Source organism: Triticum urartu, chromosome 4A, assembly GCF_056163025.1.
Source record: "Triticum urartu cultivar PI428250 chromosome 4A, HENAU_Tu73, whole genome shotgun sequence".
NCBI lineage: Eukaryota > Viridiplantae > Streptophyta > Magnoliopsida > Poales > Poaceae > Triticum > Triticum urartu.
The window spans coordinates 248997350-249069438 of NC_141876.1; positions in this window are offsets into that span (position 1 = coordinate 248997350).

Consider the following 72089-nt stretch of genomic DNA (forward strand, 5'->3'; position numbering starts at 1 on the left):
GTGGAAGGCAAGCTTGGCGACCAGATATGTAGATTCCCTTCTTTGTAACCGACCTTGTGTAACCCTAGATCCTCCCGGTGTCTATATAAACCGGAGGACTTAGTCCGGATAGGGTATTCATTATCATAGCCATACAAGCTAGACCTCTAGGGTTTAGCCATTACGATCTCGAGGTAGATCAACTCTTGTAAATTTGTAATACACATATCCATCAATATCAATCAAGCAGGACGTAGGGTACTACCTCCATAGAGAGGGACCGAACCTGGGTAAACATCGTGTCCCTTGTCTCCTGTTACCATCGACCTTAGACGCACAGTTCGGGACCCCCTACCCGAGATCCACTGGTTTTGACACCGATAGTTGGCGCCATCGCCTGCGCCTCTTCCTCCTTCCCGCGCTTCCTCTCTCTCTCACACATCGCTCCCTCTGTCTTGGTTCGTCAATAGGAGGAGCCCCGTCTGCGCCATGGATCCCTGCCTCGTCGGGTCCGAGGTGGATCCATCTGTCCCCGCCATTTCCCGCGACCCGGATCCGCCGCCGCCTGCCGTTTCCGGCCTCTACCCCGCGCCACCGCCCTCTGCTTCGCGCCACGTCGAGTGTTTCAGCGAGGACGCCAGCTCCCGCCCGGCCACTGATACGTCTCTGTCGTATCTACTTTTCCTAACACTTTTCCTCTTGTTTTGGACTCTAATTTGCATCATTTCAATGAAAACTAACCCGAACTGACGCTGTTTTCAGCAGAACTACCATGGTGTTGTTCTTGTGCAGAAATAAAAGTTCTCGAATTGAAACAAAACTTTGCGAGGAATTTTTATATAATAAAAGAGAATTTCTGGAGCTGAGAACCACCGAAGGGGGGCACCTGGGTGGGCACAACCCGCCAAGGCGCGCCAGCACCCCCCCCCCCCCAGGCGTGCCCAGGTGGGTTGTCCCGACCTGGTGGCCCCGTAGACCTTGAAACCGACGCTATAAAATCACATATTTCTAGAAAAAAATCAGAGAGAAAGGATTATCACGTTCCACGAGACGGAGCCGCCGTCACCTCTTGTTCTTCATTGGCAGGCCAAATCTGGAGTCCATTTGGGTCTCTGGAGAGGGGAATCTTCGATCTTCGTCATCACCAACCCTTCTCCATCGCCAATTCCATGATGCTCCCCACCGGGAGTGAGTAATTCCTTCGTAGGCTCGCTAGTCGGTGAGGAGTTGGATGAGATTCATCATGTAATGTAGTTAGTTTTGTTAGGGCTTGATCCCTAGTATCCACTATGTTCTGATATTGATGTTGCTATGACTTTGGTATGCTTAATGCTTGTCACTTTCGGCCCGGGTGCCATGATTTCAGATCTGAACTATTTATGTTATCACCATTATATCCATGTTCTAGATCCAATCTTGCAAGTTATAGTCACCTAGTACGTGTTATGATCCGACAACCCCGGAGTGACAATAGTCGGGACCACTCCCGGTGATGACCGTAGTTTGAGGAGTTCATATCTTCATGCTACCTCTTGAGCACTGCGTTGGTTTTCTCTTGAAGAGGAAAGGGTGATGCAGCAGAGCAGTGTAAGTATCTCCCTTAGTTTTTGAGAACCAAGGTATCAATCCAGTAGGAGGCCACGCATGAGTCCCTCGCACCTACACAAACAAATAAACTCTTCACAACCAACACGATAAAGGGGTTGTCAATCCCTTCACCGTCACCTACGAGAGTGAGATCTGATAGATATGATAAGATAATATTTTTGGTATTTTTATGATAAAGAGAAATAAAGATGCAAGTAAAATAAATGGCAAAGGAAATAACTAAGTATTGGAAGATTAATATGATGGAAAATAGACCTGGGGGCCATAGGTTTCACTAGAGGCTTCTCTCGAGAGCATAAGTATTACGGTGGGTAAACAAATTACTGTTGAGCAATTGACAGAATTGAGCATAGTTATGAGAATATCTAGGTATGATCATGTATATAGGTATCACGTCCAAGACAAGTAGACCGACTCCTGCCTGCATCTACTACTATTACTCCACACATCGACCGCTATCCAGGATGCATCTAGAGTATTAAGTTCAAGAGAACAGAGTAACGCTTTAATCAAGATGACATGATGTAGAGGGATAAAGTCATGCAATATGATATAAACCCCATCTTGTTATCCTCGATGGCAACAATACAATACGTCCCTTGCTGCCCCTACTTTCACTGGGAAAGGACACCGCAAGATTGAACCCAAAGCTAAGCACTTCTCCCATTGCAAGAAAGATCAATCTAGTAGGCCAAACCAAACTGATAATTCGAAGAGACTTTCAAAGATAACCAATCATACATAAAATAATTCAGAGAAGATTCAAATATTGTTCATAGATAAACTTGATCATAAACCCACAATTCATCGGTCTCAACAAACACATTGCAAAAGAAGATTACATCGAATAGATCTCCATAAGAGAGGGGGAGAACTTTGTATTGAGATCCAAAAAGAGAGAAGAAGCCATCTAGCTAATAACTATGGACTCGTAGGTCTGAACTAAACTACCCACACTTCATCGGAGAGGCTATGCTGTTGATGTAGAAGCCCTCTGTGATCGATACCCCTCCGGCGGAGCTCCGAAAAAGGCCCCAAGATGGGATCTCGTGGATACAGAAAGTTACGATGGTGGAATAAGGGTTTTGGCTCCGTATCTGGTATTTTGGGGGTACGTAGGTATATATAGGAGGAAGGAGTACGTCGCTGGAGCAATGTGGGCCCCACGAGGGTGGAGGGCGCGCCTAGGGGGTAGGCGCGCCCCCCTACCTCGTGCCTTCCTGGTTGATTGCTTGACGTAGGGTCCAAGTCCTCTGGATCATGTTCGTTCTGAAAATCACTTTCCCGAAGGTTTCATTCCGTTTGGACTCCGTTTGATATTCTTTTTCTATGAAACTCTGAAATAGAAAAAAATAGCAATTCTGGGCTGGGCCTCCGGTTAATAGGTTAGTCCCAAAAATAATATAAAAGTGTATAATAAAGCCCAATAATGTCCAAAACAGGATATAATATAGCATGGAACAATAAAAAATTATAGATACGTTGGAGACATATCAATTCACCGCGTGTTAATGCTTTGTTCTGGCTCTCTATTAAAAGGAGGCCTTAATATCCCTTAGTTTCCAATTGGACCTTGCTGCCACTGGAGGGTAGGACAAAAGATGTCATGCAAGTTCTTTCCATAAGCACGTATGACTATTTACGGAATACATGGCTACATTATATTTATGAACTGGAGCTAGTGTTGTATCGCCCTAGGTTATGACTGTCACATGATGAATATCATCCAACAAATCATCGACCCAATGCCTACAAATTTCTCTTATATAGTTCTTGCTAAATTACCACTGCTATCGTTACTATTGCACTTGCTACAAAATTACTGCTATCACTGTTACCATTACTATTGTTGCTGCTACTATTATCAAAACTATCATACTACTTTGCTACTGATCACTTTACTGCAAATAATTAATCTCTAGGTGTGGTTGAATTGACAACTCAACTACTAATACCTGCAAATATTCTTTGGCTCCCCTTGTGTTGAATCTATAAATTTGGGTTGAATACTCTACCCACAAAAACTGTTGCGATCCCCTATACTTGTGACTTATCAAGGCTTTTTTCTGGCACCGTTGCCAGGGAGCATCGCTATATTTGTTGAGTCACTTGGGATTATTATCATATTATCACTATGAAGAATCTGAAGGATGCTAAGACTAAGATTTTTCCCTCTAAGACAAGGGGAGGTAAGGAACTTCCATCTAGCTCTACTTTAGATTCACCATCTGTTATAAGTAAACTTGCAACACCACCACATGCTATTAATTCTGATATGTCGCAAGTTATTGATGATGCTACTTCTACTATGAATGCTACTCATGATGATGCTAGCACCTTGCTTGATGATAATGTGCCACTAGGTGAATTTCTTAATGAACAAATTGCTAGAGTAAGACAACATGATATTGTTGAAACTGATGATGAGCTTGAAACTAAAAATGTTGAAACACCTACTAGAACTAGCCCTCCTAGATATGAATTGCCAAAGGTACCGGAAGGTTATGTTATGGGTGAAGAGGCAACTAGAGATATTCTTGTTTGTAAGGATATAGATGATCTAGAGAAATTATTATGCAAGTATAAAAAAATCTTTGAATGCTAGAATGAAATGTGATCCTAAGTTTGCTACTTCACCTATCTTTATTGATGATAAGGATTATGAATTCTCTGTCGACCAGAGTTAATTACTTTGGTTGAATCTGATCCTTTCCATGGTTACGAAACTGAAACTGTTGTGGCACATCTTACTAAGTTGAATGACATAGCTACACTTTTTGCTCCTGATGAGAAAATTTGCTATTACTATATCCTCAAATTATTTCCGTTCTCATTAAAGGGTGATGCTAAAGCTTGGTACAAAACTCTTTCTCCTGGTTGTGTGCGTAGTCCCCAGCATATGATTTATTACTTCTCTGAAAAATATTTCCCTGCTCATAAGAAACAAGTGCTTTGCAGGAAATATTTAACTTTGTGCAAATTGAAGAAGAGAGTCTCCCACAAGCTTGGGGGAGGCTTCTCCAATTGCTTAATGCTTTGCCTGATCATCCTCTTAAGAAAAATGAAATACTTGATATCTTCTATAATGGACTAACCGATGATTCTAGGGATTTCCAAGATAGTTGTGTTGGTTGTGTTTTCAGGGAACAAACTATTGGGCAAGCTGAAGAATTATTGAATAACATATTGAAAAATTATGATGATTGGACTCCTACTGAACCACCTACTAAACCCACTCCGAAGAAGAGGGGTATTTTATATCTCAATCCTGAAGATATGTAAGAGGCAAAGAAATATGTGAAGGAAAAAGGTATTAAAGCTGAGGATATCAAAAATTTACCTCCTATTGGAGAAATACATCGGCTTGATACACCACCACTACCTAAGGTGGTAGAGGTAAATTCTCTAATGAAATTCAATGATAATGATAATCCTCACAATATGCACCCTAGCCAATGCCTTTATGAGTTTGAAAATTACATTAGAAAGCAAGATCACTTCAATGCAAATGTTATGAAACAATTGAAATATTATTCTGATATGATTGCTTGCTTGAGTGACTTGTTATTTAGAATCTCAAATGATGTTAGAGGTGTAGGGAAGCATGCTTCTATGGTTCAAACCTAGTTAGAACAAGTTGCTAAATCTCAAAGAGAGTTGGTAGATGAAATGAATAATAATATAAGTGACTTTGCTGTTAGAGTAGCAACTAGAGGAGGTAAAATGACTCAGGAACCACTTTATCCTGAGGGACACTCAAAGAGGTAACACTGATGCACGTAGTCCTGCTAAAATGAAAAAGAAGAACAAAAATGATAGGACTTTACATGCCTCTAGTGAACCTGAAGTAGAAAAACCTCCTGATAATGAAGTCTCTATCTCTGATGCTGAAACTCAACCTGGTAGTGAACACTCAGCCTCTGATAATGAAAAAGATAATGATGAGGTTCATGAAGACACTCAAACAAATAATAAAGAACCAGACAATGATGTTGAGATAGAATCTGCAGTTGATCTTGATAACCCCCGACCTAAGAATAAAAGATATGATAAAAGAGACTTTGTTGCTAGAAAACATGGTAAAGAAAGAGAACCATGGGTTCAAAAACCTATGCCCTTTCCACCTAAGTCAACTAAAAAAAATATGATGAAGAGTTTGAACGCTTTGCTGAAATGTCGAGGCTAGTATTTTTGCATACTCGCTTGACTGACATCTTGAAAATGCCTCCTTATGCAAAGTACATGAAAGACATCATCACCAATAAGAGAAAAATATCGAAAGATGAAATCTCCAGCATGCTTGCTAATTTTACTTTTAAAGATGGAGTACCTAAGAAACTTGGAGATCCGGGAATACCAACTATACCTTGCTCCATCAAAAGAAATTATGTGAAAACTGCCTTATGTGATTTGGAAGCTGGTGTTAGTGTTATGCCTTTCTCTTTATATAAAAGACTTGATTTGAATAAACTCACACCAACTGAAATATCTTTGCAAATGGCTGACAAATCTACTGCCATACCTATCGGTATTTGTGACGATGTGCCCGTTGTTGTTGCTAATCTTACTATTTTGACATACTTTGTTATACTTGAGATGCCCGAGGACGACAACATGTCGATTATCCTTGGTAGACCCTTCTTGAATACTGCAGGGGCTGTTATTGATTGTAATAAAAGCAAGGTCACTTTTCATATCAATGGTAATGAGCATATGGTGCACTTTCCAAAGAAACAATTCCAAGTGAATGGTATTAATTTTACAATCACTATTGGAAGTTTTCAACTACCTCTACCTACCGTTAAAAATAAATACGAAATGCTGAGTGTTGGGGACATGCAAATCCCCGTTGAGGTAACTTAGTGATTTACGAAAGCTCTTCAGTTTCATACTAATCGAAAGTGGTTGTTAATAAGACTTGATCAACCTTATTAATGGATCATTTTTGAGAGGTATGAAGTTGATGAATTTGGTGAGCACTACCTTCTGTCCCTACCTTTTATTTTCTGTTTTCATTAGTTAAATAAAATAAAATGCCATGTTTATCTATTTTCTGAATTTCCCGTGCAATAAAAAATGACCCAAAAATAAAAGTTCTCAGAATGCTCTGAAGTTTTAATATGATTTTTCTGAATATTTAATAGTTTTTGGTGCAAATAGCATCATAGGGAGGTGCACCATGTGGGCTCAACCCACACGGGCACGCCAGGACCCCCAGGCGCGCCCTGGTGGGTTGTGGTCCCCCTCACTGATCTCTTATTCCCACATCACCACCTACCTCCAGAAAAAATCACCATTGCTCTCTCTCTCTCTCTCTCGTGTTCTTGCTCTCAAACCCGCGGATTTCGATCTCTTTGCTCGAAGCTCCATTTCCAAAACTGTTTCGGGGGATTGTTGCTTGGTATGTGACTCCTCCATTTGTCCAATTAGTTTTTGCTTTAGTGGTTTATATTTTGAACAATAAGCTACTCTTGGTACTGCTGTAGATGAGCTTGCATGTTGAATTCTTAGAGTTCTAAGTAGTTTGAATGCTTGTTATGGCTTCTATGCATCCGTATGAGTAGTTGCTACAAACCTTGTGAAGTTTTGATAACAAATTTTTGTGGCCAAAATTTTTCAAAAAATTGTACGCGAGTATGATGAACTTCTTTGGAAGGAGTTCTTTGATTAGGAGATCCTCGGAGGCATCTTCTAGTAGCAGCCCAGTGAAAGTTCCATATGAGATGCCGCCACCAAAACATGCTTATGGCCATGTGACGGTTATATGGCGAGTGTGGACATTAAGGAAGAATTTGAGCAATATGTTCACAATGCCAATCTCGGTCCCTACATTGCAGATAAGTGCAACCAACAGCACACTCTCACTAAATCATTTGTCAAACCATTTAAATTCCATCCCCATGAGTCTAGGTTGTCATTTAAATTGTATGAAAATCCATTCACTATATCTTTAGAGAGATTTGCTCACCACTGTAAAATCCCATTCTGGGGTTCGCTTGACGAACCGCCAAGGTCTGAGTTTGAGATGTTCCTGACTAGTCTTTGCTATGGTGAAACTAGGGGAGTGACACAAGGTAGAATAAAGAGCATCCATTTTCCCACAATCCAGTACTTTGCTTTGTTTAATGGAAACTGTATTGTAGGAAAACAAAATTGTAGTACACTTTGTGCTCCAGACTTGAGCCTCATACATACCGCTCTCACTGGTGATAAGAGTTATAACCTTGGAGTGATTGTTGCACGTAGGTTGCAACACAACGCTGGTAGTGGATATTTTTTGGTGGAATTTATGCCAGGTTCTTAGCAAGAGAGCTGGGTGTTCCACCTTTGCCTTATGATCCTATTTTACCCACGCAGTAATTATACTTTGATGCTATGAAATGTCATAAGATCCTTAGAGGTGAACCTCATAATTTCACTTATAAATTGTTGTTTAATCAAAGTTCCGTTGTGCACACATATTTGCATGCGCCTGCTCTTTTTGAAGCTCACATTAGGGGAAGATATTTTGTTCTTGAGAGCGAGGCCTGAGCTCATAACGTGGCGGTTGTGGCCACATGGCAGGCTGAGGGATCCGCCCCGAGAGCCTTCGTGAGCTACCACTCTGGCCACTATGCAGGCTACTGACTGATTACCAAGTTAGGCAAAAAGCCTAAGCTTGGGGGAGTACGTATTTCCATTGACTTTACATTAACGTTCACATATTTCATTTGTTGGTGTCTACACTTTTTCATTGTATCATCCATGTCAAACTTATTTTCTCGCTTTTCTTCTTGTGTGTTCAAAAAACTTTGAGAAAATCCAAAAATATTTCCTTCTTCCGTTTTTTCTTTCTAGAGTAGTTAGTTGTAGCAGTAAAAAGAAAACCCAAAAGGATTTCCTTGTTCTTCTTTTGCTTGTTGGGAGCTTTCTCGTGTAACTAGTTTTTCTTGTTTTTGCTTTTCCCTTTTATTTTTCTTGTTGAAGAAAACCAAAAACTCCAAAAATATTTCAATGTGTCTCTCTGAATTTCTTTCTTTTTATTGAGTCATACCGAGGAGAAGACCATGATGAAAATGTTGAGTGGCCCTCATATGCATTATTGTTGATCTAACAAAGAGCCCATTTTACCTTGTCTTCTCCCATTGAATAAAATGTTTGCAGATTCCAGCTTAGTCCATGGCACTATTGCACTATTATTATTTTCATATCGTTCGGTCGTGCAAGTGAAAGGCAATAATGACTTTATGTGATGAACTGGTCGTGGGAGAGAGAAACGGGTATGCACTCGACTTGTTCTGTTTTTGTAAATATGTTTAACCTAGTACCCATGATTCAGCCATTATGATTAAACATGTTTGCAATGACAATTAGAGATTATAGTTTCTCATGCCATGCATAAGTAGCTAGGAGTGGATAATGATTTATCTTGGATGTCAACATTGCATTAAAATGTTTGTGATGTAGTATGATGATATGGTATCCTCCTCTGAATGTTTGAGTGGCTTGACTTGGCACATGTTCATGCATGTAGTTGAATCAAAACCAACATAGCCTCTATGATACTTATGTTCATGGTGTTCATATCCCACTCATGCTAGTGTCCAATGATACTTATGCATAATGCATGTTCATGACCGTTGTTGCTCTCTAGCTGGCCGCTTCTCAACCTATTTGCTAGCCTTCGCCTGTACTAAGTGGGAACTTTGCTTGTACATCCAAAGCCATGAACCCAAGTGATTCCAGATGAGTCCACCATACCTACCTATATGCGGTATTACCCTGCCTTCAAATAAATATCATTTTTGTGTGCCTAGATCGTTCATGGAGCGACAGGAGGTAGTCGGTATCTTCCATGCTAAGTGGGTTATTCTCAAGATGAGTGTTTATTCACTCACCATCGCATGAGAAAAAGGCGGTAATAGGGATGCCCAGTCCCTAACTGCGAAAAGAATTGATCTTTCAAATAATCAAACAAAAAATCCTACGGAGTCATAACCTTTACTTTATCGCTTGGGAACCGCCACTAGTGTGTTTAGCATGGAAGATATAGATAACTGATGGTCGCGAAGTAAACAAGAAGGGTGCATTTCTCAAAATATCATTTACCTCTGTTTTAAAAACTTGAGCTCTAGCACCTCTGCAATTCACTCCATCCCTCTACGAAGGGACTATCTATTTACTTTTATGTTATGTCATCACCTTCTAAAATAAGCGCCAGAACCTGAGAGCACTGTTGTCATGCTGATGCATTGTGCGTAGCTAATGTTGGGTGCATCATGACTGGATCTTTTCTACCATGAATTACAATGTTTAGTCGCTGCTTGAACTTTGGAGGTGCTCTTCATGTATGTTTTGCGGTCTCAGAAAGGACTAGTGAGATACCACTATTGTCATATTATATCATGGTTGTTTTGATAACGTGTTGCTGTCTGAGATATCTTATTATTGCTCACTAGCTCATTATGTCATTACTATGAGTTAATATAATTTTTAAGAGTTATTGTCAGCATGGTTAGTTATAATATTGGCTGAAAACCTGGGTGTTGTTTAAGCTTATTTATGCAAACAAGAGCAAAAGATTTTGTAGAAGTTTTTCTTTCTCACTTTCAGTTTATCAACTGAATTGCTTGAGGACAAGGAAAGGTGGGGGAGTTGATACGTCTCCGTCGTATCTACTCTTCCTAACACTTTTCCTCTTGTTTTGGACTCTAATTTGCATGATTTGAATGAAAACTAACCCGGACTGACGCTATTTTCAGCAGAACTGCCATGGTGTTTTTTTGTGTAGAAATAATAGTTCTCGGATTGGAACGAAACTTTGCGAAGAATTTTTATATAATAAAAGAGAATTTCTGGAGCTGAGAACCGCCGGAGGGGGCACCTGGGTGCGCACAACCCACCAGGGCACACCTGCCCCCCCCCCCCCAAGGCGCGCCCAGGTGGGTTGTCCCCACCTGGTGGCCCCGCAGACCCTGAAACCGATGCTATAAAATCACATATTTCTAGAAAAAATTAGAGAGAAAGAATTATCGCATTCCACGAGACAGAGCCGCCGTCACCTTGTGTTCTTCATCGGGAGGCTAGATCTGGAGTCTGTTTGGGGCTCCGGAGAGGGGGATCTTCGATCTTCATCATCACCAACCCTTCTACATTGCCAATTCCATGATGCTCCCCACCAGGAGTGAGTAATTCCTTCATAGACTCACTGGTCGGTGAGGAGTTGGATGAGATTCATCATGTAATCTAGTTAGTTTTGTTAGGGCTTGATCCCTAGTATCCACTATGTTCTGCGATTGATGTTGCTATGACTTTGCTATGCTTAATGCTTGTCACTTTGGGTCTGGGTGCCATGATTTCAGATCTGAAACGTTTATGTTATCACCATTATATCCATGTTCTAGATCTGATCTTGCAAGTTTTAGTCACCTACTACGTGTTATGATCCGGCAACCCCGGAGTGACAATAGTTGGGACCACTCCCGGTGATGTCCGTAGTTTGAGGAGTTCATGTATTCACTGTGTGTTAATGCTTTGTTCCGGTTCTTTATTAAAAGGAGGCCTTAATAACCCTTAGTTTCCAATTGGACCCCACTGCCACGGGAGGGTGGGACAAAAGATGCCATGCAAGTTCTTTCCATAAGAACGTATGACTATTTACAGAATACATGCCTACATTATATTTATGAACTAGAGCTAGTGTCGTATCGCCCTAGGTTATGACTGACACATGATGAATATCATTCAACAAATCATCGATCCAATGCCTACGAATTTCTCTTATATAGTTCTTGCTAAGTTATCACTGCTATCATTACTGTTGCACTTGCTACAAAATTACTGCTATCACTGTTACCGTTACTATTGTTGCTGCTACTATTATCAAAACTATACTATTTGCTAATGATCACTTTGCTACAGATAATTAATCTCCAGGTGTGGTTGAATTGACAACTCAACTTCTAATACTTGCAAATATTCTTTGGCTCCCCTTGTGTTGAATCTATAAATTTGGGCTGAATACTCTACCCTCGAAAACTATTGCGATCCCATATACTTGTGGGTTATCAACCACTTTGACTCGATCGAGTCAACCGCCAGATCCGCTACGTGCCTGGGCCACCTCCCCCCTTTGCCTGTTGTCCGAGGGCCTAGTGCACCGACCCTCCGCCAGCCCGTCCAGCGGCTGCACTAACTGGGCCAGAGCCCATGGTGAGCCACCGCAAACCCAGTGCCCGGCAGATTTGTCCTGTATAGGGTTTTTTTGTTCAGCAAATTTTTCAAATTATCCAGAGTAAAACAGTTTTGCAGATTAGTCCCTAGGATCATGCATCTAATAACTTTTCACCCATGCATCCAAATTAAACAAACTATATATGTAAAATGCTTAGAATTTCATCTAGTTTCATAATATCCAACTTCCATCCATGTTTAAAATGTTTAACTTGTTGTTTTCTTTTAATTTGCATAAATGACATGCTCAAATGATTTATTTCATAACTAGATAATTGTAGCTCCGAATTAAAAAACTTTATATGTAAATGGGGTAGAAAAATGCATAGATTGACATGGTGCACTTTATTTTCTTGTTTAACAATAATAAAATTATGTAATAGGAAGAACAGTACCAAATTCAAAAATTGCATATGGGTATTTTCCAGAATTGTTGTTTGTTGTTCTCGGCCTCATTTAAACTTGCATAAATAGTTAGATTGTTTATGCTAATGGTGCACTTTCCATGTTAATCAACATTTAATATTGATGAGTAGCATGAACGAGAGCGGACTAAATAATTGAATGTGGTGTTTCATCAATATGCAACTCGTTGCATACTGAGCTCCACTAAATTTGTAGTATTGTTTGCTGCACTTTGCCATGCCATGCCTATTTAAACCAGACATGCATCATACTTGATTGTGCATAATGCCATGGTTATGATATGTGTGTTTAGAATGTTGTTTCGTTCTTTCTTGTGTTGCTTCTTCTTGATAGTTCCGGTAACATTGCGATTGTGAGGATTCGTTTGACTATGTTGATTCGTCTTCTTCATGGATTCGGTCTTCTTCCTAGCAGGATTTCAGGCAAGATGATCATTCCCTTGGATATCACTACTATCTTTGCTCTGCTAGTAGTTTCGATGCTATTGCTATGTCGTGCTACCTACCACTTGTTTATCAAGCCTCCCAATATGCCATGATAAGCCTCTAACCTTTTCCACCATCCCAGCAAACCGTTGTTTGGCTATGTTACCGCTTTGCTCAGCCCCTCTTATAGTGTTGTTAGTTGCAGGTGCAGTGTAGGTTGTTCCATCTTGGGACATGGATGTCATGGGATATCACAATATCTCTTATTTAATTAATGCATCTATATACTTGGTAAAGGTTGGAAGCCTCAGTCTTCTGCCTCATGTTTTGCTCCACTCTCGCCGCCCTAGTTTCTGTCATACCGGTGTTATATTTCTTGATTTTGCGTTCGTAACACGGTCGGGGTTTATGGGCCCCCCTTGACAGTCCGCTTTGATTAAAACTCTTCCAGCAAGGCCCAACTTTGGTTTTACCATTTGCCTACCTAGATGAAACCCCGCGCGTTTCCGCGGGATGTTTGGTTAATATTTTTTTAGAAATTTCAGCAAGTCTGAATAGGATTATTTTGAAAATATTGATTATGAAGCTCAAAATAATATAGTTGCGTCTATAATGAAAAAAAGGAGTTTCTCACTGGTCCTAAACCGTTTCTCGCGTACCTTGACAACATGACTACCAAAAGAGAAACTACAACCCTTTAGTGCAATTAGCATGGAAACATAACTTGAGAAGGACAAACATAATCTCCATGCTTCAAAGCAAATACAACATGGAGAGACAAATTATGTGCACTTTCAGATTACAACATGAAGTGACAATGTGGAAGATCGCAGACAACTACCTACAAATATTCGGGTGGCGTGACTACACCATCAGAGTGAAAACAACATCATCTTAGTACGTAGCTCAATGATACCTACTTAATTACAAATCCTACTCTCGTCATATAGTGAACTGAGAAACTAATACTCTATGGCCATGCAGGCGTAGCTAACATTATGAAGACAGAACATCTAAACCTCCCTCCCTCTGAATATCAAGTCAAATCTATGAAATGCAAGAGAATTGGAGACATGCTTAACAAAAGTATATAGCATAATTGCTCTAATAGAAATATCCAGTAAGACGACTTAACATTTCTTAGTAGCATACCTCTTGAAGCTAATTAAACAGGCTTAGAATTTTGAAAACCAACCCTTCATAGAAAATGCTTAGATTATTATATCTCGCAATGTAAACTTATCAATGACTAACCATCCACGGTGAAAAACTGGGAGGCGAATAGAGACACATCTTCAGGATATGCATGGTAAGCCGATTTTTGAAGTACATGGATGTTCATATGTGCCATGAATCGCCCTTTATGGATTTCTACAAAAAAAACATGGAAAAATGATGGTAAGGTAGCTAAGGTCATACATGCATATGGTTATTTCTCTAATGAGAAGAAAAAAAAAACAAATTCCCTAGAACGTCGCCTTGGTCCCCTTCTTCCACCAGGGCTTCACCCGTATGGTCTGTGTCACCTCCTTCTGGGCGATCAGCCTGTCAATCAGCAACCAAATCGTGCAGGTAATGGCCACTGATGAATACCCCCTCACATGCAAGCACCATACATGAATTAGATACCACCTAATTAATTCTGTGAAGGACCACTACACCACACAAATATAGTCTCCAGAATAGAGGTATTCAACCAAACCTGACTTTTACATTGAAAAGTATAATACTACCTTTGCAAGAATCTTCTTCTAATTAAATTTTAACATTGTCCAAAATGCCATCAACAAAATAAATTAACAGATCTCTCACCTTATCAAACTCTAGATGTTCACGATTCCAAAAGACCAAACAAATTTGAGATCAAATCATCCAATGTTGCAGCATAAAAAAATCTCATATCTTTTTCTCACCTTCGGTCAGCAAAAGGGGTCATCGCAACTCCTTGTCGATGAAAGCAATGATAGCGGGGGTCAGCCAGGTTAGATCAAATGCAGAGTATTGGACATTGGGTAGTGTCGCGGGTTTGTCACGGCAGATGTCCTCGTGAAAGGACTTAATCGTGGAGCCATCACTACGGGTTAACTTGAAGGGGTTAAACCGGACAAAGGGACACATGAGTTTATACTAGTTCGGCCCCTTCGATGAAGGTAAAAGCCTACGTCTAGTTGTGATTGGTATTGCTATGGGTTCGAAGGCCAGGGAGCGAATCCGCTTTGTCTGGCTCTCGAGTTGTTGTCTGCCCCTGAACCACCGCCGGGTCACCCCTTTATATATGCAGGAGGACCCCGGCTGGTCTACAGAGTCCGGAGGCTGGCTCGTACAAGTGTCCGCCTCGGTCTCCTCTTTCCTATCTTACAATGCAAGTTTATACAATCATGGCGGTTTACTACCATGGGCCCTAAATCTCCTACGGGCTCTGGGCCTCTAGGCCTCATCCGTAAAGCGCCATCTTCTGGGTTTCCTTGCGCTTCAGTTTAGGTGAAGGTGAACCGGCCCCTCCTGGGCGGTTTACCCTTAGTGGTTATATCCTCAACATTAGGCCCCACATTGATTTGAACCTGTTCATGTCAATCTTCAATCCTTAGAAAAAACTACCTGAATTTCTGGCAATTCTCATAAACTGCCATATTGTCTTCTCCCTGTGAACTTTGGTGAACCGCCATGACGTCATCTTCTGTCACTGTAGTAAATCATTGTGACGTCAACCCTGTATAAAAAGATTTATGAAGATTCCCTTCTCCTTAATTAATTCCCGAAGATCAGGCGACAGCTGCATCCTCTCTTGCCGCTTCCGTCTCCTTGATTTTTGCGCCTGCTGTTTTATCCCACTTCCCTTATAAATAAGACTGGGGCGCCTTCCATTTCCCCCCTTTCCTATTCGCATTGTCTTCCTCCTCTCGACCCGAAGACCTCAAGCATCGCCGCCGCCGTCGTCGATCTTCCAGTCTGCACCAACTAGGCCACTGCATCACCCTGTTCGTACCAGATCTCTTAAGATACTCCGCCGTTGCGTGTCTCTGGTAAATACTCCTTTCCTTTACTTGTTAAATATGCATTAGGGTTTTGAAGTTTCTTCGGTGTTCGTTGGTGTTCATCAGTACTTTCTCTGCTTTTCCTTTAGCATCGTACTGAATGTAGCTAGGCCTGATAGTTTCCCCTTGCGGCTGGATCTGTAGCTTTAATCCGCCATACTATAGCATCTTACTGTTCCTGTATAAATCCTTATTTGAACCTTCTCTTGTTCTGTTTAACACCATTGTAAGACTCAGAAAAAATTGTTTTTTGAACAATGGTAGATCCAAAATTATATCACCATCTTGTGAAACTTGTTTCCGCAACACTTAGAAAATTTTCAGATTGGGTTCTGCCTCCCAAGGGCGGTTTAACCTTTAGTAATTGATAATCCGTCATATGTCATTAGCCCTCTCTTAAACCGCCATCTAGACTTGGATAGCAATGCTTGGTTCACTTCACATGTATACCTTGAATTGCCGGTTTAACATTCAAACACATATGAACCGCCAATCGTAAACCGTCCATTTTCCTTTTACAGACTTTGTAAGATGATGAAGAAATTTGCCGCTTGCAACTGGGTTCCATCTTGGATCACAGAAATGCAAATCAATGGTTATGTCACCACAGGCGCTTTAGCTTCAAAAAATGTCCTCCATTGGCGAGTTCCTGGCCCTGAGTGCCCTCCTGAGCCTCAAGATGGAGAAGTGATTGTGTTCATGCAACATTTAGCTCGAGGTTTCAGTCCTCCCGGATCAAAAAAATTCCTGGATGTTCTTGCTAGCTTCCAACTTCATCCTCAAGATATTGGACCAAATTTTGTGTCCAACATATGCGATTTCCAAGTATTCTGCGAGGTTTACCTGCAAGAAGAACCAACTGTCGATCTCTTTCAAGATCTCTTTCACTTAAACCGCCGGACTGAATTTTCTGACGGTCCCAATACTGAACTTGGTGGTGTGTCGATCCAAAAGAGGAAAGAGGTTGATTTTCCTCACGCCAAACTTCACAGCCATCCAAAAGACTAGAACCAAACTTGGTTCTACTATCAGAATACTGCCCCTGCTGAAGAGAATCCTTTACCAGGCTATCGTCCGCACCGGCTCATCAATAATCACCCTTTACCTCAGAGATTGTCTGCCAAAGACCGACAAGCCTATGCACCTCAACTCGCCAAACTCCGGGCTTTACTTGCCAACGGTTTAACTGGTGTTGATCTCGTCCGCTGTTGGATTTCATGGTGCATTCTACCTTTAAGCCGACGCCCTGGTTTGATGTTTGAATATACCGGCAATACCAATGATCCACAACGGTTTAATGAAATACAACTGACTGATGATGAAGTCACTGAAGGTGTAAACAAAATACTTGACGAGCCACTCACCGTATGTACTCAAATTAGTCTACGCCCTTTTTACGCCTCCAACAAACCGCCAGCGGTAAATACTTTAACCTTGTACTTGTCCTGATCCTTCCCCGCTTTAACACTGCTATAATAACCCTTTGTGCAATCTCGCAGGCCAGTAGCTCCTTTTGGAAAAAGAAATCTCAAGACAAAGCGGCTAAGGCTCCTCGTGTTAAGACCAAGGTCATCAAGAGAGCTGCCAAAAAGAAAACTGTTGAGTCTTCGGAACCACCAGAGGATGTCGGTGATTCGGCTGAAGAGGTAAAGTTTGATTCCCTTGACTTCTATTCGTATATTTACTGATAATAATTACTCCCAGGATGATGCGGAGGCCAGCCAAGCAGATCATGTTGAGGTAAGTTGTCTTTCTGACTCAGAACTTGTGCCGGTTCAACGATTTCGCCGTGTAGTTCGGAAAGTGAAATGCTCTCACCCTGTTGCTCATTTGGATCAAAAACTTTCTTTGAAGACACAGCAAACCGAAGGGCATCGCACAACCCGGCATAGTGGTCAACAGGTCACTTATTCCAGTTTACCTCATACACCAAACCGTGAACATCGTCCAGAGGTTGCTTGTTCTCTTGAAAAACGTTATCTTTTGAAAGGTTTCTTCCGATGCCCTCTCAATCCATATGATTCAAATTACCAGGTATCTTCTAATTCGTCTGGCGGTTCATCAACCACTCAGCTGCCTCCACTAAAAACCGTCCCTGGGTAAGCATGCAACCCTCTATTCTCCTTCATAATTTGCTTTGTCATGCTAATCCTTGTTTTAATATTAGTGCCAAAGCTCGTCTGAGTAAGAAAGCCAAGACCAGTGCCCCTACCGGCGAAGTTGAACCGGAGGAAACTCCTGAAACTCCTGATAAAAATCTTGATAAAATCATGGATGATTCTGTCCCGCCGGAGCCAACTAACAACGCTGATCCGCCGGAAGCTGATCCGGCCACACATGAAGGCACCTCAAGACCACATGCTATACCTGCAAGTCCAGTTGTTGATCCACTGAGGTCAACTGCCAATCCGCCAAGCCCTGCTACCACTCCTAACCCAGCCAAAGATGATGACGTTATTGTTACTGGCACTGCTTATACCGCTCCGGGCAATCCAGTTATCTTGGCAAAACATACTGCCAAGGGTGAGTTTACTTCTATGGGCAAGGGGAAGATGGAAGCTGACTTGTCAAAATATGCTAATCTTTCTGCCCAGGATCTTCATTCCAGATTCTTGAACCGGCTTTATACAAGCCGAGAAAATGAGGCTGACTTGGTAAATCTGATGAAGGAACGCTATGAGGTAAACATTTTCATCCTTATCTTTGTATTTTCACTGCCTTGTATCTTGTAGCCCCCAAGGGCCGGTTTAGCTTGTAAAGACAAACCAGGACTTTTGAACTTCCAAACTGCACATTGTTGACTTTTAAGTTTTTGAAAAAATACACATTAGCCCCCAAGTGCCAGGATTGAAACTTGTATTAATCCTTGGGACTTTGAATAAGCAGTAGTAAAGAAGCAATCCGCATTAGCCCCCAAGTGCCAGGATTGAAACTTGTATTAATCCTTGGGACTTTGAATAAGCAGTAGGAAAGAAGCAATCCGCATTAGCCCCCAAGTGCCAAGTGTAGAACCAGTTGTATGCTTGTGACTTTTGATAAAATATTGATATGCTCATCTGATTGTGGCAGGCTGATATAAACCATCAACGGACGCAGATTGCTGATCTTCAAGAGAGTACCAAATCCCACCAAGAAGAATCTTCTAAAGCCAAAGATGAGCTTCGAGCCACTTTAACTTCCATGGAACGACTAAAGGAAGAATTCAAGACTGAGCGTGCCAATTGGGACACTGAGAAGGGTACATTGCTGAAACGGGCTGAAGACGCCGAGTCTGCTCTTAAATCGGTGGCAGAAGAGCTTTCTAGGTTGAAGCGTCAAGTGAACGCCATGACCTCTGCAGCATTTGGTAAGTACTCCTAGCAAGGCATCTGAAATATCCATCTTGTAAGGCGCCGGTTGAAATATGAAATTCTTAAACCGTTGCAGGTAGCCGCATTACTCATCTGGGCTCAGATGTACGGATGAAGCTGAAAGCAGCATATACTCTGCTTGAACAACTATATGCCGGTGCCCAACGGGTTATCTGCGCAGCATCCTATGACAATCTGGCCCCAACACTGATCAAGGACACTCTGGCAAGGCTATCCATGGCACCAGCATAGATAGAAGAGGTAAAGCGGTCCGCTGCCAGGGCTGACGCTTTGTTGGCACTCACCCGAGCCAAAGCGTGGATAGCCGACTTGGATCCGGTTGACCTCGCCAAACGCTTTCCAACCACACAAGAGAACGGGGCAGATTTTGATGCTGAAGCCCTTAAAAAGGTGACAAGGGAAATGCGTCCTCTGGCGAGTCAGCTGGCAGAAGATGCTAACTTGACTGTTCACCGGTCTTATTATGATGCCAACAACAAACGGGTTAATGCTGTCATGCTAGAGGCACAAAATCTTATTCCGCCAATCCGTAAGCACACTTATGCCCCTGACATTGATCCGCCAGAACTTATCAGTGAAGAAGCTATCTTTCAGGCTTTAACCCGGATTGACTGGACCACCACAAACTTCCAGCCGATAGGTGGGGAGGAGGAGGCTGATCCGACGCCAAATGACCCATCAACTTCACATCAACATGGTAATTAGGCTTGATCTGGCAATCAGAGTGATGCTCCATAAACTTTGTTCTGTTGGAAACACCATATTTTGGGCCTTCAAGCGCCTTGTAATAGGCTAGTGAAAATACTTTAATCCGTTGCCATCGTGCACTGGGATACACTTTGCGTTGATCCGTCATGATAATTTCAGTACTGGCTTATGTATTTTCACAATATTATGCAATCCCTGTGTCTGCATAAGAAAAATCTGTCCGGACGGTTTACCACCGGACGGGTCAAAATACCCAACACAACTTGGTAAGCAACTATGGTTGCAGCAATAACAAATCATACCTGTGATACGAAACATTGCTTTTGGTTTACCAATTGTGATTTTAAGAAGGGTGAAAACCCAACTTCCACCATGCCATGCTGGTATATATGATATAGAACCGGGTTGTGATGAACACCGGACGATTGCTGGAGACAAGGTGTCAAAGCCAGACCGGTTTGAAGGATGTCGGGTTACCTTTAATTGTATGCTTTAACAGAAGATCCGTAAGCCATACCGGGTTAAGAAACACCGGTTTTAACATAAACCTTACGAAAAAACAAAAACTTGGCAAGAAGCAAACAAAAAACCATGGTCAAGGCTTTTCAAGGGCTGCCAGGCCAGTGAGTTAAACCATTTTGACAAAGCCTTTTAAGATGGCCCTCCAACTAACCAATCATCGTTTTAACTTTGACAAGTTCAGGGTCTCAATGAGAGTAACTGTCAAACGTTTGATGGGTTGTGCCAGGATTACCTGGATAGGAGTGGCTTACTTGATGAAGGCAGGTTAACCCGGGGTTTTAGGTGAATACACCAGGCTTCCAAGCCGTGGGTCGATACCCAGCTACAAGGGTCCTTTCAAACTCTTTGGTATTTGACACAAAGAGTCCCCAAGTAACTTTGTGAGCTGTGCTCAATGGGTGCCTATGTTTGAGTCGTGCTTTGAGCAATCAAACTCTCTTTGGCCCCTTGGGTGTGAAGCTCCCAAGCTAGGTAGTGGCATGGTAGCCGGGCTAATAGGTAGTACTTCGCTTTATTAACTGAAGCCCCCCAAGTTAACAGATATTCAACAAAAAAACGGTGGAGACCCTGCTTAATAGCAAGGATGCCGGTTTATTATATTGATCATAATATATACATTGTTGAAATATGTACATAAGAAAAGCTTGTGGCTTCAAGTGTAATAAGGCCGTAGGAGAGCTATGTTCCATGGCCGCCGGGTCTCCTCCTCAGAGCTACGTGAGTCTTCTCGAACGTCAATGAGGTAGTATGATCCGTTGTGCAGATTTTTGCTGACCACAAAGGGCCCTTCCCAAGGTGGGGATAACTTGTGCATATCAGTCTGGTCTTGAATGAGCCGAAGTACCAAATCGCCTTCTTGAAAGGTTCTTGTCTTAACCCGGCGGCTGTGATCGCCGCAGGTCTTGTTGATAAACCGCCGACCGAGCCAAAGCCATGTTCCGTTTCTCATCTAACAGGTCCAGTGCCTCTTGGCGTGCTTGCTCGTTGTCCGCTTCAACATAATTCGCAACCCGGGGCGAGTCATGACGAATATCACTTGGGAGGACAGCCTCAGCCCCGTAAACCATGAAAAAAGGTGTATGTCCCGTAGATCGGTTTGGGGTGGTATTTATACTCCATAACACAGATGGTAATTCTTCCACCCAACAACCCGGCATTTGCTTCAAAGGGACCATAAGCCGAGGCTTGATACCCTTCAGGATTTCTTGATTCACCCTCTCAGCTTGACCATTAGACTGGGGGTGAGCCACGGACGCTACATCAAGCCGGATGTGCTCTCGTTGGCAAAACTCCTCCATCTCACCTTTAGAAAGGTTCGTACCATTATTTGTGTTGATGCTGTATGGAAAGCCAAAACGGAAAATAATCTTGTTGAGAAATTGAACCGCCGTGGCTGCATCACATTTACTGATGGGCTCCGCTTCAACCCATTTGGTGAACTTGTCAACCGCCACCAACAGGTGGGTCTTCTTGTCCTTGGAGCACTTAAAGGGTCCAATCATATCAAGCCCCCAAGTAGCAAACGGCCAAGTGATGGGAATCATGCGTAACTCTTGAGCCGAAACATGAGCTCGACGTGAAAATTTCTGACAAGCGTCACACCGCTTTACCAAGTCTTCTGCATCAGACTGAGCTGTCAACCAGTAGAACCCGTGTCGGAAAGCTTTAGCCACCAAGGATTTTGAACCGGCATGGTGACCGCAATCCCCTTCATGGATTTCATGTAGAATCTCTTTTACTTCTTCAGGAGAAACACAACGTTGGAATACGCCTAAAACGCTAGAACGGTGCAACTCGCCATTGTGAACAACCATAGACTTGGACCGCCGGACTATCTGTCTGGCGAAAAGTTCGTCATCTGGTAATTTGCCCCGGTTCAGATACGCCAAATATGGAACCGTCCAATCCGGAGTGGCATGTAAAACGGCTACCAATTGGGCCTCCAGATCATGAACAGCTAAGTCCTCTTCTGTAGGCAACTTACAGATGGGTTATGCAAGATATCTAGAAAGGTATTGGGTGGTACCGGTTTACGCTGAGATCCCAGCCGGCTTAGAGCATCTGCTGCCTCATTCTTGTGCCGGTCGATATGTTCCACCTGATAACCCTTAAAGTGACCTGCTACAATATCCACCTCGTGCCTATAAGCCGCCATGAGTGGGTCCTTAGAATCCCAAGTACCAGAAACTTGCTGAGCCACCAGATCAGAATCTCCAAAGCATCGAACCCGGCTTAAGTTCATTTCCTTAGCCACACGAAGGCCGTGGAGTAAGGCCTCATACTCTGCTGCATTGTTAGTACAAGGAAACGTTAAGCAGAGAACATAACAAATCTTATCTCCTCGAGGGGAAGTGAGGACAATCCCAGCCCCCGAGCCTTCCAACTGCGTGGATCCATCAAAGTGAATGGTCCAGTATGTATTATCCGGTTTGTCCTCTGGTGCCTGTAACTCGGTCCAATCATTGATGAAGTCAACAAGCGCCTGAGATTTGATGGCTGTTCGGGGTGTATACTTCAAACCATGGGGACCAAGCACAATTGCCCACTTCGCAACCCTGCCAGTTGCTTCTCTATTCTGGATTATATCGCCCAAGGGAGCAGAACTAACCACTGTGATAAGATGGCCTTGAAAGTATTGCTTGAGCTTCCTACTTGCCATAAAAACTCCATACACTAGCTTCTGCCAATGCGGATATCTTTGCTTTGATTTGATCAGTACCTCACTGATATAATAAACTGGTCGTTGAACCGGATATTCTTTTCCAGCCTCCTTACGCTCAACCACAATCTCCACACTGACCGCTCTGGCATTGGTAGCCACATACAAAAATAGAGGCTCATTATCAACCGGAGCAGCGAGGACTGGCGGTTCAGCCAGCTGCCGCTTCAAATCCTCAAATGTCGCATCGGCGGCGTCACTCCAGACGAATTTATCTGTCTTCTTCAACATCTGATACAGGGGAATCGCCTTCTCTCCCAAACGGCTGATAAACCGACTAAGGGCTGCAATCCGGCCCGCCAGACGCTGAACATCATTGATACACGCCGGTTTAGCCAAGGATGTGATTGCTTTGATTTTTTCCGGATTGGCCTCAATACCTCTGTTGGACACAAGAAAGCCCAAGAGTTTGCCTGCCGGAACACCAAAAACGCATTTGTCTGGCTTGAGCATTATTTTGTAAACCCAAAGATTGTCGAACGTCTCCTTGAGATCATCTATCAAGGTTTACTGCTTCCTGGACTTCACCACAATATCATCCACATAGGCATGAACATTACGCCCGATCTGCTTGTGAAGACAATTTTGCACACAACGCTGGTAGGTTGCTTGGGCACTCTTGAGCTCAAAGGGCATAGAAACATAGCAGAAGGCTCCAAAGGGAGTGATGAAGGATTTCTCCTGGTCCTTAACTGCCATTTTAATCTGATGATAACCTGAATAAGCATCCAGGAAACTCAGGCGCTCACAACCCGCAGTCGCATCAATGATCTGATCAATACGCGGGAGAGCGAAAGGATCTGCCGGGCAGGCCTTATTCAAATCAGTGTAGTCCACACACATACGCCAAGTGCCGTTTTTCTTAAGAACAAGCACCGGATTAGCCAACTATTCGGGATGAAACACTTCGATGATAAACCCAGCTGCCAGTAGCCGGGCTACCTCTTCACCAATGGCCTTGCGTCTTTCTTCGTTAAAACAGCGAAGGAACTGCTTGACCGGTTTAAACTTAGGATCAATATTGAGAGTGTGCTCAGCGAGTTCCCTTGGTACACCTGGCATGTCAGAAGGTTTCCATGCAAAGATGTCCCGGTTCTCACGGATGAACTCGATGAGCGCGCTTTCCTATTTCAGATCCAGATTGGCACTGATACTAAACTGCTTGGATGAATCACCAGGAACGAAGTCAACGAGTTTAGTCTCATTAGCCGGTTTGAACGTCAGGGCCGGGTCATGCTCAGTTGTGGGCTTCTTCAGAGGGGTCATGTCCGCCGGATCAACATTGTCCTTATAGAATTTCAGCTCCTCTGTAGCACAAACTGATTCAGCATAGGCCGCTTCACCTTCCTTGCAATCCAAAGCAATCTTTCGACTTCCATGTACTGTGATCGTCCCCTTATAACCCGGCATTTTGAGCTGTAAATATACATAACAGGGTCTCGCCATGAATTTCGCGTAAGCCGGCCGTCCAAATAGCGCGTGATATGGGCTCTGGATTTTCACCACCTCAAAGGTCAATCTTTCAGACCTGGAATCATGCTCATCTCCAAACACGACTTCCAAGGCAATCTTTCCAACAGGGTATGCCGATTTACCTGGTACTACACCATGAAAAATAGTGTTTGACGGTTTAAGATTATTATCTGTCAACCCCATGCGACGGAAAGTCTCGTAGTACAGGATGTTGATACTGCTCCCTCCATCCATCAGAACCTTGGTAAACTTATAGCCCCCCACCTGAGGTGCTACCACCAAGGCTAGTTGACCCGGATTGTCAACTCGGGGCGGGTGATCCTCTCTGCTCCACACAATGGGCTGCTCCGACCATCGTAGATAACGTGGTATGGCCGGTTCAACAGTATTAACTGCCCTCTTGTGAAGCTTCTGATCCCGCTTGCACAGGCTAGTAGTGAACACATGACATTGCCCGCTGTTTAACTGCTTGGGGTGACTTTGGTAACCTGACTGTTGCTGATTCCCTTGGTTATTCTGCTGGTTATTACCATGGTTGCTCTGATGGCCCTGGTTATTCTGAAATCCAGAGCTTGAACCGCTGCCCCCATGGAAACCTGGACCTGAACCGCCCGGCGGATCCTGATCCTATCGGTATAAATCAGAGTTTTTGAACTCCCTCATTATGTGGCAATCCTTCCAAAGATGTGTGGAAGGGGCCTCCTTGGTTCCATGCTTCAGGCAGGTTGGTTTAACAAACGCTCCAGATTCATCCCTCCACCGCGCTGGGGCGGTTTACCTTTGCGACACTACATATTTGTGTTAGCCACCAAGTCTGAACTATCCGCTTTACGCTTAGCATTATTCCCATGGCCTCCTTGGTTGTGGTGCTGCCCTTTTGCCCCGCCGTTCTTATTTCCCTTCTCCGGTTTTTCCTCCTCTGAATCCGGATCCTTGGTATTATCTGAATCGGCATATTTAACCAAAGCGGCCATGAGTGTGGACATGTCGTTGCAGTGACGTTTGAGCCTTCCCAACTTCTGTTTCAACGGCTTAAAACGGCAATTGCCCTCTAGCGTTAACACTGCGGTGTCTGCATTGATACGATCTGATGAATGCAGAATCGCCGAGACCCGTTTAACCCAATGGGTCATGGACTCTCCTTCCTCTTGGACACAAGCGGCCAGATCTACAATCGACATTGGATGCTTACACGTATCCTTGAAGTTCTGGATAAACCAGTGTTTCAGTTTGGCCCATGATCCAATAGAGTTGGTCGGCAAGCTCTTCAACCAAGTGCGAGTTGTTCCTTCCAACATCATAGTGAAATATTTAGCACACACCGCCTCATCCACATCTAACATCTCCATTGCCATCTCATAGCTCTCCACCCACGCCTCTGGCTGCAAATCGGCGGTGTAATTTGGTACCTTACGAGGTCCCTTGAAATCCTTGGGCAGTCCCACATTACGCAATGCGGGAGTTAAACACGGTACCCCTAGGGAACTGAACATCACCCCTGGCTCCATAGAGGCAGTGGGGTGAACCGGAGTATGTTGTCGTGCTTCGTGTCGAGCTGTCAACTCGGCCTCTCGACGGGCGTGGCCGTGGTCCACAACATCTTGCGCATTAGCACCTCCCCCGGCCGGGTTGTTCCCCCGTGGCGAATTTCGGCGGCGTGCACTACTGGGCACGGCCGGTTCGTCCTCCACGTGTCTGCTATAACTCTGGCTTGGACCGGAAGTGGAATGAATCCTCTCACGGTTGTGTGAATATGCTTGCTGTTGATTTAGTGCTGTCTGAAGGAGATCCCTAGCCCGACGCGCTTCCACTGCAACTGGTGACTCGTCGTCGGTTGGGAGGGCGGCCAGACGTGAAGCGGCGGTCACAATGTTGTCCAATGGGTTGGAATAATGCCTGGGCGGCGTTGATGGTACAACGTTGTTCTGGCGAGGCAGGTCTGTCGCGCGCGACTGAACCGGCGCTCCTGCTCCCGGCGCCCCCGCCCGGGTTAGCGTGGGTTGGTTACCAGCTCCTTCACCTGGCGTGTTAAAAAGATTCTATGGCTCATAAACCGACGGGAGACGTGATCGGTACCTTCTTCTCATGACCTCCTCCGACACATTCTGATCCAATCTTATTCGATAAGCCTGTGCTTCCAACTCGGCCCGCTCAATAGCCATCCTGGCGTTCTCTGCTGCCAGGTCCGCTTTAGCCTGGGCTATCTGATCTTTCACTTTTAGAATCTCCCCATCGTGTTGATCCCTGGCTGCTGCGTCTACGTTCGCAGACATCAGTGCCGCCAGAGCGTCAAACAAATCAGATAAGACTTGGCCCGGAGGCGGCGCCGAGCTTCCTGCTCCTGCTGGTGTGGCTGTTGTTGAACCGGAGAGCACTGCTGCGGCGGTAGATGAATGAGGCGCCGATTGTGTGCCGGCCATGAAGATGGCGGCCCGGTTTGGCAGACTGGGGGAATCTGGAATACTGTTGCCCTCGGATCCTCCCTCAATCCGGCCGTCCTGCAACTGGTAAAGTGATTCGGTTTCTCCAGAAGACTCGTCATTAGAGCAGACTACGGTTTCTCCATCAGAGACCGGTCCGTCCTCGTACCCCGATCCATGGACGACACCTATGAAAACATGCCTTGCCTCGGGCTGAACCGGCGAAGAACTTGCACGCTGTCGTGGAATTGTCACGGTAGATGTCCTTAGTGTCAGGACTTAGTCGCGAGGCCAACGCATTTATGTGGTAGCTTGAGAGGGGTTGAGCAGGACGAGAGACGCGATGTTTTACCCAGGTTCGGCCCCTCACGGTGGAGGTAAAAGCCTACATCCTGCTTCATTGATATTGATGATGATGATCACGGTTACAAGAGTGCTCTATCTTGAGAGCTATTGTCTAAACCTTACTTGTCCAACTTGTGGAACTTGTGAATCTTGCCCCTCTTGGGGTGCCCTGCCCCTCCTTATATATGTTGAAGGGGCGGTTTACATGTGGAGTCCCATTAGGATTAGGACTAGTCTACCTTCTAATACAAACCGGATACAAGTCCGGGTCTTAACTCCTTGTAAGGTAAATATTCCTCACGCCTTTCCTCTTAAACCGGCCCACCATTAACATAAACTGGCCTTCTAGGCCTTGGGCCTTGTCATTCATCTGACCTGTCTGCCGGGTCACAAGTGTGTCATAATGTTCCGGCGGGTTGCTTGTAAACCGCCAGGTCAGGGCAGGTCGCCAGTGAATCACCAAGTATAAACTGGGTCTCAAGTAAACCGCCAAGTCCAGCCGGGTCACCAATGAGTCTCCAGGCTCGTGAATCGTCATACCAGTAAACCGTCAGACACGTAAACCGCCAGACATGTAAACCGCCAATCACGTAAACTGCCAATCCTCTGGCGGTTTACCAATGAAATGCCTAGTCCGGCCGGGTTATACTTCCGGCCGGTTTACGCCGCGGGGTATATCCCCGACATTAGCCCCCAAGTTTAGCTTGGATTTATTCATGGTAAACTTATGCTACAAAATAAACACAAGAACAAATTTGACAGGTTATGCTCTGGGTTAAGAATTTTTGTAAACCGGTACCTGATCATCCTTAAGTCCTTGTTATTTCCTTCTTCTGGGAAATCCGGGTCAACAGACCAGCTTCATAATCAATTTGCCAACATTGGTTTGTCACCGAGAAATATTGTGAAGAATAACTCCTTTGACTCAGCTCCCAAAGCGCCAGTTTAAAAAATATGGGTCTGTAGCCCCCAAGTCTTAAGAGGAGAACATAGTGATAACTTAAGACTTGCTCCAATAAGTATTTCAACCTTGAAGAAATCCGGTTTGTTCATCTCAATCATATAAACTGAATACTCCATATATGTAGCCCCCAAGTGCCGGGTTGTCATGCTTGCAGCAACCTGGGACTTGTAATTGCTTATAAAAACTTCAATCAGTGTAGCCCCCAAGGGCCGGGTCATTATGCAATAATGAGCAGGGACTTTGTAAATATAATCATGTAGATTTTAGCAGTGATGTGTAGCCCCCAAGGGCCGGTTCAGTAAGATAATATTGAGCTGGGACTTTATATATACTTCATTGAAAATAACATCATATGATGTAACTCCCATCATGGGGCTTGAACCCACGTCCACAAGGTTAAGAGCTTTGTGCTTTACCAACTGAGGAGTGGACCCTTCAATATAATGGATAAAAACTTGTGTACCTTGAATTGTTGACAGGCGCAATTGGTAGCCCCCAAGGGCCGGCTCATTATGATGTGATGAGTCAGGTCTTCAATAAGGCCAGTAAAATTGTCTTTGCATTAGGCCCCAAGTGCCATGGTGCATGCTGGCAGTGACATGGGACTTGCATATTTGATGTAATCTCAACTTGAATAATATAGCCCCCAAGTGTCGGGTCGTAAGCCTGCAGCGACTCGGGACTATTCCTTCCATTGTAGAATAAATTATATCCATTGATAAAGTAATAGCCATTGCGCCAAAGCGACTTTGAATACCTCATCTGTTGATAACCATAATAAAAAATCCAGCCATGTTGGCTATTTAAAGATTTGAATAATATACTCAATGATTTATAAGCGCATGATTCCAATGGCGCAATCCAAATATATATACTGGCGACTTATAGTCCAAAGCCAGACCGGTTTAATGAACACTGGATAATTTATCATCATACTAGCGACTTAAAGTCGAAAGCCAGGTCGGGTTAATAAATGCCGGTGATTTATAATCATGCTTTATTCAACCTGTTTCTGTATACAACAAGTTTAAAGTGTCCTGGCGGTTTACCGCTGAACGGGTCATAATGCCCAACATATAACCTGGGTTTATAACCAAGGCTACACTTAAGAATAATCAAATATGAAATATATCATACCTGTAACATTGAATCACATCATTGGTTTACCAACTTTTTGTAGTAAGGGTGATAATCCCAATCTTGAGTACTGATAACTCTTTCCATACTGTACCGATTTATGATAAAACCGTATCGGGTTTGTGATAACCCCCAGATTAACCATATATAATACTGGTGACTTGTAGTCAAACCAGACCGGGCTGATAGTCTCCGGATTATAACTTGATCGTGTACTGACAACTTGTAGTTGAAAGCCGAGCCGGGTTGATAAACACCGGTTTACTCTATAATAGGGTGGTAACAGAAAATCAAACCGGGCAGATAGTCTCTGAATTAAGATTTGACCGTGTTCAGTCAATTTGTAATTTGACAGTTTGAACCGGTTTAAAACTTTGTCGGTTTAAAAACGCAACAAAAATAAAAGAAACAGTGGCAATGATAAAACCATTTGCAAAAAGAGGCTTATTGAGCCGATCAGATGGTGTTACCATGGTCGGACACGACCAAGCTCCCCAATGGTGTAGCTATGGTTCAAGTCAGCCAGGTCCCCAAATGAAACCGTGGCATTATGCCGATCAAGAGGCGTGGCAATGGTTTGGGTTTGACCAAGCCCCCAAGTGATTCTATGGCCTTAGGCCGATCAAGAGGCGTGACTGGTTCAGACTTGACCATGTCCCCAAGTGATCTGGTGGCTTTCGCCTATCAAAAGGTGTTGCATTGGTTCGGACATGACCAAGACCCCAAGTGATGTTTATAAAATTTTCAAGGGGTAAACCGGAGGCCGCTTTAAGACAGAACAGCTCCATGTAACCACGCATGATGTAAAAGAACAGAGACCCCGCTTTATGAAGCAGAAGCCCCCATGTGATCAATAATATGTCAGGCCAGTAAGGCGGGATACCCATGTTTGAACCGCGCATCATGGCAGCAAGTCCTCTTTGGCAATTTTTAACTTTTTGCAAGAGATAAATTCTTCTTGAACCGGGATCTTGAACCGGATATTGAGAGCTTCAAAGCTTTGTGGGAGATATCTTTCCCTTGAACCGGATTTTAAACCGGAATCTTTATTTTTAGCCAGAAATTTTCTGACGGCCTTTAAACTCGAACTTGCGAGAAGTTAATTCCTTTTTGAACCGGACATTGTTAAACCGGATTTGAGCGCTTCAGAGCTTTGTGGGAGAATAAATTTCTCTTGAACCGGATTGTAAACCGGATCTTTGAGAGCTTCAGTGAGACTGATTTCCCTTGAGCCGGATTTTAAACCGGAATCCTTTCTGATGACCCGGATCTTCTTCATTGAGCCGGGATTTTGTAACTGTCATATACTTTCTAAGCCGGAAATTTTCTGACGGCCTTTAAATTTTCATCAATATAACAGTAGCCTTCGGGACCGAGTTATCCTTCCCTCCATCGTCCTGGGGTTCTTAAATTTGCTGAAACTGGCAAGATTCGCTGAGTCATGTCATCGTAGCCCCCGAGTCTCAAAGGTGACTCGAGGAGTTGGCTTGAGACTCTCCATATTTGACCGTGATATAAACCGGCATAACTTGTATATCATTGGCATTGATAGCACGATGTGAATCCATAGAAGGTTGAGGTGACTGTGGCGGGTTGTAAATGATCCCATATGAGCCGTGTTAGCAACTCGGCCAATGGTTCCTGCCAACTGGCGATTTGAAGTTAATCAAAACTGTAGTGGCGGCGACTTGTGCGCCTGCCCATTGAACCATCCAGTGCAAACGGCGGTTGATGATAATTTGTCTCCAATTTGAAAGAAAACCGAGCTTCCCAAGTAGTGAGTTGCTCATACTCAATAAACAGCTCTTCCAGGCAAGTGCGGCCCAGTGCGTTGATGTAGACCAGGCCGCGAGAGACGGACGGTAAAAGACGACCGCCGCATCAGAGGTGGCCCAAAATAGATGAGTCGGCCGCAGTGCTGTAAACCGGCGCGGGTGAGTCAACCACATTGTCCTGCATCAACAATAGTGCAGACCAAGGCAAAGATAAACTGCTCTTTGACAACAATAATATATGCCAATAAAATATATCTTAGATGGATATCACCTAATGTGCCAGGCTGGAAATGATCCGCCATGAGATTGATGATTGCTTGGTGAAATTGAAGTCGCTCACGGATGAACCGGTGTGGACGGGTGAGTCGGCCACGACGTTTGTAAGCCGGCGCGGACAGCGAGTCGACCGCGACATTTATAAACCGGTGCGGTCGGGAGAATCGGCCGCAGGGGCGAACAATAAGTCAATTGCGTGTGCTGATGTAGCGGGGGTAGCAACCTGCGCAGGATGAGCGCTAGTGCAAAAAATAATATCTGCTCACGCCCCTTTTGCAAGACCTTTTTGTGAGGAATAGTGGTCCAGCGAAAAAATAGCATAGACCAAATAATTGTTCTTTGATAAAAACAATGTGTTAAGAAAAATAAACTGTGGACGGATAATCTTGTGTGAAGTTTCGGATCACCAAACCCATCAGAAGTCAAAAGCGGATCCGTTGCTTGTAGCTGCAATTTTATTCACACGTAGCTTCACACATAGCTTTCCTATGACTGGATTAATGACTTGAAGCTGATCCAGCTCCTTCCAAACCGGTTCTTCTTCATCCAGAAATTTTGCGAATTTCTCGAAACCCTAGAAGCGATCCCTCCAAGAACTCAACACCACCGTGCGCAAGCCCCATGGTGGGCGCCAACTGTCATGGAATTGTCACGGCAGATGTCCTTAGTGTCAGGACTTAGTCGCGAGGCCAACGCATTTATGTGGTAGCTTGAGAGGGGTTGAGCGGGACGAGAGACGCGATGTTTTACCCAGGTTCGGCCCCTCACGGTGGAGGTAAAAGCCTACATCCTGCTTCATTGATATTGATGATGATGATCACGGTTACAAGAGTGCTCTATCTTGAGAGCTATTGTCTAAACCTAACTTGTCCAACTTGTGGAACTTGTGAATTTTGCCCCTCTTGGGGTGCCCAGCCCCTCCTTATATATGTTGAAGGGGCGGGTTACATGTGGAGTCCCATTAGGATTAGGACTAGTCTACCTTCTAATACAAACTGGATACAAGTCCAGGTCTTAACTCCTTGTAAGGTAAATATTCCTCACGCCTTTCCTCTTAAACCGGCCCACCATTAACATAAACCGGCCATCTGGGCCTTGGGCCTTGTCATTCATCTGACCCGTCCGCCGGGTCACAAGTGTGTCATAATGTTCCGGCGGGTTGCTTGTAAACCGCCAGGTCAGGGCAGGTCGCTAGTGAATCACCAAGTATAAACCGGGTCTCAAGTAAACCGCCAAGTCCAGCCGGGTCACCAATGAGTCTTCAGGCTCGTGAATCGTCATACCAGTAAACCGTCATACACGTAAACCGCCAGACATGTAAACCGCCAATCACGTAAACCGCCAATCATCTGGCGGTTTACCAATGAAACGCCTAGTCCGGCCGGGTTATACTTCCGGTCGGTTTACACCGCGGGGTATATCCCCGACACACGTCGAGCCGTTTCGATGATATCGGTGCAGATGTCCGGCTCGGGGGCCGGTTCGCCGATCTTGCCGATGAAGACGTGAATCCCACCAAAGGGGACCTGATACCCGTATTCGATTGAATCAGCCTCGGGACCCCATCCTGCGTTGTCGATGTAGAGCTTTCCACGGCGACTCTTCGTCATCCGGCCCATGGCGTACCCCTTGAGTCCATCGAAGCTGCCCTTCAAGAACTCAAAACCACCGTGCGATAGCCCCACGGTGGGCGCCAACTGTCGCGGGTTTGTCACGGCAGATGTCCTCGTGAAAGGACTTAGTCGTGGAGCCATCACTACGGGTTAACTTGAAGGGGTTAAACCGGACAAAGGGACACAGGAGATTATACTAGTTCGGCCCCTTCGATGAAGGTAAAAGCCTATGTCTAGTTGTGATTGGTATTGCTATGGGTTCGAAGGCCAGGGAGCGAATCCGCTTTGTCTGGCTCTCGAGTTGTTGTCTGCCCCTGAACTGCCGCTAGGTCACCCCTTTATATATGCAGGAGGACCCCGGCCGGTCTACAGAGTCCCGAGGCTAGCTCATACAAGTGTCCGCCTCCGTCTCCTCTTTCCTATCTTACAATGCAAGTTTATACAATCACGACGGTTTACTACCATGGGCCCTAAACCGCCTGCGGGCTCTGGGCCTCTAGGCCTCATCCGTAAAGCGCCATCTTCTGGGTTTCCTTGGGCTTCAGTTTAGGTGAAGGTGAATCGGCCCCTCCTGGGCGGTTTACCCTTAGTGGTTATATCCTCAACAGGTAGCGAAGAGTTGAAGGCATCTATGGATGAGAGAGAGACCTGTGCGCGGTGGAGATGTCGTCGCTCCGGGGCCGTGTGCCAACGCTGTCAGGACGGGACTCCATGGGAGCAGTGCAGGGCCGAGGGCCACTAGAGCAGCTATGGATGTTGGACGTCTGAGCCACAGATGTTGGCGGATGTGCAGGGGCCGATTTTTGTATACTGTGTCAGCGTTGCTGCCGGTGTCAAAACCGTCCGATCTCGGGTAGGCGGTCCCGAACTGTGCGCCTGAAGGTCAATGGTAATAGGAGGCAGGGGACATGATGTTTACCCAGGTTCGTGCTCTCTTGATGGAGGTAATACCCTACTTCCTGCTTGATTGACTTTGATGAGTATAGGGTTACAAGAGTTGATCTACCTCAAGATCGTAATGGCTAAACCCTAGATGTCTAGCTTGTATGATTATGATTGCCTCTACGGACTAAACCCTCCGGTTTATATAGACATCGGAGGGGCCTAGGGTTGTACAAAGTCGATTTACAGAGAAAGGAATCTTCACATCCGAACGCCAAGCTTGCCATCCACGCAAAGGAGAGTCCCATCTGGACACAAGGGAAGGCCTTATATCTTGTATCTTCTCGGCCCATTAGTCCGGCCCATATCACATAGCCCGGATGCCCTGGGACCCCCTAATCTAGGACTCCCTTAGTAGCCCCTGAACCAGGCTTCAATGATGATGTGTCTGGCGTGCAGATTGTCTTCGGCATTGCAAGGCAGGTTCCTCCTCTGAATACTCCCAAGCAGTTGGTCAAAAGAACTATGTTCGGCTCCATATAACAGTCACAACCCTGAACCACAAGGGAAAAACACTTAAACAAGATAAGCCGTGTCCATGGACAGCTTTTTTGGTGAGATGTTATGTTCTGGCCGTATTATTATTATTATTTCGAACCATTTTTTTAGCCTCCCACTTCGTATTTTGAGGCGCGGTCCTCATTGATACGTCTTGTCAAAACAGAGATCATGTCCCCTTATCACGGGATTCTCATCAATACGGCTTTGGGTAATCCAACCGTGCCATTAGCACGACCCCTTGGGAATAGGCGAGTTTTAAGGCTCGTGGGGGCACTTGATATTCACTGCCTTTATAAGGAGATAAAGACCCATCTTTTTACCCCACGCCTTCTTCCTCCTCAGCCCATCCTCCATTGAGCTCCAGCGCCCGAGTTCAATTCTTTCGTCCCCAGCAAAAACTCCAGCCATGTTCGGATCCGGCGCTCAGGGAAATTGGATGGCCTCCTCCGTCACGAGGGAGAACATCAAGGAACTCCAGGAAGTGGGGTACTTGGCCATGAAAATCACCCACCGGATTCCTACCGAAAAGCAGGTCGTCCCCACTCCGGAGTCCAATGAGAGGGTGGTATTTATCTCCCACTTTCGCTGTGGACTAGGGTTTCCTCTCCACCTTTTTGTCCATGGGCTCATGTTCTATTATGGGCTAGACTTTCACGATCTAGCCCCAAATTCCATCCTCCACATCTCGGCGTTCATCATCGTGTGTGAGGTGTTCCTCCTGTCGGATTTCGGGTTCCGACAAAACCTTGAGGTTCAAACACTAGGGTGCGCATGAAGATCTCCCCCCTCAATAGCTCGCACACTCAACGATCTCATGTCCTAGCTTCGTCAGGCTCAGAGAGCACGAGACACAAGATTTATACTGGTTCGAGCCACCGTTGTGGTGTAGTACCCTACTCCAGTGTGGTGTGGTGGATTTCCTCTTGGGCTTAGGATGAAAAGTTACAAGGGAAGAACAGCCTCCTGAGGAGAGGTGTTCTTGTGCTTAGTGAGCTGGTGTGAGGCTAAGGATGGAATGGCTCTGATCCAAGATGAGGTCGACCCCTAGCTATGGTGGTGGCTAGTCCTATTTATAGAGGCCCTGGTCCTCCTCCCAAATATTGAGCGGGAAGGGATCCCACAACGACCAATTTGAAGGGAGACAACTAGTACAAGTTATCCAGACCAAAGTAGTCTTCGCCTGCCAAAGGCTCTGGTGGTGACGCCATCTTGGGCTCCACGATGACCTTCGTCCTGCCGTCCTGCTGGTCTTGTCTTGTTGTACGATATGGAAACCTTTGCCTGATGCCTTGGAACTCCTCGCCTGCGCTTGCCTCCTTAGCACCAAAGAGGAAACGAGGACACTACGCTTGCTGGCACTCGCCTGGTCTCGATCGTCATGGCTTACGTCATTGGAACCTTGCGAGGTTCGCCTTGCCTTGATCTCTCTGCCCCTCGCAAGCCAGCCTGGTGAGGCCGCCCCTGAGGAGGTCTTGCATCGTCCGCCTCGCGAGGCTTGGCCCCTCGCGAGGGTCTTGGGTGTTTGCTGATGAAGATGGGACGTATGGGGCCGCCGGAGGAGCCATGCCGCGGGCCGCAGGTAGGCATGTCCGGGGACCCCCGTTCTTAGAAGGCCGACAGCAGCCTCCAGGCCCAAGGCGCGCTCGGGCTTGGCTTCGAGGTGAAGCCAAAGGGAAAGTGCGGAGTACCGCAGGCCCCAATAGCCTACGGCCTTGGTTGACGCGTGGCGACTGACTCTACGTGGGCGTCTCCGCTTCCCCACGCAGGCTCGGCAACTGCCCGACTTGACGGGTCCTTGCTGCATGCAGGAAAAAGATCATTATTACCTTAGATCGTGGAGGTCGGCGGTTGGCCTTCCCTTGGCTATAAATGGGAGGTGGGGCGGAGCCCCCATCACCCGTCTCTCCTCTGCCTCTCCCGCTTCTTCTTCTTCCTTGCTCCACTTCTTGCTGGTGTAATCATGGCGCCGATTCGGAGGTTCTCGGCCGCGGAGAAGGGCAAGGCTCCCATCAACGAGCCCGAGCTGCTCCCGCCGAAGAAGAGGAGGTCCAATCATCGCGAGATGGTCGTGAGGCCGATGGTGTCGCGGTCATGGTACGGAAGGCCGCCTCCTGGGTACCCGTTGCCCTTGTATGCTCACGCTGATGATTCCGGAGGGAGGAGCGATGAGCGCCGCCGCCCGTGCCAGGGTCGTGGCCGCCAAGCCGTGGAGGCGCACGCCGTCGCCCCAGGGGTCCATGCTGCGGACTCCTCGCGCGAGTTCGTACTGTGGGCGGCGATGCCCCCGAGCACTTGGATTTGCCTTCCGCAGTTCTTCACCGCCGAGATGCCGCCGAGGGACCCTCTCCAGCTTTGGCTGCAGCACGCCAACTACGACGCCCAGGCAACTGGAGCGAACGTTGAAGTCGTTGCCTTCGGGAGGATCTTCATGACTCAAGGCTGGGGCAAGATTGCCCGAGCCTGCCACGCGGACGGCGCCCTCGCCATCCACTTCGAGTATGATGGCGCCTCCATGCTGTTCTTTAAGGTTTTGGACGGTGAAGGCCGTCGCTTGGAGTGCTGCCCTGAAGGAGGTCACCAGGACGGCGCAGCGGCGGGCGCCGGGCCTACCCACTACTAGGGAAAAGCCTATACACAGAATATTATCAGTAGCGCGCTTTAAAATAAGGCGGTGCTGCTAATTAGCTGTAGCGAGCTCAAGAATAACTCGCTACTGAAATAAATATAGCAGTAGCGCACCAGCTCAAAGACGCGCTACTGCTATAATTCCCACGAGGCCGCCGCGAGGCTAGATATAGCAGCAACGCGTTATAACGACGGGCGCTACTGCTACATAGCATAGTAGCAGCGCATTTCGCCAATAAGCGCTACTGCTAAGTTTACTACAAAAATTTAGTCCCACCTCGCTCCGTGAAGAGAGTTTCTACCACCTTAAATATGTTACTTCTCAAACTTTGACAAGCACTTGGTCTTCATTGAACTCTATGTGTAGAATTTGTGGCTGCAATATGAGTCTTCACCTGTTCCTAAACCGGTGAAGACTCATATTGACAAATCAGATTGTACACAAAAAGATCGTTGATGATCAATGTATTTTTGATACATTGAACTAAGTCTATTTTTACATGCTGACACATAGCAGTAGCGCTTCTTTGTGAAAGGCGTTGCTGCTAGGTAGTTTAGCAGTAGCGTCTTTCTCTATAGCGCGCTACTGCTAAGCCATTCCATCTCCCACCCCCCATCTCCTCTATCTGATCCACTCACAGTCACACACTCACTGGATCCCTCTCAATCCCCCGTGCCGGTCCTCCCCCGTCGCCCCTCCTCCCTCTGCGCCGCCGTCACCTCCTCCTCCTTGCTGGACTCGATACCGGCCTCCTCCTCCGTCCTCCCTATCCACTCGCCGCTGGCCGGCCCCTCCTCGCTCCGCCTTCCTCCTCCGTCCTCCCTCCACTGGCCGCTGGCCGGCCCCTCCTCGCTCCGCCTTCCTCCTCCATCCTACTCTCTTCTCCCTCCTTGAGTCGCCCCTCATTCTCCCTCCTGCCTACTACATTTTTATTTAGTAGGCTAGTTCATATGCAACATTTTGATTTAGTTGATATGATTTAGTTGATTTAGTAGGCTAGTTGATTTAGTTGATTTAGAACATTTTGATTTAGTTGATTTAGTAGGCTAGTTGATTTAGTTGATTTAGAACATTTTGATTTAGTTGATTTAGTAGGCTAGTTGATTTAGAACATTTTGATTTAGTTGATTTAGTAGGCTAGTTCATTTAGTTGATTTAGAACATTTTTATTTAGTTGATTTAGTAGGCTAGTTCATTTAGTTGATTTAGTATGCACCATTTTCATTTAGTTGATTTAGAACATTTTCATTTAGTTGATTTAGTTACTTTTTGGCAAAATGTAGGTGGTACCTTGCCATCTAATATGTTACTAGATCTTAGGATTATAATTGTCCATCAAATTGCTTCTCGCGGAAGAACCAAAAATATCTCATGCTACTGTTTTTCTTTCCTGTGAACTGGATCGTTAATCCTTTGCTCATATTGCTTTAGGAAAAGTGGCGCTACCACCACCACCACTATGTCGACTGTGCAAGTCAAGGTGCGCCAGCAGCCTTGCAACTGGCAAGCTATTCGACATCTACTTCCAGCCAGTTTTTCGTCATGCGGCGGTAAGAAATTAGATGAAATGTAATAACTATTTTATATTTAGTGTTGGCATTACTGCATTGTGTCATTTTGCTTATTTTACATAGATCGTCCCATGCAATGTGAGGTTGAAATTCAACAAGCTAACAGGAGACACTGTGACATTTGAGGCTCCTAGGGGGCCGTACACTATGGAGGTCGAGAAAGGACGCAATATGTCACAGATTGGAGGAGATGGATGGGCTCGTTTCATTGCTCGCATGCGTCTTACTGGTGGTGAGTTGATCAGCTTCTCCTTCAGAGCAGAAAGACCCAAGATGGCTGTCATTTATCTCAACCTGGTGGAAAATGATGAAGATGACGAAGATGATGAAGACGATGAAGATGATGAGGACCCACTTCATGAAGCCATCGTAGCTCAAAGAACAAGGCTGAGTGAGGAGGAGGTGTCCAACCTGTGGGACATAATTCCGCCACGTGCTGACTTTATCGGGGTGCCATTCGTGACCCGCCTGACAAATACCATGGTTGATCGACATGATATGGTATGTTATACTTACAAATGCAAATTATCCGATGAAATACTTAGTGTACAGTCCAATGATATGGTATGTTGTGTGGAATCTAGTCGATGATATGTTTTAGTGCAGAGTTCGATCACATGCTTATTAGTGTAGAATCTAAGGAAACTATTAATAGTGTAGATAATCCATATGTACTTATTTGCGAGGCTATTTATTAATTGAAATGTTTTTCTTATTCAGAAATTGGCAAAGAGCATATCTGTGAGTTATGGTATCAAGCCTGATGAAGAAGGCTCAGCTAGACTACGCCTTACTGCAAGGGGCTCCGTCACAACCTGTACTTACCGCGTGGACACGGACGGTCGCACACACTTAAACTCGGTTTTGTGGAAGAAATTCCTCGATGGCAAGAATCTTCGTGTTGGACAGGTCATCCTAATTACTATCAGGAACACCAACCGCCCAGGCTTGAGGATGATGATTGTCTTCGATATCATCTAGAACTACATATGTGTGTGTGGCTATATCATCTAGAACTACATATGTGTGTGTGGCTATATCATCTAGAACTACATATGATGATCGTCTTCGATATCATCTAGAACTACATATGATGATTGCCGTTGATATGACCTTGTATTGCTTGAGGATGCATGTTGACTATGCATGAAATTGTTATCTAGTACTCCCTTCATTCCAAATTACTCGTCGTGGTTTTAGTTCAAACCACGACGAGTAATTTGGAACGAAGGGAGTACTACCCAGTAATGGTTTACGAATTTGATATCTACTAGCAGTACCTAGTATCTAGTATCTGAAAGGGAAACTAAAAGGGAAAGGGGTACGGGGGAAAATGATGAAAGATATAGCAGTAGCGAGGGACTGCGAAATCGCTACAGCTAAGTAATAGTAGCGCGTTCATAAAAAGCGCTGCTGATATCGTCAATAGTAGTAGCGCGGGTAAGGACCACGCTACTACTATAAGTTAGTTGTAGCGCCTTATTAGTAGCGCGGCCACCCGCGCTGCTGCTAGCCTCAAAACCCGCGCTACTACTAGGGTTTTCCCTAGTAGTGACCGCAGGCCTCGCCTGTAGTTCCTCCAGTGACAGTAACGACTCCTGGTGGTCTAGCGACTGTCCCGAGCTCGTGGAGTCTCCGGAGACGAGCGACAACAGCTACGTGCCCCCGAGCTCCCGTTGGGCCCGGAGCAAGTTCGCCACGTCTAGCCGTCGTCGTCGTTGATCTAGATGGGGTTGGCGCCGGCCCTTCTTGGCCCACTGTTGATGATGGCGTCGCGACGTTCGGCGCATGTAGATAGTGCTTCTAGGAATTCCCTTCCATTTGTTCCCTGCGAGGAATCGAAACGGACCCCGCGGGGGTGTGTAAAGAGTCTGTAATACCTTTTGTTGATATTATCCTTAGTGTGAAAATTTGCAAACACATGTCCTGCTGAGGCTCGGTCTCCCCTTTCCAATCCCGCAGCAACTTGGTGCTCTACGCTGACAGGTCCCGGTCCCCAGGCGGGCTGCAGCCGTCGCTGGTATGCCAGGTCGCGATGCCGTGGTCAAGGCCAGGAGGTGAGCGGCCCGAGGTCCAGTAAGAGCTCCTGAGGCGCGATGCTCAAGAGGTCCCCTTTAGCGCGCAAGAAGCTACCTGAGAATGGGAAATGGAGGTACTATCGCCGCAGCAGGGCAGCGAAAAGGCGAGAATCTTATATCGCGGTGTTGGGCCGGTCCAGGTACAAGACTTATCTTGGCATTCTGGAGCCTGCTTCAGGCGCCACACCAAACTTGGGTGTTGGCCACTGCTGGGTAGCTAGGTTAGGCCCGCGCAGGCCTCCCCCTCTTCTCCATGCTCTTCCTAGTGCTCTACGTCCTCAGATTCCGGCCCTCGAGCGAGCTCAGCCGCCGCTGGTATGCCAGGTCGCGATGCCGTGGTCAAGGCCAGGGGGTGAGGGCTGGAGAGCCAGTAAGAGCTCCTGAGTCGCGATGCTCAGGAGCCCCCCTTTCAATGCACAAGCTAATTACATGGGAGAAGAGAGAGAGTCCGCGGTACCACCCGTCATAGTCCTCAGGAAGTTCCTGCAGGTCAGGGCAAGGAGGGGAGCAAATCGCCGTGGTAGGCACCCGTCCGTTGTTGGCTTGTGGGAGGGGACTCCCTACTGCGGAGAGCCCCCGAGACGTGTACAGCCCCATCCTAGCACGTGGCTTGCACGGAAGGGTTAGGCGAGGTGTATCTGCACGCTCGTGAGCCAGCGCGGGACTCACGAGGCCCTACCTCAAGGCGGGTTGCGCCTGGTCTTGATTCTTGATGGCTGTGGCGGTCCTGCGAGATGGTTAGACAACCTACGTCGAAAGGATTTCCTGAGGCTATCGCACGAGAAGGCCAAGCACCAACGACCCCAGGAGGTGACGTGAACGGGGCCGGCCTGCCAGACAGAGCTCAGCCATTGGATTTATCGACGCTGCAGGGACGGGCCTGAGCACAGATGCCGTGCCTAGCCTTCTTATGCGAAGGATCCTGAAGAAAGACAATCGGCGCGCGGCTCCCTTGGCAGGTGACAATCAAGCAGGTGATATCCATAGATAGATTATGCATGAGAAGCAAACTGGCTTAGGTAAACACAGGAACGATACATGCCACTGGGTCGGACCCGAGCGGCCTGGTGTAAGTGCATCTAGTGCCACCCCTAGTTGGTTTTGGAGTATTGACGACAAACCTAGTTGAGGGACTAATGTGTTTGTAAGAATTGCAGGATAACACAGGTAGAAGTCCCTCATTGATTCGGTTTTACTACCAGAGCTGACCCCTAAAAATGTATGAAGACATTGAAGTCAAAGGTGGTATATGAAGATATTCACATTGAAGACTATGACAAGAGAAGACACGATATGAAGCCTATGGAGCTCGAAGACTTAGATCTTTCGTAGTTCTTTTTCTTTTGTGTTGAGTCATAGGAACCACCGTACTGTTAAGTGGGGTCTAAGAGAACCAGTCAGAATGACTGAAGTGATGCCTAAACCAAAAACCTATGTCTTTGAGTGAAGACAATAAGAGCGAATCTTGTCCAGAGTCGGACAAGTCAGCTTTGCTTGTAGCCCAAGTAAAGTTGCCATGTGAGTTTGAAATCTGACCGTTGGAACACATGTCAGTTCCTTAGTGACCCAGGGTCATTTCGGACAAATCAGGTCGGATTGCCAAGTGGCTATAAATAGCCCACCCCCTACAACCATAAACGGTTGGCTGCTCAGATTGAGAGTATGGCTTTTGTCGTTTGAGAGCAACCCACCTCGAAGCCTTTGAGAGAGAATTCCTTGCGAGGATAAAGCCTTAACCACCCAGAGCCAGAGAGAATTGGGCATCACTTAAGTCTTCTTGTCTGTGTGATCTGAAGACTTATTACACTTGAGGACTGTGCATCCTCCAGCCGGTTAGGTGTCGCGTTCTGAGCATCCAAGAGACATTGTGGATTGCCGGTGAATGAAGTCGTGAAGGTTTGGGAGTCTACCTTGAAGACTTACCAGAGTGATTGGGCGAGGTCTATGTGACCTTAGCTCAAGGAGAATACGGTGAGGAATGGGTGTCCTGAGCTGCGTGTTCAGGACTGGGTGTCCGGGACTGTGTGTCCTAAGGTTTAAATACCTAGCCGCTCCAACCAGACGTACATTTGTCACAGCAACTGGAACTGGTCCAAAAAATCATTGTCTTCAACGAGTCACTGGTTTCATCTTCACTTCACTTTACTTACTGTTACTCCTTGTGAAGTCATTGTATGTTTTCTCTATCATTTGTCTTCACTTAGTGACTTTGTGTTCTGTTTGGCTTCACAATATCTTCCTACCTGATCCTTACTACCTAGCTGCTATTAGTCTTTGTGCTTTCACTTCATTGAATACTTGACTATGATTTGCCTAGTGTAGTCTATCTTTCGCTGCATGGTAATAGGTTTAATTTTATCGTTTGTCTTCAAAACTCCCATGTTCTGAAGACTTCCATAAAAATCGCCTATTCACCCCCCCCCCCCTCTAGTCGATATAACGCACTTTCAATTGGTATCAGAGCGAGGTGCTCCCTTGTTCTGTGTGATTCGGTTTAACCACCTGGAGTTTTACCTATGTCGACTGCAGGGATAATTAAAGTCTCCGCTGCGTGCCCCGTCTTTGATGGAACTGAATATCCCTACTGGAAGAATAAGATGCGTATGCATCTTGAAGCCATTGACATTGACCTATGGTATGTCGTCGAGAACGGCGTTCCCAAGGCTAGAGAAGGTGTCACTGGTGTTGATGTCGAGAAATTCGTTCAACTGGACTCTACTGCCAAGAATATCATCTGTGGTCATCTGACCAAAGGACAGTATGGCCGTGTGAGTGCTTTGAAGACATCCAAGCTGGTCTGGGACTGGCTCTCCAAGGTCAATGAAGGCATCTCAACCCAGAGAGATCATAGAATCAGTGTTCTTCGCAACCTCTTCAACCGCTTCAAGCGAAATAACAATGAGAATGTCCAGCACACATTTGACCGACTCACTGACATCACAAATGAGCTTCAAGCTCTCGGCGCCACTGAGATTACCAAACACGAAATCGTCAAGACGCTGCTGAGATCACTTGATAGTTCGTTTGACATCCTGGCCCTGATGATTCAAGAACGTCCTGATTTCAAGACACTCGAACCGTCTGACATACTTGAGAGGCTCAACACACATGAGTTTCAGCTTTTGGAGAAAAGAGAGATCTACGGTCCAAACTATGGGCGAACTCGTGCCTTGAAGGCAAAAGTTGTCTCCTCATCTGAAGAAGAATCTGACAGTAGTTTTGATGACCCTGAAGACATTGGAAGGGAACTTGCTATGCTTGTCAAGAAGTTCCAAAAATTCACCAAGAAGAAAGGCTTCAGAAAGTCTTCCCGATCAAGTTCAAGGAATGATGAAGCTCCTGCTCATGACTACAAGAAGAAAACATGTCACAAGTGCAAGAAACTTGGCCACTTCATCTCTGAGTGTCCACATTGGGACAATGAGAACAAAAAGAAGAAGAAGAGCAAGGAATATGACTCTAACGACAAGAAGAAGAAGAAGAAATACCCAAAGTCTTCTTCCAAGTCTTTCTCAAAGTCTTCATCACACAAGAAGAGCTCATCTGGCAAGGCACGTGCATTTGATGGCAAGGAAATGGATTCAGAGGAGGAGTCTACGTCTGAAGAGGCGGAGGTGGAGTCTGAGGAGGAATCTGACTCAGGTGTCGCAAGTCTGGCTACAGCATACGTTGCCAAGTCCATCTTCAACACTGAAGACAATGATTTCATCACCGACACCGATGCAAATGACAAGGACTACTCCGCTTCTACCTACTGCTTCATGGCACGCGGTGCCAAGGTAAACACATGCACTACTCACTATCAAACATCTAGTGACGATGACTCTGATTGTGGTTCAAAACCTAGCTACAAAACACTTGCTAAAACTGCAACTGAACAACAGAAAGCTATGGAACACATTCAAAAACTGTTAGACAGAAGCGATGATCTGTTAGGTGCTGAAATGACTCGATCTGAATCCTTAATTGAAGACATAAAAAATGTTCACGTTAAGTATCAGGAACTTGAAAGTCGTCATGAAACTCTCTCAACAACTCATGAAAAGCTTTCCTATGATTATCTTCAAAGGAAGCAAGATCTTGAGAAATTGAGAGCGGCTCATGAAGATCTTCAAACGGAAAACGAGTCACTTCGTGCCAAACAGATCAGTCCCGCTCAGGAAGGATTTGAACCACCATGTCTTAAATGCATTGAACGTGATAATGCTACTTCTGTTGCTGAATGTTCTACTGCTACTGCTGTTGCAATATCTTCAACTATTGATGCGGTAACTAACCCCTCTGCTGAGGATACCATCGCTATTGCTGATGAGAATGCTAGGTTGAAGACATTGCTTGAAACAGGGATGTACAAAAGTCTTAAAGGGCATCAGACACTATGTGATGTCCTAAAAAAGCAGATTCTGAACCGAAACCCTAGGAAAGAGGGTGTAGGGTTCGTAAGGAAAATGAATGCAGATGGCTCTTACTGGAAACCTGAGCAGTACCCCAAAACCATGTGGGTTGCTGCAAAGGAACCTTCAGCAGATCCATCCAATCTATCTGGCTTCACTTGTGCTAACCCCATTATCATTGATGAATCCTTTGATGCAAACTATATACTGTTTAAGAATCAGAATGGTGAAGTGTTTGCCAGGTACATTGGTACTAACTGTAGGAATGGACCGCCTATGAAGAAGATCTGGGTTCCGAAAAGGTGTCTGGAAAATCTTCCTGTGAATGTCTTCATGACACCTCACTTGAAGAAGACAAACCTCAGACCAAAGGCTTCATACGGTCCAAAGGCTTCATACAAACAGAGGACTCACCTGAGTTACACTAACGCAAATGTTTTGCAGGGAAACCATACTCAGGCATATGAATATGAGAGCGGTTTATCAAACCGCCATGTTCATAAGAACAAGAACTATTCTTCTTATTCTTATGAGTACTATTGTCCGCCTGCAAGACTGTTTGCTAAGGCTTCAAAGCCAAAATTCTCATATGCTGCACTTAGACTTATTGCTTCTAAGCCACCCTTGAAGATGTGGGTGGTTAAGAAGGCTTAACTCTCTTTTGCAGGGAAAGGTCTCCAGCAGAAAACCAAAATCGTCTGACGCTATTGCTGGGGACCTTAAACATCTTGTAGGGCGCAAGATCAAATGCCCAAATGGTCTTACTATGTACTTCGTACCTGAATCACTTACTACTCTCCCTATTAGTCCTAACCTGGATCTAAGCTTTCATAACCCACTGGTTCGTCAAATGCTTTTGCTTCACAATGCTCTTGGTGAAGCCTATCCCCCTAAATGCACTGTAGGGTACGACACCAGCGTCTTCAGAATGGATTATTGACAGTGGGTGTACAAATCACATGACTGGAAAAAGAAGTCTTCTTATGGACTCAACCTTACGTCCATCCGACAAGAGCCACATCACATTTGCTGACACTGGTAAAAGTAAGGTATTGGGTCTAGGTAGAGTTGCAATCTCAAGGGATCAACACATGGATAAAGTCATGCTTGTTGAATCCCTTGGCTTCAACTTAATGTCTGTCTCAATGCTTTGCGATTTGAACATGATCGTAATGTTTGGAAAATATCGTTGCCTTGTACTAATGGAATCTGACAAATCTCTAGTGTTTGAAGGGTATCGAAAAGATGATTTGTACATGGTAGATTTCTCAGCAGGGCCACAGCTTGCAGTATGCCTTCTAGCAAAGGCTTCAGAATGCTGGCTCTGGCATCGGAGGCTTGGACATGCTGGCATGAGGAACCTCCACACCCTTGCGAAGAAGAAACATGTCATAGGCATCAAGGGCGTCAAGTTCAAGAAAGACCACTTGTGCGGTGCCTGTGAAGCAGGGAAGATGACGAGGGCCAAACATCCCTCGAAGACAATCATGACTACTACTCAACCCTTCGAACTGCTTCACATGGATCTTTTCGGTCCCACTCATTACGCAACTCTAACTACTACTTCTTGCCTCTATGGCTTCGTTATTGTTGATGATTATTCTAGATATACTTGGGTGCACATAATCCTTTACAAGACTAAAGTGCAGGATGTCTTCAGACGCTTCGCCAATCGAGCTATGAACAATTTTGGCGCCAAGATAAAGCACATCAGAAGTGACAATGGCACTGAATTCAAGAACACTAGCCTTGATACATATCTTGATACCTTGGGCATAACACATGAATTCTCAGCCCCGTACACGCCACAGCAGAATGGCATCGTCGAACGCAAGAACAGCACACTAATTGAGATGGCCAGAACGATGCTAGATGAATACAAGACCCCCAAGAAAATTCTGGCCCGAAGACATTGATACTGCATGCCATACAATCAATCGTGTTTATCTTCACAAGCTACTGAACAAGACATCTTATGAGCTCCTTACTGGCAAGAAGCCAAATGTCAGTTACTTCAGAGTATTTGGCGCAAGGTGCTGGATCAAAGACCCACATCACACCTCAAAATTTGCACCAAAAGCACATGAGGGTTTTATGCTTGGATATGGAAAGGATTCGCACTCCTACAGAGTCTTCAATCTCTTTCATTACAAAGTGGTTGAAACAGTGGATGTGCGGTTCGATGAGACCAACGGTTCACAAAGAGAGCAGCTGCCAAATGTGCTAGATGAAGTTCCATCCAGTGAATCAATCAAGCTAATGGCAACTGGAGAAATTATACCTTCTGAAGCTCATCCTGAAGAAGAACTTATCATTTCAGCACCTGATCAACATGAAGACAATGCTCAGCCTGAAGACATTCCTTCCAACAACGACAATGAACAGCAAGAGCAAAGTCTTCGCCCTGTACATCCTCGCGTTGCCAATGAAGTGCAGATTGAAAGAATAATTGATAGCATCAATGCACCTGGTCCACTCACTCGTTCAAGGGCAACTCAGCTAGCAAATTTCTGTGGGCACTTCGCATTCGTCTCAATATCAGAACCCAAGAAAGTTGAAGAAGCCTTCATGGAACCTGAATGGATTCAAGCTATGCAAGAAGAGCTTCAACAGTTTGAGCTGAATAATGTATGGGAACTGGTTAAGCGTCCTAATCCACGGAAGCACAATATAATAGGCACCAAATGGATATACCGCAACAAGCAAGATGAGCATGGTCAAGTTGTCAGAAACAAAGCTCATCTCGTTGCTCAAGGATATACTCAAGTGGAAGGCATTGACTTCGATGAAACATTTGCTCCTGTGGCTAGACTTGAAGCCCATACGCACTACTGGCCTATGCAAATCATCATAACATACTTCTATATCAAATGGATGTGAAGAGTGCCTTTCTCAATGGCAAGATTGAAGAAGAAGTGTATGTTGCACAACCACCTGGCTTTGAAAATTCAAAACATCCTGACATGGTATACAAGCTCAACAAGGCACTGTATGGCCTCAAACAAGCCCCTCGGGCCTGGTATGACACACTCAAATACTTCCTGAAGAGCAAAGGCTTCATACCTGGTTCCCTAGATCCCACTCTTTTCACGAAGACATATGATGGTGAACTGTTTGTGTGCCAAATATATGTGGATGACATTATCTTCGGCTGCACCAATCAGAAGTACAGTGAAGAGTTTGGATATATGATGCAAGAGCAATATCAGATGTCCATGATGGGGGAGCTGAAGTTCTTCCTTGGTCTTCAAATACGACAACAACGCAATGGCATCTTCATATCTCAAGAGAAGTATCTCAAAGACTGCCTGAAGAAGTTCGGTATGCAAGACTGCAAAGGCTTCACAACACCAATGCCAGCCAAACATCATATGGGTCTTGACGACAATGGTAAAGAGTTCGATCAAAAGGTATACCGCTCCATGATTGGTTCTTTACTTTATCTATGTGCATCTAGGCCAGATATTATGCTTAGTGTTTGCATGTGTGCTCGATTTCAAGCGGCACCAAAGGAGTCGCATCACTTAGCTGTGAAGCGAATTCTTCGATATTTGGCTCGCACCCCAACTCTAGGATTATGGTATCCAAAGGGCTCAGATTTTGATCTGGTTGGATTCTCGGATGCTGATTATGCTGGTGACAAAGTTGATCGCAAGTCTACATCAGGCACATGTCACTTTCTGGGACGATCACTTGTATGTTGGTCTTCAAAGAAGAAGAACTGTGTATCTCTCTCCACTGCTGAATCTGAATACGTTGCTGCTGGATCTTGCTGCGCTCAGCTTCTGTGGATGAAGCAAACACTAAGGACTATGGCATTCATCTGAAGCAAGTGCCACTTTACTGCGACAACGAAAGCGCCATCAAGATTGCTAACAACCCAGTTCAGCACTCGAAGACAAAGCACATTGAAATTCGTCATTACTTTCTCAGAGATCATGTTGTAAAGGAAGACATTGATATCGTACACGTCAACACTGAAGAGCAATTAGCAGATATCTTCACCAAGCCCTTGGATGAGAAGAGGTTTTGCAAGTTATAGTGTGAGCTAAATATCCTGGAATCCTCAAATGTCCTGTGATCAGGCACACATCCTAACCCTTATGCATATTGATGACTTAGATGTGCAACACATAAAGTGAAGTATATCTTCAATCAATGAAGACATACATTCTAAGTGTGAATACATTAATGTGGAATTTGACTTCGGAGCGCCACGATAATTGTGCGCCGTGTCTGGGTCTAATACTTCCTATACGGTGGGTAACGCCACCACCAAACGTTCTATTTTGAAGTGTTTCACTCATGGCGTTACCTTACAATGTCTTCACATTTGGTTTGGCTTCGAACTCAACATATTTTCATGATTATCTTCACTATGTTGATTCAAGATATATATATATGCTAGTGTTCTGTCCTCTACAGCATTCACTTATAGCTATGTCTTCGTGTTGAATCTTTTGAACTAAGTGAATGTGATCGGACCCCAACTTCTCTATGCTTTCTATCTCAAACTCTATCTCTCCAAGTCATATGCATTCTATTGAAACTGTCGAATGTCTTCTCTGCGTCCTTGTCAGCAGAAGATACAGAGACAACCATTAAGTCCATTTTCAATGCTCATTCCTCCACATGAAATCCGGAGAAGTAGGAACGACCACCCGACAATCCAGGTGTGCGTGGGACGTGGAACAAACCCCAAAATTCCGCATACTGGCCACGTGTTCCTGAGATGCGAATCGCCAGGGGCACCTGTGTAATAGCACAGTGCCGCCCCTGTGCCTATAAATACACACTCACAGCGGTAATTATCTCTTCTTCCACCCTCGCACGAACCCTAGCGCCACCGCTAGCTCTCGATGACGCCGGCGACGAAGCGCTTCGCTGCCGCAACCTCTCCGACGCCGTCTTCACGCCGACCGCGGACATCGTCCTCTCCGCCGTCGCCGTAGGTCTCCTCCGTCGCCAAGTTAGGGCACGGAAGAGTGAACTGCTCGGCCTCATCTATCACTCCGTCTAGCAGTTCTCAGTGTGGTAAATAAAACTCCCTTTTTACAGCACCGTTGATCCTATTGATCTGTCACTTTCTACCACAAGTAGTTTCTGTTCACACAAGCTAGATCTCTCTCATACTGCATCTCATAACATGCCTAGTATATTCACTTGTGCTTCACAAAGTAGTTAGATTCCTCACTTGTACTGATCTGTGGATTCGTACAAATCTGGAACCAACTTCTTATCTATGAGTGAATGTCTTCGCACGATGAGGTCAATGTCTTCTAAACTGATTTATCTTCTAAATCTTCTGAGAATGCATATGACCTCTTCCCCTTCCCTCGCACCTTAATGCTGTCAGAGGTACATGTCCGTGGGAGAATCCTTCGGTTCTCATAGTCTGCATTCATTTGCAGAATTCTTATAGCATCACATCAATTCTCCCGAAGCCAGTTCCTGTTGGTCCAGCAAGAGAAAGCCTTTGAAGCCTTTGAACGTCTTGAAGCCTTTCAAGTTAAAGTTCATGGCTTCAGAGAAAGCAGCAAGGAAGGGGGCAGACAACGTCGTGGCGGAACATCCAGAGATCTGCCTAATGAACTCGCAGAAATGTATAAGACAGATCCTGAAGAGGATTATAGTCAGCGCAAGACCCGAATCCAATGGATTCGACGCTATTGGGCAGAACAATGGTTCAAATACCGCTTCACTACCCAAGAGTATGCTGAGAAAAGTGCCATCAAAAGACCGTGGGGAGACATCTTATACAAGAACCTTCTACCCAAGTCCAGAGATAGAGCTATTGCCCAAAGCTTCTATCCATGCATGGTCCGTGGGCCACAGCCTGATGATGCACATCCGTCGTCACTACTCTGGTGTCGTGACGACAATCTGTTCAAGCGCAACTTCCAGTTTGCCCAAAACTTAGCGAAGCAGAACAAGAAGAAATTTGGGTTAGACTTCAACCCTGGTCCCTCAGCACCAAGGGCAGATGGCACACGAGAAGCAGAACCAAATGTCATCGGTCCGTATGCCAACCTTGAAGGCCTCATCACCTACATCTTGGTTCAAGGGACTGCAGTGAATGAGCCTGCGGCTGACACTGACTCTGATGACGCGCCTGCAGTGCCGAAGCCAAAGCAGTTGAAGAAGCCAAAAGCTTCAAAGCCGGCCCCTTCACCAAAAATCTCAAAGGCGAAGCCATTGGCGACTGCACCTCCTGAAGATAGTGTGCAGTCTGAAGACTTATCACGCGTCTCAAGGCACCAGAAGGCCAAGATGCCTCTGTCTCACACTGGCAAAGAGCTCACAGCTGCCGCCATTCTGCGCAACGACGACATTGATCTGTCAAGTGATGAAGATCTGGCAGATGACGCTCTTGAGCAACTCATCAAGAGCAAAGAAGAAGCAGAAATCTTCAATGATCTGCCTCTCTTTGATGTCACCATCATCCACAACTTGATTGACGAGTGGTTTGACACGCCAAACATCAGCTTTGAAGATCTGCAGCTACCCATTGGCCTTAGTGTCGCCTTCCAAGGCGCCATTGCTTCAGAACTTGCTGTTGCCCAGCGCATTGTTGAGCTGAAGCAGAAGATTGATTATGAAAAGGCTCGGTTCAAGAAGCATATGGCCAAGCTCAGCATGCAAGAAGTGAAGAACTTCAAGACAATGATGCACGAGCTCAAGGAAGCCTTTGTGAAGAAGCGTGCAGAAGCTCAGGGTTCGCGTGAGCGCATGAAGTCTCTGGCTGAAAGATGTGCGCAAGCCTATAACGAGGCTGAGAAGCGCAAGGCACTTGGGCGTCCTGGCATCGACCCCAGGATGGCCGCAGAGAAGAAGAAGAAGCCTGCTACGGCTGAATCTGATGCACCAAGGCAAGAAGCAGTTCCGATTGTCTTCCCAACAAGAATGACTGGCTCGAAGCCAAAGAGCCGGTCAACAGCTTCAGAGCTCAAGAAGACAAGAACTGCTGAGGCTGAAGCCAGGAAGAGGAAACACTCTAAAGCCTCTCCTACTGCCCCCACCAAGAAAAAGCGAAAAACCAAGAAAGCTCGGGCTGCTCCCAGAGAGCCCTTGATAGTTGAACCAATTTCTATGGTTCATCCTGACGCAGAACTTCAACTGATAGTTCATGAGCCTGCTTCCACAGAGGCTCCTGAAGCTGAAGAAATTCCAGCAGCTGATCCCATCGCTGCTGAAGACATTGGTCATCATGACAATGTAGCAGATGATGCAGTCCTTCTCAGTTAGAAAACAGCAAACTCATTAGCATTGGTCGTCCACTGACGCCAATTGCATAGGATGCCTCATGGGCGGATCGCCCACAAGAGGAAGAAGACTATGAGGCCCAGCCCACTCTAACCCCACAGGCGTCGACTGCGTTCCGCAGGCTTCGCAAAGGTCCAAGGCCTCAAGTCTCTGCTGAAGACATTCCGGCTGCATCAGTCGTAGAAGCAGAAGTACCACAAGATCCCACTCCCCTGCTCCACCAAGAAGCAGTTCTCTAGGAGAACGTGCCTGTGACCAACCCTCCAGCTAGTCAAGCGGAGGATGAAAATCTTGAGGCTGCCACAAACACCCATGAAGCTAATGTGGAGCCCTCCCCAGCAAAAGCTTCAGATGACAACGAAGCCACTGATCCCGCCACTTATGTTCCTGAGTCTGCTGCCGGTCCCCAATTCAACTATCATGTTGAGCACAGGCCTCAGGTCCAGAAGCCAATCCCAAGAGTGCCAAGGTTTCCAGGTCCTGCATCAGCAGCTGGCTCCTTCAACATCAATGGCTTCAGGGCAGACAACACGTTCTTCGATAGCTCCAGGAACCCCTACTCAAGGGAAAGGATATCATCTGATCGGTTCTGGAGCTATCCTCAGCGAAGCTATTACTCTTGCATTCTTTACAACCAAGGTTGCATCTTCCCACATAGGCGCCTTGACGTTGAAGCTATAGCTGGTCTGCCCTGTCTAGAAGAAGCATTGGATTGCTTCAAGCAAGTAGGTCTGCTGCAGTTTGTTACTGATGAAGAGCATTGGAATGAAGAGCTGCTGCTACAATTCTATGCCACACTTCACATCAAAGGGTACAGCAGAGATCCGAAGACTTGGGTCCTGGAGTGGATGACTGGCAACGTTCATCATGAAGCCAATGCATTTGACATCATTGAGCTCACTAGCTTGCCCACTCCTGGCGATCTCTTCGAGCAAGGCTATCAGCTGCATACTGAAGCTATTGAGAGCATCTTTCAGCGACCAGAACCCAATATGAGTCAAATGCTCAGCATGATGAAGCCATTGCCTCAAGATGCTGCGTATCCCACAGAGTTCTTCATTGAAGACCTTGAGTACCTGCCCAGAACAATCTATCACATCATCAGGCGAACTCTTTGGCCTATCAAAGGGCACTCTCCAAATGCCAAGCTTCAGGGTGCAATGAAGACTTTGGTCTTCTATATACTTCATGGCAAATGCTTCAATGCACAGGACTTCTTCATACGCCAACTTGCTGCATCAGGCATTGATCTGTTTGGTTTGAAGTTCTACGCCCCTTGGGTCATGCGGCTGATCAAGCTACACTCCGCCATCTCTTATCAGCCCTCAGCCCGCAACCATAGGATCTTCTTGCCTGACGTGGACATGTATATTGAAGCCATATATTCTGAGCCTGCCAAGCAACCTCAAAGTCTTCAGAATGCAGAACATCAGAGTTTTACACAGAACATTGAAGGCGTTGAAGCAGTTTCTCGGGTGTATCCTTTGGCTGGCACTACACGTGCACCACACCCTGCCTCAACTGAAGCCACTGACAATGCCACTGCTCCAAGACCCAAGAAGCGCACTCGTGTTCTCAACGACCGAGAGCTTCTTGTGGCCCTACATCAGAAACAAGACAGGCATCATGACTGGCTGAAGCGTCGGATGAAAAGCCTCTTGGTGGATGTGAATCGCACTCGAAATCTTGCCACCAAGAATGCTTTCGTTGCCCATGAAACCTGTCGCCGCACATGGAAAGGGCTAACAATGATGCTTTCTGAAGCTGATCTTCAATAGGATGGCTTTACTGAGAGATTCAAGTTTGACTCCACACCTCCTCGAAGGGCTGTGCTGCTAGGAACTCCATCCCTTGAAGATTCTGAGTTCTCTTCCTAGGCTGCCACAGTCACTGCCAGAATTATTGAGGAAGAAGACGATGCTACTTCACCGCCATATCCTTCAGCACCTCCAAGCTCTTCTGCACCGCCAAACAACACCAACAACCCTGCTACTTCACCTACTCCTCTTGGGAACGAGTAGAGGCTCTATGTCTTCAAACCTTTTTGGTCATTACTGACAAAAGGGGGAGAAGCATATGAGATTGATAGTCTTCAAGCGGGTTCATATGGGCGGGTGCCTTATGTTTTGCTTAGTGCTTACAACTCTCTTTTTTTTGCTACATTTGGTTCTTATGAGTTGTAACACTTAAACTAGATGGTCGTCTGCTACTTACTTTCCACCTTGTTTTGCGAAGATAAATTCCGCATGTGCGACGATAAATTCCGCACTTAGATCATTCTGCAGTCATCCATTTTCCATTATGCATGGCATTATCTTCATATACTTTCACATGCATAGTGGATTGTCATCATAAGTTGAAGTGGATCTCCACAAGTACCACCTGCCATGTGCATTTGCATTCCAAAACCAAATTAACTTATATGCACATCTTCAGGGGGAGCCCTTGCAACTCATGAAGACAATTCCTTATTCTTTACAATTTCACTGATTATATTCCCCGTTGAAAACTTCAACTAGTTTGTCATCAATCACCAAAAAGGGGGAGATTGTAAGTGCATCTAGTGCCACCCCTAGTTGGTTTTGGAGTATTGACGACAAACCTAGTTGAGGGACTAATGTGTTTGTAAGAATTGCAGGATAACACAGGTAGAAGTCCCTCATTGATTCGGTTTTACTACCAGAGATGACCCCTAAAAATGTATGAAGACATTGAAGTCAAAGGTGGTATATGAAGATATTCACATTGAAGACTATGACAAGAGAAGACATGATATGAAGCCTATGGAGCTCGAAGACTTAGATCTTTCGTAGTTCTTTTTCTTTTGTGTTGAGTCATAGGAACCACCGTACTGTTAAGTGGGGTCTAAGAGAACCAGTCAGAATGACTGAAGTGATGCCTAAACCAAAAACCTATGTCTTTGAGTGAAGACAATAAGAGCGAATCTTGTCCAGAGTCGGACAAGTCAGCTTTGCTTGTAGCCCAAGTAAAGTTGCCATGTGAGTTTGAAATCTGACCGTTGGAACACATGTCAGTTCCTTAGTGACCCAGGGTCATTTCGGACAAATCAGGTCGGATTGCCAAGTGGCTATAAATAGCCCACCCCCTACAACCATAAATGGTTGGCTGCTCAGATTGAGAGTACGGCTTTTGTCGTTTGAGAGCAACCCACCTCGAAGCCTTTGAGAGAGAATTCCTTGCGAGGATAAATCCCTAACCACCCAAAGCCAGAGAGAATTGGGCATCACTTAAGTCTTCTTGTCTGTGTGATCTGAAGACTTATTACACTTGAGGACTGTGCATCCTCCAGCCGGTTAGGCGTCGCGTTCTGAGCATCCAAGAGACATTGTGGATTGCCGGTGAACGAAGTCTGTGAAGGTTTGGGAGTCTACCTTGAAGACTTACAAAAGTGATTGGGCGAGGTCTATGTGACCTTAGCTCAAGGAGAATACGGTGAGGATTGGGTGTCCTGAGCTGCGTGTTCAGGACTGGGTGTCCGGGACTGTGTGTCCTAAGGTTTAAATACCTACCCGCTCCAACCAGACGTACATTTGTCACAGCAACTGGAACTGGTCCAACAAATCATTATCTTCAACGAGTCACTGGTTTCATCTTCACTTCACTTTACTTACTGTTACTCCTTGTGAAGTCATTGTATGTTTGCTCTATCATTTGTCTTCACTGAGTGACTTTGTGTTCTGTTTGGCTTCACAATATCTTCCTACCTGATCCTTACTACCTAACTGCTATTAGTCTTTGTGCATTCACTTCATTGAATACTTGACTATGGTTTGCCTAGTGTAGTCTATCTTCCGCTGCATGGTAATAGGTTTAATTTTATCGTTTGTCTTCAAAACTCCCATGTTCTGAAGACTTTCATAAAAATTGCCTATTCACCCCCCCCCCTCTAGTCGATATAACGCACTTTCACCTGGGGATGATGCTGCCCGAGGGGCGCTCCCAGCAGGGTGAACTGAAGATGCAAGCAGATGCCACAGGGACGGACCCACACGGCCTGGAAATGATGTAGCCCAAGGGGCGCTCCCAGCTAAATGGACTTGGAGAGATGTCACCTGGTTTGGTTGCTGAAGGGGTGTTGGGGTAGCTGAAGACATGCAGCGGAGAAGTCGCCCCTCATGAACCGTCAAGCCCCTGAGCCTCGGGAGGCTCTGGAGGCTCGGGCGGCCTCCGGAGGACCGTCTCCATCTCTGCCAGGACTGCGTGATGCCTGTCCTCTTGACCCGCCATGATGCTCCGCAGGTTGCACTGGAAGGCAGCAGCCACGCTCGGCAGGCCGAAAGGCATGCGAGCGTAGCTGTCAGGTGGACCCTCGCAGCGTCCAACACGCGAAGGCCAGAAGCGCTCCTGAGATGCTGCCCGGTTGACCCCTGGAATGTCGATGCAGACGCGCAGCTCACCACCCTCACCTGGGTGGGGAGCAATGCCAGGTGGGCGGCGGTCGCCGCATATTGCTCTTGCTTCCTGAAGCTCCTGAGATGCCTCATCGATGAACTCCTGAGCGCCAGGCGCTTTTCGCCTGGCGCCCTCCTAAGGGAAACGTGCCGCGAAGCACGCCTCCACATGGTGCTCGAGCGCCTCCCTCATGATGTTGGCCAGGTCTGAGGCCCTCCAGAAGAGAGCCCCCGAGCCCTGCCCGAGGAGGGCGCCGGGCACGCCTCCGTATGCGAGGGAGGGAGGCGCCCCAGGCGTGGGCGTAGATCCTGAAGTGGTGCTGCTGGAGGTGCCGCTCCCTTGGGGTCCAGTGTGGAGCTGCTGCTTCTTCTTGGGGTTGGCCTCAGGAGGGTACAGCGGTGCGTTGCTGTCGGGATCTTCGAGTGATGCAGCTTGGAAGGCACGCTCGAGGGAGCACACCGTGTCTCTTTCTTCGCAGGGGATGGTGATGATTCCGCTGCTTCCGGGCATCTTGAGGACGTTGTAGCCATGGTGGGCGACTACCATGAATTTGGCCAGCGCTGGGTACCCGAGTATGGCATTATACGGCAGACGGATGTGGGCAACGTCGAAGTCGATGAGCTCGGTGTGGTAGTTGTCGCGCTGACCGAAGGTGACAGGGAGACGAACTTGCCCTATCAGGGTGGTAGAAGCGTCAGTCACTCCTGAGAAATACTTGGTAGGCTGGAGCTGATCGTATGGAACTTGAAGGCTATCGAAGTCTCCACGGATAAGACATTGAGCCCTGCACCGCCGTCGATGACGGTCTTTGTAAGTTGGACATTGCTGATGACGGGTGAACAGAGCATCGGGAGAACGCCGGCCGTTGCCGCGCACTTGAGCTGGTCTGCCGAGCTAAAGGTGATGGCGTACTGGGACCACCTAAGCGGGCGCGTGGCTTTGAGCTTGGGAAGGACTGCATTCACCTCACGAGCAAACTTCTTGAAGACGCGCTGAGAGGCTGGGGCTTGAGCTCCGCCCAAGATGCAGGCGATAGCTCGCGTCTCTTGGAAGCCCCCAACCCCCTCGTCCTGTGGATGGTCGTCGTTCCTTCTTGGTGGCGGCAGCGGTGGGAGACCAGGGTTGCCCTGAGGACGGTCCTCGTGAGCCTGGTCCCTCCAAGCGCCCTCAGAAGGCTGATTCTGCCAACGATCCTCGCAAGGCTGGTCACACCACTCCTGGCGAGGCCCACAGTCGTCCCAACGTCGTCCACCACGTCCACCTCCTCGGTCGTAGCCCCGGTCGTTGCGCTCGGGGCGTCGACTAAAGCGTCCATCTCGAATGGCCCTGAGCTCTTGACAGTCATTAGTGTTGTGCGTGCGCATGTTGTGGAAGGCACAGAACATGCGGCTGCCCTTGGACGACTCGGGAAGATCTCGGCCGCGCTTGGTGTCTGGTTCTGCCGCGAGCACGGCCACTCCCTTGCGCTTCACGTCCTTGACCTTGGCCTTCTTTGTCGGATGTGGGGTTCTGGCAAACCCTTAAGGTTCGAACACTGGGGTGCACGCGAAGTCTTTCCCTCCTACCAATCTACGCCCTAGCTCGCTAAGGTCTCGCGGACGAACTCGACGAACTCGCAACACAGAAAGACACGGGATTTATACAGGTTCGGGCCACCGTTGTCGTGTAACACCCTACTCCAGTGTGGTGGTGGTGGATTGCCTCTTGGGCTGATGATGAACAGTACAAGGTGAAGAACAGCCTCGTGAGGTTGAGGTGTTATTGTGCTTGGCTAACTTGTGCGGGTGAGAGTGATCTGCCTCCCCTCTATGGTGGTGGCTAGCTCTACTTATATAGGCCCTGGTTCTCTTCCCAAATATTGAGCGGGAAGGGATCCAACAAAGGCGGGCAAATTCGAAGGGGGACAGCTAGTACAAGCTATCCTGACAAAAGTGGTGTTCGCCTGCGAAAGGCTCTGGTGGTGACACCGTCTTGGGCTCCACGATGACCTCCGTCTTGCCGTCCTTCTGGTCTTGGTCCCGTTGCACCGATATGGCAACCTTTGCCTGATGCCTCGGTACTCTTCGCCTGCGCCTTCTTCCTTAGCATCAAAGAGGAAACAAGGATGCTGCGCGCGCTGGCGCCCGCCTGGTGTCAATCGTCATGGGTCACGTCACGAGAGCCTTGTGAGGTTTGCCCCGCCTTGATATCTACGCTCCTCGTGAGCCTGCCTGACTAGGCCGCTCCAGAGGAGGTCTTGCGTCATCCACCTCACGAGGCTTAGCCCCTCGCGAGGGTCTTGGATGCCTTGTTGATGAAGATGGGCCGTATAGCCTGCTGGCTTAGCCATGCCGTGGGCCACAGGCAGGCAAGTCTGGGGAACCCCATTCCCAGAATGCCGATAGTAGCCCCCGGGCCCAAGGTGCGCTCGGGCTTGGCTTCGCGGTGAAGCCAAGGGTCATGTTCGGAGTGCCGCGGGCCCCAAAAGCCTGCGGCCTCGGTTGACGCGTGGCGGCTGATTGGACATGGGCGTCTCCGCTTTCCCATGTTGCCTCGGCAACTGCACGACTTGACAAGTCCCTGCGACATGCAAGGAAAACCATCATTACACGCGATTGTGGGAGGTGCCGGTTGGCCTTCTCTTGCAATAAATGGGGAGGGGCGGAGCCCCGTCGCCCAGCCCTTCCTCGCTCGCTTGCTTCTTCCTCCTCGCTCCATTGCTTGCATTGCCACCAATGGCACCACGAAGGGAGTTCTCCGCCGCCGAGAAGGGAAAGGCCCCTCTCAAGGGACCAGGCTCCCCAGTGCCCAAGCGCGGACGCGGCCGCTCGCGCAAGCACGCCACGTCTCCCGCCGTGGCCCACTATCGTGGCGGCCCCGCGGCATGCGGAGGGGGTCATCCAGCCATGGCGATCCAGTTGACGAGGGGGGGCGTGCTGTGGTGCCCCCCCCCCCCGTCCATGCTTCCACACGGCGGAGGTGTTGCTGGAGTTTGTCGTCTGGTCGGAGAACCCGGCCAGCAACTGGCTCCAACTTCCGCGCTTCTTCGCCGGCGAACTGCCGGCCTCTGGTCCAGGCGGACTCTGGTTGCAGGTGGATGGTTGCTGTAGCAAGGCCTCTTGGGTTGCGGTCGAGACTTCTGCCGCGCGCAACATAGCCCTGGCCCACGGCTGGCAGACGTTCGCCCACGCGCAGCCTAGGGAGGCGGTGCACCCTCCACTTCAAGTACGATGGTGGATCGACCCTCTATGTGAGGGTGTTTGGGGAAGATGGTCGCCACGCCGGGTGCTGCCCCGAGGAGAACGACGGTGAGGAGGTGCTCGGTCTTGGGGACGGTCGCGACGAGGATGAGGGCGAGCCTGCCCTCGGCGGCGACCGTGTCCTATCCAGCTACGGCGGCTCTTCCTCCGGTGACAGGTCTAGCAGTGACGGCTACGACCAGCCGCCGCGCCCGCTTTGAGGGCGGTAGTGGGTCATCCCGCCGTCGCGCCTCCGTGAAGTGCGAAGAAGGATCCGGCTAGGCTCGGGGTGCCACTAGGGGTCTGCCTCCACGGATCGCTACAACGCTACTTTTTTTTGATCTTTTTCCTGCATCAAGAATGAAACCAGTATGGGCCCAGAGGGATGTGTACCGAACTATGATTCCTCGGTTATTGCACTATGCGTGTTGTTCCCGTGCTGTGTCGTTATTTCGCGCAAAGATAACTTAACCTGGTATATTCAGGATGCCCTCTTCCTCACGAGGCGCTTATTTCCTCGTGTCCATCTTGCCTTGGTGGCCTACATTCGCTCAGGAACTGCGAAAACTCGTGAGGAAGTGCGTTAAAAGATTTGCTGTTCACCCTGGCCCTGACCTGGTGCTTTGTATCGCGGTACCCGAGGGGCACCGACTAGGAGAGGCGCGCCAGCTTTTGGGGCTCGAACAAGGGTGGCTGGCGAGAAGGCAGAGGAGAAAAAATGCTCGCGAGGGCACCTGCCTAGCCCCCTCGGGAGGCATGCGAGAGAGAGAACACGAGCAAACCCGAGCCAGAAAAATGATGCGAGAGGGGAGGGAATCAAATCAGCAAGGAACGCCAAGAGCAAACTTCGATTAAGGAAAAGCGAGCCAACTACGTAAAGCAAATGAAAAGCCGCGTCCGGCACCTAATCTAGTCTTCAAGTCTTCTCACCAGCGCGGAGCTAAGTCCTGCCACTAGGCGTGGGTGGGAGCCCCGGGGCCTGAGGCCGGAGCTCCTGAGACTCCGGGGCGTGTACAGCCCCAACTCATTATTACGTGAGAGTGTCACGGGCAGCGATTCTTCACAGGCACCGGGCCTTCTTCACAGGCTTTGGGTCTTGCTTCATGGGTAAAACTTCCGGAGGTGCTGGATGTTCCAGGCGATTTGGATAGGTACCCCGTCTTGTGTCTCCAGGTGCACGGCACCAGGCCTGGAGATGTGGACGACCTTGAATGGGCCCTCCCACATTCGTGAAAGCTTATGCAGCCCTTCCCTGGAGAGGACCCGCCTTAGGACTAGGTCACCTGTCTCGAGTTTCCTGGAGCGGATGTTGCGGTAGTGGTATCGCCGCAGTGCTTGCTGGTACCTCGCCGCCCGTAGTGCAGCTTCGCGGAGACGTCCCTCCCCCATCACGAGGTCCATCCCCCGCGTGGCGTCCTGCTGCGTCTCGTCAAACGCCAGGACCCGCGCGGAGCGATGCTTGACCTCATGAGGGAGGACTGCTTCTGCTCCGTAGACGAGGAAGAACAGGGTTTCACCCGTTGGCTTTGTGGCGGTGGTGCGTATCGACCACAGCACGGACTGGAGCTCGTCGTGCCAGCCCCTACCGCAGGCTTCGAGCTTCTTCTTGAAGGTCCTGGTCTTGAGGCCCCTCAGGACCTCCGCGTTGGCACGTTCGTCCTGGCCATTGCTCCTGGGGTTTGCTACCGAGGCGTAGCAGATCTGCGTTCCAAGGTTAGCACAGTAGGTTTTGAAGAGGTTGCTAGTAAATTGCGAACCGTTGTCTGTGATGATGCGGTTGGGGACCCCGAAGAGGCTCACAAGGCCCTTGACGAACTTGACAGCCGAGCCGGCTGGGATGGTACGGACGGCTTCCACTTCTGCCCACTTGGTGAACTTGTCGATTGCGACGTAGAGATAGCGGTAGCCCCCTGGCGCCCGAGGGAATGGGCCTAAGATATCCAGCCCCTAGACCGCGAATGGCCATGTGATTAGGATAGTTTGGAGGCCCTGAGCAAGCTGATGGACTTGCTTGGTGTGGAATTGGCAAGCTTCGCAGGACTTCACCAGCTTGGCTGCGTCACTGAGTGCTGTAGGCCAGTAGAATCCACTGTGGAACACCTTGCCGATGAGGGTTCATGACGACGAGTGGTGTCCGCAGTCCCCACCGTGTATGTCAATCAGCAACTCCCTTCCTTGGTCGCTGGAGATGCAGCGCATTGTGACATCGTTCGATCGTTTCCTGTATAACTCACCATCTTGGATACAGTATGTCGTGGCTTGCCGGGCCACGCGCTCCGCATCCTCTTCCTTCTCCGGCAGCGTCCCGTGCATCAGGTACTCCTTGAATTCCTTGGTCCATCATTCCTCCTGGGGCTCGAGCGCCAAGAGAAACCGAGCTCCTGAGGTCGGGCCACAGGCTGGGGCTCCCGTGGCCGGAGGCTGTGGGAGCTCCTCCCGAGGCTGAGTCGTGCTTGAAAGAGGTGGCCTAGATGATGGCTTGAAGAGTCGCTCCTCAAAGACACCGGGCTCCTGCGGTTGCCGCTTGGATGCTCTCCTGGCGATGTCGTCGGCTTCCTTGTTGGTGCCCCGGGGCACGTGTTGCAGCTCCAGGCCCGAGAACTGCTTCTCCATCTTGCGTACCTCCGCGAGGTAGGCCTCCATATGCTCGTCCTCCGGCTCATACACTTTGTTGGAGAAGTTGACGAGGAGTTGCGATTCGCCTCTGATGGTGAGGCGCTTCACCCCTAGAGCCGCCACAGCCTTCAGGCCAGCTATGAGGCCTTCGTATTCTGCGATATTGTTGGACACCTTCTCGCCGTGTTGAAAGCAGAGTTGCACGCCATAGTAGAGCTTGTCCTGAGTGGGCAAGATGAGAACTGCTCCAACCCCCGCGCCCTGGTGCGTGAAGGCGCCATCGAAATACATGACCCAGCCATCTGGAGCTTCGGTTCCTGGGGAGGTGGACCAGTCTTCTCCTTCCTCAAGTGTCGGGGCATCCGTCCATTCTGCCACAAAGTCAGCGAGCGCGGCCCCCTTGATGACCCTGGTAGTGCTGAACTCCAACTGGAATGCTTGCAACTCGATGTTCCACTCAGCGACCCTTCCGGCTGAGTTTGGGCTCCTGAGTACCCTCTCCAATGGGTAGGCTGAGACGACCTTGATGGGGTGGCCCTGGAAGTAGTGTCACAGCTTGTGTGAGGCCACCAGGAGTGCGAGCAGGAGTTTCTGGGGCATGGGGTAGCATGCCCTCGCGTCCCGCAATACGGTGCTGACGAAGCACAACGGGTGTTCGATGAGGGCTGGCACATTGTCGAGGCTCGGGTCCTGCGGAGATCGGGCCATATCCTGAGGTGGAGGGATTCCTGAGACCTGACTATCCTCAGGAGCTGTTGTGATGTCACCCTGCTGAGCTTGGTCTTCCACCGCTGATGCCTTTGCCGTGCCTTCCTGACCCTGCGCTACTTCAGCTCCGGCTCGACGCAGCGTGCCCTTGGCTTGCCGCTCCTCCTTAACCGCCACTAGTGCCACGCTGGCGAAGTACGGGGTGGCGGCAAGGTAGAGTACCAGAGGCTCGAGAGGTCGTGGTGCTACCATCACCGGGGGGCTAGTAAGGTATTTCTTGAGGTCTTGGAAGGCCTGGTCGGCCTCCGGGGTCCACTCGAACGGGCCCTTATTCTTCATGAGCTTGAAGAAGGGTAAGGCGCGCTCTCCTAGTTTGGAGATGAAACGCCCTAACGTGGTCACCCGCCCTGCTAGCTTCTGCATCTCTTTGACGGTCTATGGTGGGCTCATGTCCTCGATGGCCTTGATCTTCTCTGGGTTCGCCTCGATCCCTCTGTGGGATACGAGGAATCCCAGCAGCTTGCCGGAGGGGACGCCGAACACGCACTTCTCCGGGTTAAGCCTCAAGTTCACTTGGCACAGGCTCTCGAAGGTCTCCTCCAAGTCTTGAATCAATGTCCTCGCCTCGCGAGACTTGACCACTATGTCATCGATGTAAGCCTCTATGTTTCTCCCTAGCTGCCGCCCCAGGGCGATGTGCATCAACCGCTGAAAGGTCGCGCCCGCGTTGCGCAGCCCGAAGGGCATGCAGGTGTAGAAGTACACCCCACATGGTGTCAGGAAGGTTGTCTTCTCCACATCTTCCACCGCCATCTTGATATGATGATACCCTGCGAACGCATCCAGGAAGCACAGCAGGTCACACTCGGCGGTGTAGTCGACAATCTGGTCGATGCGCGGGAGTGGGAACGGATCTTGGGGGCAGGCTTTGTTAAGTTTGGTGAACTCGACGCACATCCGTTCCTTCCCGCCTTTCTTCGGCACTATGATGGGGTTCGCCAGCCATTCGGGATATCGAACTTCTCGGATGGCACCTGCCGCCTCCAGCTTGCGTGTTTCTTGGACGATGAAGGCCTGCTTCTCAGTGGACTACCATCTTGCTCGCTACTTCACCGGCCGTATGTTGGGGCATACCCTTAGATGATGTCGAATCACCTTCCTCGGGACCCCTACCAGCTGACTGGGCTCCCACGCAAATATCTCCTTGTTCGCGCACAAGAACCTCACCAAGGCTTCTTCTTATCCCGGGTCGAGGCCGGCTCCTATGGTAAAGGTGGCTCCTAAAGGCCCATCCTCGTTGACCGGCACCTGTTTGGTTTCCGCCTTGTCTTGGGTGAACAGCTGCTTCTTCTTGGTAGGCGCGACCTCCTTGGCCTCGGGGGTACCGGGCCGGCGGGCTGTGCTGCTGCCGTGGTCTTGAAGGCGAGCCTGAGCGCCGTCACGGCCTCCTTAGTGTCCCCCTTGATGGTGAGGACGCCCTTGCTCCCTGGCATCTTCATGAGGTTGTAGGCCGGGTGAGTCGCCGCCATGAACTGAGCGAGAGCCGGGTATCCGAGGATGGCGTTGTACGAGAGATCGATGCGAGCGATGTCGAAGTCCGCCATCTCGGTGTGGTAGTTGTCGCATGTGCCGAAGGTGACAGGGAGGCGGATCTGCCCCAGAGAGTGGGTAGCTCCACCACCCACTCCCGAGAAGGGCTTGCTGAGGCCGAGCCGCTCGAGCGGCACGTGAAGAAGGTTGAAGGCTTCTATGGAGAGCAAGTTGAGGCCAGCACCACCATCGATGAGGTTCTTGGTAATGGCCATGTTGCAGATGGTGGGCGTGTAGAGCATTGGGAGCATTCCGGAGCCGACGGTGGAGTCAGGGTGGTCTTCTAAGCCGAAGGTGAGGTCGGCCTCTGGCGCAGCCCAACCCGGCGGAACCCCCAGGCGCTTGGAGGTGGCCCCGATCTGACGGAGGAATGGCTTGACGTGGCGATCTGAAGGTGGTGCTTGAGAGCCACCCAGCAGGGCCGCGACTGCGTGGTGCGCCGGCACCGCGTAGCGAGCGGCGAAGAGGTCGCGGAGTTCCCCCCAGGAGGCCACCGTGGATCCCGGGAGGTTGAGCAGCCAGGCGCGCGGCTCGCCGACTCGGGCCATGGGGAACCAGTTGGCCATGATCTTATCGTTGCCTCTGGCTTCGAGGACAGCCTCCTCATACGCCCGCAGGAACAGCGTCGGGTCTGCCGTGTCGTCGTAACGCGGTGGCATCTCCGGTTTGAACTTGGACGGCCATCGCACTCGCCGTAGGGCGGGGGCTAGGGCTTGGTACCCAGACGTCCCGCTGTCGATGTCGGCCGCAGAGGTGCATGGCGGGGCACCTGCCATGGGGACGACGTGCAGCGGCACGGGGTGCAGGTTGGTGAAGAGGAGCTCCGGTGCACCCCTACCTGGCGCGCCAAATGTCGAATGTGGGGTTCCGGCAAACCCTTAAGGTTCGAACACCGGGGTGCGTGCGAAGTCTTCCCCTCCTACCAATCTATGCCCTAGCTCACTAAGGTCTCGCGGATGAACTCGAAGAACTCGCAACACAGAAAGACACGAGATTTATACTGGTTCGGGCCACCATTATAGTGTAATACCCTACTCCAGTGTGGTGGTTGATATGTCTCCATCGTATCTATAATTTTTGATTGCTCCATGCCAATATTCTACAACTTTCATATACTTTTGGCAACTTTTTATACTATTTTTGGGACTAACATATTGATCCAGTGCCCAGTGCCAGTTCCTGTTTGTTGCATGTTTTTGTTTTGCAGAATATCCATATCAAACGGAGTCCAAACGGGATAAAAATTGACAGAGATTTTTTTGGAATATATATGATTTTTGGGATGAAAAATCCACGCGAGACGGTGCCCGAGGTGGCCACGAGGCAGGGGGCGCGTCTGCCCCCTGGGCGCACCCCTGACCCTCGTGGGCCACCCGTAAGGCGGTTGATGCCCTTCTTTCTCTGCAAGAAAGCTAATATCCGGATAGAGATCCTGTTAAAATTTCAGCCCAATCGGAGTTACGGATCTCCGGGAATATAAGAAACGGTGAAAGGGAAGAATCTGAGAACGCAGAAACAGAGAGAGACAGAGAGACAGATCCAATCTCGGAGGGGCTCTCGCCCCTCCCACGCCATGGAGACCATGGACCAGAGGGGAAACCCTTCCCCATCTAGGGAGAAGGTCAAGGAACAAGAAGAAGGAGGGGGCTCTCTCCCCCTCGCTTCCGGTGGCACCGGAGTGCCACCGGGGGCCATCATCATCACCGCGATCTACACCAACACCTCTGCCATCTTCACCAACATCTCCATCACCTTCCCCCCTCTATATACAGTGGACCACTCTCCCGCAACCCGCTGTACCCTCTACTTGAACATGGTGCTTTATGCTTCATATTATTATCCAATGATGTGTTGCCATCCTATGATGTATGAGTAGATTTTTGTTGTCCTATCGGTGGTTGATGAATTGCTATGATTGATTTAATTTGCTTGTGGTTATGTTGATGTCCTTTGGTTCCCATCATATGATTGCGCGCGTGGATCACACCCTAGGGTTAGTTGTATGTTGATAGGACTATGTATTGGAGGGCAAGAGTGACAGAAGCTTCAACCTAGCATAGAAATTGATGCATACGGGATTGAAGGGGGACCAATATATCTTAATGCTATGGTTGGGTTTTACCTTAATGAACATTAGTAGTTGCGGATGCTTGCTAATAGTTCCATTCATAAGTGCATAGAATTCCAAGTCAGGGATGACATGCTAGCAGTGGCCTCTCCCACCTAACACTTGCTATCGGTCTAGTAAAGTAGTCAATTGCTTAGGGGAAATTTCACAACTCCTACCACCACTTTTACACACTCGCTATATTTACTTTATTGTGTCTTTACTTAAACAGCCCCTGCTTTTTATTTACGTAATCTTTATTATCTTGCAAACCTATCCAACAACACCTACAAAGTACTTCTAGTTTCATACTTGTTCTAGGTAAAGCGAACATCAAGCGTGCGTAAAGTTGTATCGGTGGTCGATAGAACTTGAGGGAATATTTGTTCTACCTTTAGCTCCTCGTTGGGTTCGACACTCTTACTTATCGAAAACTGTTGCGATCCCCTATACTTGTGGGTTATCGAGACCTTTTTCTGGCGCCGTTGCCGGGGAGCAATAGAGTGGGGTGAATATTCTCGTGTGTCCTTGTTTGCTTTATCACTAAGTAATTTTTATTTGCTGTTCTTAGTTGTTTTCTATCTTAAGTTATGGGTAGGAAATGCAAAATACCAAAAAAATTAGTTGTACCTACTAAACCAATGGTTGAAGAACCACTCAAAATCTATCACACTGCTGAAGCTTATTAGTTGGATCATCTTCGATCCCTATGTGCTCGTGCTGAAACCCCAACTAGCTTAGTTGAGGGCAAATCTTTAGATGAGCATGCTTTTTTTGTGCGACACCGAATATCTGAAAAAGGGAAAACTTTACTGGATCAAATTCATCGTTTGCAATGCTATGCTTGGAATTTATGTGAAATATATGATTATACTTGTTGTTCTGAAGACCCTAAGAAACACCTTCCCTACCAATGTTTGTTTAGTGATAATGGAATTGTATCCTCTTATGCTAAGGGTGTTTATAGTTACTATGATGTTCAACAAATTGAAGAAATTGTTGGTTTTAAGGGTGCTTATGAAATTGCTTCTTTGATTGAAAAGTATGATGCTACTCTTTACAAATCTGAAAATTTTGCCATATTTAAATATTGCTATGATAATTATGCTTCTATGTTGAACCATATATTGAGTACTACTCTGCTGTCCAAGAAGAGACTAACATTTTCCAGGAGTCTATGGAAGAAGAAACTGATGAAACTGTGAGCTCATTGGATGAAAAAGATGATGAGGAGAGCGAAGAACAAAAGGAGGAAGAGCGGATTAGCTACCCGTGTCCACCTTGTAATGAGAGTAACCCTCCAAATCATACATTGTTTAATTTCCCTTCGTGCTTACCGGAGGATGATTGCTATGATGATTGTTATGATCCCGTTGATTCTTTTGAAATATCCCTTTTGGTGATGCTTACTATGCTTGTGGCCAAGATGCCAATATGAATTATTCTTGTGGAGATGAACTTGCTATAGTTCCTTGCGTTAAACATGAAATTGTTGCTATTGCACCCACGCATGATAGTCCTATTATCTTTTTGAATTCTCCCGACTACACTATATCAGAGAAGTTTGCACTTATTAAGGATTATATTGATGGGTTGCCTTTTACCATTGCACATGATGATTTTGATGAATATAATATGCATGTGCTTGCTGCTCCTACTTGCAATTATTATGAGAGAGGAACTATATCTCCACCTCTCTATGTTTCCAATATGATAGAATTGCAAGAAACTGTTTATACTATGCATTGGCCTTTACTATGTGTGCATGAATTGTTCTTTTATGACATGCCGATGCATAGGAAGATATTTAGACTTCGTCATTACATTATATATCTTACCTTGTGCTCACCACTACATTACAAATCATTGTTAACTAAAATTGGCTTTGATATACCTTGGGATCCGGGTGGATCCATTACTTGAGCACTATATGCCTAGCTTAATGGCTTTAAAGAAAGCGCTGCTAGGGAGACAAACCGGAAGTTTTAGAGAGTCATTTATTTCTGTTTGAGTGCTTTTATATAGTTTAAAAACAACAAAAATAAAGAGGGGAACCCAAACTTTTTCAAAAAGGAAAGTGAAAGTGAAAGAGACAAGCATTGTTGAAGTGGAAGCTAGCCTTGAACTTTGTTCATGCTCACGAAAACTTTGTGAATCTTGATTACCAAAACTTTTCAACAAAAATAATTATCCCCTTGTACAATTACATTGTATTATAAAAATAATGTGCCAAGGTTTGCCTTTAGGATGTTTACATTTGCTTGATGGTTTGTACGGTGCAGGACAGAAACTTTGGCTGTAGTGCGCGATTTTACATTTTTTTTGCTGGAACGTCAAATGGTTCTGATTCTTTTTGCACTTTCTTCCTATACAAATTGTTTATTTTTCCTAATTTTGGTAGAATTTTTCAAGTATCAGAAGTATGGTAAATGTTCAGATTGTTACAGACTGTTCTGTTTTAGACAGATTCTGTTTTTGATGCATAGTTTGCTTGTTTTGATGAAACTATCAATTTATATTAGTGGATTAAGCCATGAAAAAGTTATATTACAGTAGACACAATGCAAAAATAAAATATGAATTGGTTTGCAACAGTACTTAGAGTAGTGATTTGCTTCATTATACTAACGGATCTTACCGAGTTTTTGTTGAAGTTTTGTGTGGATGAAGTGTTCGATGATCGAGAAGGTCTTGATGTGAGAAGAAGGAAGAGAGGCAAGAGCTCAAGCTTGGGGATGCCCGAGGCACCCCAAGTAAATATTCAAGGAGACTCAAGTGTCTAAGCTTGGGGATGCCCCAGAAGGCATCCCCTCTTTCTTCAACAAGTATCGGTATGTTTTCGGCTTCGTTTCGTTCATGTGATATGTGCAATCTTGGAGCGTCTTTTGCATTTAGTTTTCATCTTTCTTCTATGCATCATGCTGGTATGAGATGGTCCTTGGTTTATTTATAGAATTCTCTATGCACTTCACTTATATCTTTTGAGTATGGCTTTATAGAATACTTCATGTGCTTCACTTATATCATTTGAAGTTTGGATTGCCTGTTTCTCTTTACATAGACAACCGCCATTTGTAGAATGCACTTTTGCTTCACTTATATTTGTTAGAGCGTGGGCATATCTTTTGTAGAAAGAATTGAACTCTCTTGCTATACTTATATCTATTTAGAGAGATGACAGGAATTGGTCATTCACATGGTTAGTCATAAAATCCTACATAAAACTTGTAGATCACTGAATATGATGTGTTTGATTCCTTGCAATAGTTTTGCGATATAAATATGGTGATATTAGAGTCATGCTAGTGGGTGGTTTTGAATTGTAGAAATACTTTTGTTGAGGTTGGTGATTCTCGTAGCATGCACGTATGGTGAACCGTTATGTAACGAAGTTGGAGCATGAGGTATTTATTGATTGTCTTCCTTATGAGTGGCGGTCGGGGATGAGCGATGGTCTTTTCCTACCAATCTATCCATCTAGGAGCATGCGCGTAGTACTTTGTGTCGATGACTAATAGATTTTTGCAATAACTATGTGAGTTCTTTATGACTAATGTTGAGTCCATGGATTATACGCACTCTCACCCTTCCATCATTGCTAGCCTCTCTAGTACCGCGCAACTTTCGCCGGTACCATAAACCCACCATATACCTTCCTCAAAACAGCCACCATACCTACCTATCATGGCATTTCCATAGCCATTCCGAGATATATTGCCATGGAACTCTCATCATCATCATATACATGACTTGAGCATTCATTGTCATATTGCTTTGCATGATCGTAAGATAGCTAGCATGATGTTTTCATGGCTTGTCCGTTTTTTGATGTCATTCCTACGCTAGATCATTGCACATCCCGGTACACCGCCAGAGGCATTCATCGCCGGGGTTAACTTGCCCATCCTCCCAATCATCCTGTTCAGATGTTGGCTCGATAGGGGCTTCGGGGTCTTCGGCATTCTTCGGAGTGTTATTGTCTTCAGTGTCGGTATTGCTGTCTTTCTCGCGACGTGATTTTGAGTGGCGTCGCTGACGTCGACGCTAAGGACGTGCTTCAGCAAGCTTGTCCTCAACCGGATCCTTCTTGCCGTCGTTGTCATCCTCTTTGGGTGTGTCTACCATGTACACGTTGTATGTGGAGGTGGCCGTCCAACGTCCGGTAAACAGAGGGTCTTGGCCTCGTTCGTTTCCGGCATTATCGCCATGCCGTCGATGTCTTCGGAGGCGTAGTCCAACATGTCGGTTAAGCCTTCGACGGTGGCTATGAAGTGGGTGGTGGGTGGGACGTAAAATTCCCCGCTATCACCCCTAGTCTGGGCTGGGCGTAATTCAGGAGCAATTCCTCTGTAATGGTGAGGGATCGCATTAAGTCCAGAGCCTCGTTTAGTAGCGAGGTTTGGGCAGGGAAGCGAGAGTCCGCGGGGGCGGTGAAAATGCAATCATGCCCATAATCATATTTTGATGTTGATGACAACATGCATGTTGGGACTAACCATGTTTATCAAGTATATCTCAGTATTATGTCGCAAGGGTTGTGTGTGTGGACCATGACTATGGACATAAACATATATAAATATATCACTCAAGAGCAGAGACACAAGACAAAGATAGAAAGCTTCAGCTCCTTTTTCGTTTTGTTCTTGAGTATAGGGATCCCGCACTATTAAGAGGGGATCATTGGATTTCGTGAAAGAACTTGCTCAAACACACAAAATTCCCTCTCATATCATCTCAAAATTATTCCTATAAACGTATGCACAAATATTGGTATGATTCTAAGATAATGGGTTCAACTATTACCAGACAACCGAAAGTCTACGGACGTCCAGCGTCTCTCAGCCAACCGGGCTTCCGGTTCTTCCCGGTTGCCCGGTGCATCTCTACAGAATAGATATTAGCGGAAGTTCGATCCCACCGGACGTCCGGCCACCAGACGTCCGCTCGCCTCCGGATATCGGGTGCACTTCAATAGAATGTTTATTAATGGATTTCCGACCACACCGGACGTCCGGGCTCCGGACGACCGGCGCCTTCCGGACGTCCAGGCTCCG